The sequence below is a fragment of the Rhinopithecus bieti genome, unplaced genomic scaffold (assembly GCF_001698545.2).
Source record: "Rhinopithecus bieti isolate Rb0 unplaced genomic scaffold, ASM169854v2 scaffold_6776, whole genome shotgun sequence".
Classification (NCBI taxonomy): domain Eukaryota; kingdom Metazoa; phylum Chordata; class Mammalia; order Primates; family Cercopithecidae; genus Rhinopithecus; species Rhinopithecus bieti.
The window spans coordinates 745,149-815,986 of NW_016805299.1; the positions used below are offsets into that span (position 1 = coordinate 745,149).

The window sequence follows — 70,838 nt, forward strand, 5'->3', positions numbered from 1 at the left end:
ATCAGTAGGTCTTGGTGGGTGAGAAAGGCAGAAATAGGGAGACTCCAAGCCTTAGCCCCAGATTGGAGCTGTGTTTAAAGTCCCCGAGCAGCTCCTTCTCCACATCGTTGGGCAGCTCAATCTGGCTGGGGAGAGGGTATCTGGACCTCATTTGGCATGAGGCCTCTCAAGCCATCGGGTTCCTGCTCAAACCACCCTCCCAAAACCTGCCCATCTGTGCATGAAAACAGGGCTCATTCCAACTCCTCTGCTCCATTGCAGGCCTCAGCCCTCACAGCAAAGGCAATTTTCCTGAACATTCCCTGGCAGGAAGACGGGAGCTGTCACACAGAAACACTAAGCCATTGAATTCATAATATCTTTTATTAATATATTATGCTACAAAAATATTTTTGGCAAAATAACATTAATAGCATCTTTCTTTGTCTTCTGTTATACTCTTAGAGAACTCTTCATGACAATTCACAGAGGTGAGGGGCAGAGGTGATAAGAGAACAACATCATGCATACCTTTCAAATACATGAATCTGAAACCTGTGTTGCACAGTGAATCAAGCTGGGGACAAGCTCTGTGAGGCTCAGGAATGGGGCAGGGGCTCTGGCTTCCTCTGTTCTGGGCTAGAGCCTCCTTTGGCTGAATCAGCCCCTGCCCACCCCAGCCACTGGGGACCCAAGATGTCTGAGAGCCCTTTGTCCCTGGCAGCTCACCGGAAACATCTTAGACTTGGATCCCGTTCAAAGCCCACTTTCCCCACAGCAGGACTGGGATGAAGGGGGCCTTCGAGGCATGCTACTCTGTCACCTTTCCCGCCTCCACATGCTTTCAATCCCACAGCAGCCTGTGGGTCCTGGGAAGAAAGCCAAGCACCTCATCTCCGTGGAGGCCCAAGATTGTCCATGTCACCCCTGCCCTCCAGTCCCAGAACCGCCCAGGCAGGAAATAAGGTCTTCATTTGATAGATGAAGAAGTGAAGGCTCAGAGAGGGACAGGAACTTGCCCAAGGTCATCCAACAAAGTGAAGGGGTATCCAGAGTATTTCCGGAAAGGAAGAGCCCAGCTCCCACCTGGAGAAAGGATGAGGATAGCTGATGCTCCCTGGAAAGGGCCAGGTGGGGGGTCAATCAGTCCTGGTAAACCCTTTCTTTCCTCCCCTGGGGTCAGGGAAGGGGGCAGAGAGGGAAGGAGCTCTGGGATGGCCAGCTGCGGGCCTGGGTTCCAGTCCAGTCCTCCCCCACCTTTCAGAAGTTCCCCTACCCAAGGGCAGCAGGCAAGCCCAGCTGGGTTGTTGAAGGGGGCACTGTGAGGAGTGGTGGTGGTTGTGGGTGGAGTGGGGAGGCTGGACTTATTCCTGAGCCTTACTGGTTTAGACAGCCGGCAGGGTGATTTTTTTGGCTGCTCAGATGAATTTCTGGAAAAATAACAATGTTCACAGAACCTGAGCATTGCAGAGCCAGGAGGGACCCTCAGTGTCGTCTACACCAGGCCCTCGCCAAGACGTCAACTCTCCTGCCACATCTTCAGCCAGTGGGCACACTGCCCCTGCTCAAACACCTCTCCTGATGGGAAGCTTGCCACCCTCGGGGGCTCCGGGCCATCCCCGGACAGCTTTGGTTTGCTGGAAATTATTCCACTGGCGGAGCTAAGGTCTGCCTCTCTCCTTTCCTGCCTTCATTCCTTTCTTCCTCCCCTTCTTTTTTTTTTTTTTTTTTTTTTGTATTTTTTAGTAGAGACGGGGTTTCACAGTGTTAGCCAGGATGGTCTCGATCTCCTGACCTCGTGATCCGCCCGTCTCGGCCTCCCAAAGTGCTGGGATTACAGGCTTGAGCCACCGCGCCCGGCCTCTTCCTCCCCTTCTTTCTGCTTCCTTCCCTTCCTCTTTCTCTCTCTACACATCTGTTGAGCACCATCTTCGTGTCAGATGAGGATACAAAAACAAAATCACATGACCCCTGACATTAAGCTGCTCACAGTCCAAGAGAGGAGCAGATACACAACTAGATAGTCACAACACTGGGCGGTGGGTATTGTGATAGATGCTAAGACAGCACAGAGGAATCAGAGGGGGCTTCCTGGAGGAGGTGCTATCTGTGTTGATCCTCAATGGATGAGCAGTTACAGGGGAGAGAAGGGAGTTTCCAGGGGTAGGGAGCAGCATGTGTGAAACATCCTGTCTATTCTAGAGATGACTGCACATCACGCTGGCCAGGCACAGGGTAAGAGACATGAGAGACATGTCTGACAAGGTCAGCAGGGTTGGGTCATGAAGGGTCTAGAGGACCCTTCATGGGTCAGGCTGAGGACTTTGGTTCTTATCTCACAGTTACTGAAAAGCTATCACCCCAGTCCCAATTCTGTTGTCTGCCACACAGGATGCCATCAAAGCTGCAATTCCCCTGGGAGAACTTCTCTTGTCCTTCACAGCATTTTTAATAGACTTTCCTTTTGGTAGAAGGACTTTCCCTCCTCTTTGGGATCCACTGTGACAATGGCACTGGGCTGGAGATTAGGCAAGTGGGACAAGGGGCCTGAGCACCCAGGTCTAGCTGAGGCCAGGAAGTTGTAGGTAACACAGTATTTAGCATGAAGGAAATATGCTTAGGATCTTTCAATGCAAGGACAAATTTGCTGATAGCCAGCACAAGGTTCCATGCTTCCTAGATCCCAGATCTTTGACTCTCAGGCCTGGAGGTGCCCTCAGCACCCCTTTGCAGCTCCCTGGCAGCCTGATTCTTCTCCCTCCACTATGGATGACGGGGCTCTCCCTGTCTTCATCTGGCTGCTGGTGCATCAGACCCAGCACCGAAGGAAGACCTGGGGACATGGCCATTCCGACATGCCCCAGAGAGCCCTTCATCACACAGTCAGCTTTCACGAGAGATAGAGGACCCAGGGCCACACTAACATGCTGCCCCACCTTAAGCAAATCACTTCACCTGCTGGGTCTCAGGCCTTTCATTTTCCTGCCCGCCTCACGGTCAAACAGAAAAGTTTAAGAAGTGCACACAAAGTTCTTAGAGGAGCAGGAGCATTTTACGAGGCTAGGCACGTAGAACATTTCTTGAAGAAATGTCAGTAAGTGGTGGATAGATCGTGCCAAAGGTGTGGGTGGCTGCTTATGGAATGGTGGTGCTCTGGCCCAGGATGAGAGCATTCAAGTACCCCAGCCATGCAGATTCCTGCATATGTGCCTCAAGTCTTTTGGGTCATAAGTCAGCAAGTTGAGTTCATTTTAGATCCTGGCCAACTGGTGGTCCTCAGGGATCAGTGAACTTTGGCACCAGATGTCTGACCGTATTGGCTCTTGCTCTCCTGTAGGTACATGTCTACTCCATCAGTTAGTCCAGCCATCTTTCTTTAAACACTTGAATTAGGGTAAGGGAGAGTTTAGGATCCCCAAATCTGCCCAGAGGAGGGATCTGGGAAAGACTAGGGCTGAATCTTCCTGAAGTTAGGGGCCAGGACGACGTAACCTAGCATTGCGCTGCTTGTCCCATCTTGATAATGAGTTCCTCTGGGCCAAGGAGAGTGGTTAGATTCAGCTCCAATACAGAGCCTGGCATTGCGTGTGCTCAGTAATTACACGCTGCATTAATTTACCTTCTTGGCCCAGTGCCTGGCACAGATCTGGGCACACGGTCAGGTGCCTGGACTGTTTACCCAAATGCTTCATCTTTAATTAACCTCGAGCTCCATCTCAATACATCTCATGCCATACTCTGCCCCAAACAGAGAGGAATCTGGCCTGTGTGTTTCTAATTCCTTTACACTTATCTCATCCAAATAGTGCTCTGCACGATCCGTTTGATGTCCAACTTCTGAGCCTGCTTTATACGTCAACTAAGTCCCTTCCCGCTCAGAAATAGGAAGTCGCATTTTTGCCAAGGATAAACCAACTCCAGCCTGGACTGAGGTCAAGTTCAGTTTAGAGCATGGTGCCCGCGGGGCTGGCTGGGGCCTCTGAGACAGACCTCCAGTCTCCTGCCAGGTCTCAAGCTCAAACACGTCCATCAGGGCTGAGCTGTAAAGAACTCAGCTGCCTGCCAAGATGCCCGTGGGACTCCTGACCATCCCATGAGCTGCCCAGAACTGTGCCACCTCAGAAGGGAGACAGCTGCTAAGCTGAGCAAGATGGCACTAGGGCCAATCAGCTGCCATCAAGCCTGCCAGGGAAACCCACGAAGCTGTAAAGCTGGGGTGCACGGGGCTGGGAGTCAGCAGGCCCACTCGGCTGTGCAGTCTTGGAGACGTGTCTCCCCTCCGTGGGCCTTATTATTCCTCCCACTGTTACTATTATCCATCAAGTGAAGCGTCCTTTCTGCTGTCAGGTTCCAGGACTCTAATTACTGAGGCACCTGCTCTGCGGGGTTTCAGGCCTGGGAGTTAGCCCACCTGCGTCCTCTGTCTCCTCAGCCACCACCTTGAGGAGCAGAGGGGCTAGTCTCTCGGAGTCCCTGTCACTTGCCTCCCCACTTGGCTGCTGTGCCTCCCCAGGTGCCCCACAGCTGTACCCGTCTCTCAGCCTTTGATTTGGCAGGAAAGCTTCTCATGGGCTCCAAGATCTGGCAAGTCAGGACATGCAACACGTGGCACATGCTGTTGCCAGAGCCCTTTGGCCAGAGGGGCCAACATACGCAGCCAGCCAAAAGGTCTCTTGGTGGAGTGAAAGCTTGTGCTGGCCCTAGTTTGGGTGAGATCTGCCTCCCTTGGAGCTTCCCTGGCAGACAGAACATGGCAGAACAGGGAGCAGGAGGCAGGAATTGTTTTGCATCACACTGATCTAGGGCCACATCCTGGCTGGGGGATCTTCAGCAAGTCCCTTCACCTCTGTGGGGGGCTCAGTTTCCTCATCTGTGAAATAGGGATAGTAACATCTCACAGAACTAGCACGAGGATCAGTGAAGCAAGTGTGCAAAGTACTTGCCACACTGCAGGCTTTGGACAAATAGCAGCTCTCATTACTATTAACATCCTAACAGCCTAAGCCCCTGTCTCTAAAACTGCCCTCCTGTGCCCACTCCAGTCCCTCGCCCCAGCTCAGTCCATTTAGCCAGGACTTCAACAGCCTCTCCTTTAACCCAAGCTAGATTCATGACACCAGAAGAGAGAAGTCTGGATTTATGTCCTTGCTCTCCCACTTGCCTTGTGACTTTGGGCTACCCACCTGGTTCCCTGTGGATCTCAGTTTATTCATGTGTTCCGTGGTGTGGGGACTGCTTTCCTCAGCACCAGCATCCCACCCCCAACCCCACCCCAGTGCTTTGGTTGAAAACACTTACCAAGAGCTCTGGAAGGCCAGTTCACAGACACTCAGGGGTTTCAAAATAGCAGCATTCCCTTTCCTAAATTATCTTCCCAGGCCGCGGGTGCATCCAGCGGAGGGAGGATGGCCAACGTTCACACCTCTGGCTCCCAAATCTAGCTTCACAAAAACTAAGCCTGTCTGCCTGCCCCTCCCGCTGAGGGCCCCACAGTAGGAGGAGCCAAACCCAGACCCAGGAGGCTTTGGTGATCCAAGAGCAAGCCAGTCCAGAGCCACAGTCCACAGGAGGTCACTGATGTCCTGGGTTCTCCTCCCGGGCCGGCACTAGGGCTAGGGAGTTATGACATAGGCCACATAAAAATAGTTTTATCAGTAGAATAAATACATTTCTCCTTTTTAATATGGACACGTATTTTACAAAAGAGCCCCATAGCACTATGGGAAATTAAGATCCTTCTACAAAAAAGAAGATGTAACTTGGGTACAGTAAAGCTCTAGTGTCTAGCCGATCCCGTCTGGACTGCCCTCGAGGTGTTGGGCACCCCTGCAGGTGGTGGCAGGAGCGGTGGGGTGTGGCCAAAGACCCCTGTGTCATTTCTCTGGCTTCTCCACTTGGAGTGGCCAAGGTCAAGAGGGCCCAAGGCTGTGCAGCAGGAAGCAGGCAGCGATGGTGGTGGCAACGGCGGGGAGGAGGCCCAGGGTGGGTGCCGAGCTGCTGGCGGGCCCTGGTGGGTCCTGCTGTTGTAGCTGGTCTGAGGGCTGGAAGAGGGGCTTGGCCGTCCCAGAGCTGTGGGTGGGCTGCAGGGGCAGCGGGGGCGGCGAGGCGGTGGTGCTGGAAAGGAGGAAGCACATGGCAGAGTGACCGTCGGCAGTCTCATCCTGGGTAGAAGCCTTGGGGCTCAGATCTGACTTTTTCAGGTCTATTTTGCCTCATACAATGGAGAAGGGAACAAGGAGCTTGAGCAGGCAAACCGGGCAGCCCAGAGCCACACAACCAGCCTGGCTGAGCTCCAGAGTCCACACGGACCCCCATGCCAGGCTCTGGGGGATGGGCCAGGCCCTGGCAGCCACAGGTTGTCACCTCTCAGCCACTCAGATGTCACCACTCGAGAGAATGGGTCCCAGGCAGAAAGAGTAGTGTTTTGGGGAGATAGATCTGGGGTCCCATGGAGTGGTCAGCCATCGAGGTAACAGGTGCCTTGCCTGCTGGCTGTTCTCCCATTGCAGACCACCAAAACATGCAGAAAACAAGACAAGCAACCGCACTGTGTCCCCTGCCCTCATCATAACTACCGCTTGTTGAGCATCCGTCATGAACTCAGCACTTTACAAGCAATATTTTTGGTCCTCATAACGAGCCTTCAAAGCAGGTCTCGTTGCTTCCTTTCCATGAATGAGAAAACTGAAGCTCAGAGAGGCTGTGTGGTGGCTGGGGAGGCTACCTGGTGGTTAGGTCCCAGAGGAAAGTGGGAGTGGGAAGCCATGAGGCAGGAGCTCTGGGTCGGCCTTTACTTTGCACAGCTGCAGGATATGTTTAGTGAAAGATGCTTCACTAATTTCACTAAATCCTTCATGAATTTACAAAATCAGAATCCAGTTTCGGAGATAACAGGTGAAATTCTTGGCTTAAGAAAGCCCATGTGACAGACAGAGAGAGATGGAAGGAAAGTCAGGGCAGGAGCCAACTGGAGGCTGACCTGAGCCCAGCACGTGGTGGCCTTGGGAAGCTGGAGGGGGAGGGCAGGGGGCACTCAGGGCCAGGTTACTGGCTCAGGTCCAGGAAAGAGACACATAGGAAATGGACAGGCAGAGAGAGACAGAGGCTAACAAAGGGACTGAGGAGGGAGTGTACAACTACACAGGCCTATCAGACAGGTCAAGAGTCTGACAGGAGACCTGTGGATGAGAGGGACAGGCTCTGGAATAGAGAAACAGGCTGAGCCCAAAAGCAATGGTCATGCCTATCCTCGGGGAACCCTGGACAGGCAGGAGGCAGACAGAGATGCAGATGCAGACAGAGGAACCCACAAGCCCCCACCCAGAGGGGAGAACTGGGGGGCAGTGGGTAGATGAAGAGAAGGCCAGGAGGGCCTCCCGGAAGAGGGAAGGCTACAGTCAGCCTGGAAGGCAGAGCGAATTTAGTTCGAGCATGTGGGAAGGCACTCCTGGCCAGTGAGAAAAGAACGTACAGAGCCCTGCCCCCTGCACCAGGCTGTGTGTGAAGTGCTGCCACTCCTTAACCTTTAGACCTCATGACAACACTGGGAGGCAGGATGACTGTTGTCCCCATTGTACTTAGGAAGAAACTGAGGCACAAAGGGGTTAAGTGGCTTTCCTCCAGGACACAAAGCAGGGCCAGGATCTGCACTGGGCACACAGTAGGTGCTCACTAGCAGACGGGTGGACAAGAAGCTTGCCCTTCCCTTTGGGCTGGCCAACCTAGAGGGTAGGCTGTAGAAACAGGGCAGGGCGGGCTTCATGGGGTCTGCAGTGTGAGTGCCTTCCTGCCATGCTTCCCACTGCTTGCCCCCTCCTCGATAGGCTGCCCTGGGTCACCCCGGGCTGCATTTCCTTGGGCTGGGCCGTGAGGTCCTAACAACTGGCCATAATCACAGTGGTGAGAGCCTGTAATCATCACCACCAGAACTCAATCGAGGCCACCGTCCTGGCTGGATGCCTCTCACACAGCCCTGGCTCATCCTCAGCTAGGCCAGGTAGGCAGGGGAGGGAACCCGGGGCCACCAAGCACACCCTGACTCCACTTGGGCTCTTGGTTTGGGAACAGGTGTCCAAACCGCCTCTGGGCACTCTGTCCTGGCTTGATGTATGTCACTAAAGAGAGGGGTCCTCACTCACTGCCCAGTCCCTCTCTCCCTCTACTCTCTTCTGGTGATGCTCTGCCCTTCAGTACCCCCTGCTGCCTGCATAAGGTTCCTTTCAATCCGGTGTGATGTGCCATGATCTTCTGTCTTAAGAGAGACTCCAAGGAGCTATCAGGAGGGGAGGGAGCAAACTCTTGTTCCACCCAGAGGATGCAAGGATGGCGTTTCTGAGTAGAGTGTGTGTGTGTGTGGAATGGCGCGGGGAGGGCCAGGTGGCTTCCAATGCCCCTTACTCACCCATAGAATCGAGCATGTTGTGCCTCCCACCCCATGCCTGATCTGGCCTGACTGCTCTCCCCTTTCATGTTTCTCTCAATGCACACCACCCCTTCCATCACACCTACAGTCTTGCTGCCATTTTCCTACTCACCTTTAAGGCCAGACTCAATGCCCTTCCCCTGGAGGCCTTCTTTGATCTGCCTTCCATACCTCAATGCCACCTGGGGCAGTTAAGTCTTCCCCTAAACCTTGTACATTTCTCATCGACCTCTCTGTGTTGTAGGTCTCCATTTATTATACGTGGTTTGCATAGGCTTCTATATGTAATGTGCTTCGAATGGTGCCTGGCACACAAGAAGTGCTAGATGAGGTTGGCTATTTTTAGCATCATTATTAATATTTTTGTGTCTGGGTCTCTCCTCATAATAACATCTTCCACTTATAGAGCACTTACAGTGTGGTGGCAGACATTGCTTGGTGCTATACACGTGTTATGTTGTTATTATTCCCCTTTCTAAGGTGTGGAAACTGAGCTTGAAGGACTTTAGATTTCTTGCAAGAGACAGGATGTGCATGGGACAGTGTCTCCCCAGCCTGAGCCAAGCCAAGGAGCTGTCCCTGACTGAACAGATGAGCAAACCACTGAGGGAGAGCCTGTGAGCAAATCGTGGGTGCTTCTGGCTGAGATCTCTCAAACCCGCAGATGGAGGCTTGCCAGGTGGGGACACTGAGGCTTCATCTGGCCTCAGCCTCTGGAGGGGATTAGTGTTTGTGCCGGGCAGGGATCATTACCTCAGCCCCTTTCCTCCGTTTCTTTTCTAATGAAAACTAAAACAAAAATAAAAAAAAGAAACCCACACACAAAACGCAAGAAGTCCATAAAGACGTCCTCCTAGCTGCTGCCCCACCTTTTCAGCCTGAGGAACTGTTGGTTTGGTGGGCTGGCTTCAGGAGAGCAGGCTGGTGTGCCCTTGAGGTGCCCAGAGCTGAGGCCCCCACCATCAGAAGGCGAGACCAAGTAGGAGTTATGAATACTATGTCTCACAAGGCGCCCAAAGGCATTTTCTTTCACACTTTGAAAACCAAAGATGAAAACTCCTGCTTGGAGCCTGAGAGGGCTTTTTATTGCTTGGAAGGAGTCCCAGAGAAATGGGGTAGGACTGGTGGGGGGTGGAGGACAAGCCCCTCCAAATGCCCCTAGCCCACCTCCTGGGCCTGACTCTGCTCACAAAGCTCAGTCTCCCAGTCCAGATCCCCACCCCTTCCTAGGCTCACAATGGGGGAAACTGTCTCATGGCAAAGTGGCCTCGAAGCCAAACCAAACACTGCAAGTGTTCCCAGGCTCCGCAGAGGGCTGGCACCAAGAGGCCGCGTCGGCTCTGAGTCAACAGGGACCCCAGAGTGGGGAAGAGGCCCTCTGCTTGGGCAGAAGGCAGAAGCCTGGCTCTAGCCTGTAGTGCGTTCCTGGCTTGCTGTGTGACTTTGGGCAAGTGCGATCCTCTAGAGCTCGGTTTCCCCATCAACACAATGAACAGGAACAGACCCATGGACTTCAAAATGTCTCCTAGCAGCAGAAGCCAGAGCGAGATCTTAGGGAGAAGCCCAAGGCAGAAATCACAAGCCCAAGGCAGAAAGCAAGGCTGTGTGTGTCTGAGACACTGTCAGTTGTCTGGCCATGAGGCACCTCCAAGGGGCTCCCTGGAGCAGGGGCAGATCTTGGTACTAGAGGGTCTCTGAGAGCCATCCTAGGCTAGGTTCTGGGCATCCCGAGACTTCTTGCCAGTACAAGGGGCTGGTGGGCTCTGCCCTGACTGACCTCCTTAGAGAGCTTCAAGGAGACACAGAGAAGACCGGATTTGGGGCACACAGGGCCTGGGTCACAGGTGGCCCTCTGCCTGGGGATAGAGATCTCACTGGGATCACTTAGTGGTGACCCTGTTGTGATGCCAGTCTGGGCCTCAGCCTCTCTGGGCCAAGCAGGTCAGATGAGAGATCCAAAGCAACTGGTTTGCCTGCAGCTCTGGATATCTACGACTTCAGGATATCTAGGGTTCCTCCCGCCTCCACACCTTTGTCCACATGGTCTTCTGTGCTGGGAATGCCTTCATGCTTTGCTCAGACTCACTGGGCCATGACTGACTGATTCCATCTTGGGCACAGGACAGACAGGCTTGTTTTCTAACAGCTTCATAGCAGACCATAGCTGGAAGCGCCTATCTGTCCCTCAGATGGGAAACTGGGCCCAGAGAGGAAGTGGGACTTACCAAGATCACTCAGGAGAGCTGAGGCAGGGTCTCCGGACTGTGGCTCCGGGGCTCTTCAGTGGCATCACACTGGGAGCCATGTGTCCCTAACCATGACCCGAGACTTTTCCTGTTCCTGTCCCTCACTAGTGCTAAATGCAATATGTGCCCAACATGTTCCTATTAAACTGGGGGAAGTTCACAGCACCCACCCAGTGGCTCATTTAAGGGTTCAGGCCGAAGGCCCTTTCTGCTAGGGTCGGGGGCTGGGTCATCTCAGACCAGAGACTCTGAAAGTCACAGGTGTCAATACGAGCTGCAACTGTTACCGCGTGTTACTCGTGGTCTGATGCCAGCTTAAGGTTTACGAGCATCATCTCACATAATCTCTTAAGCCTCAAAGCAAGTAAAGGGGGGGACTGGATTTGAACCCCATTCTGCCTGAATTTGTCTGTTTTCACTCATTGGATGATCCTGCTTCCCATTCTCGTGGGGGCATCTTCTACCTCTAATCGGATGGGGTCCTGGCCTCACCTGGAGACTCCGCCCATCTCGAACCATCCCAGAAGGAGGCCTGGCTGTGCTATGGGGAACTGGAGCTGGAAATCTGGGGGCAGGAGGGAGACACTATGTCTCTTCCCCTCTTTGAGAGCTCTAGCCGTCTGCTCAAACCTCAGGGGAAGCCAAGACCCAGAAGGCAATGACCCTGGGGAACATGTGTCCTGCACCCCCTCCCACTGCATGGTTGAGTTCACCACCAAGGCTCTGCATCTGTCTTGTCACCCACCTCTGTGTCCTGCTTTGGGCCATGCCTGGCACTGGGAAGGTAGTCTCTTGTCTACACCTGGCCAGCATGACTTGCCCAAGGACTTCCAATCTAGATGGCCCAGACATTCTGTTCCCTATTTACGAAACTCTACCTTCCTCTCCAATGTCAGCTGTGGACTTGGAGATTAAGAGCTGGCATGACCGCCAAAGATCCATCAAGGCCCTAACTGCACAAAAGGAGAAACTGAAAGAGTGCTGCGGGTCCCACATTGCACAGAAATGACCTCTGCCCTGCTTTTAGAGCACCCTGGTCACAGCCCTGCCCTTCTCCCAAGTCTGGCTCTCAGAGGTGGGGGTTCCCCAAGAATATTGTGCCACTGCATAGCCATCTGCGGACACACTCGCTTCATCTACCCTTTCCATGGGTCCCCATAAATCATACTGCCATGGGCTACTGCTTCTCTAAACTTCCTCCAGTGTGTGTTTACATCTCAAGTAATGAGGGGCAAGGGGGAGGCCAGCCTGTTCCAGGTGGTATCCAGGACAGGCGCTCCAGGCACATCCCTGGCTCACTCCTTCCTTCTCATACTTGCTTCCAGCCCAACCCAGATCTGATCCTCATGGCCTCACGGCCTAGAGTATGAGTGAGGACTCACAGTCTGTGCTACTGTGTCAGGACAGGGGTACCCACCGGCACTGCGTGGAGGAAGGGAGGGCTTAGCTGGGCCGGGGAATGGGGGGATGGCACCCACATGGTGCTGGGTGATGACAGCGATCCTTAGCGTCAGACTCTCTGCCTGGCCTTAGGCAAGTTACCTAACCTGCTGAGTCTGCTTCCTCCGGTATAAAATAGGCCTACCTTCCACAATTCTTGACAGAAGAAGGGACCGAATGAGGCAGGTATCTGGCACAGCAGGGAAGCTTGACAGATATCCACTAGCACCCCACTCCAAGCAGAGAGAGGAGCAAGACAAAGGTGTGGAGGTGGGATGGGGCATCTCGAGTGGCACACAGCCTGGTGAGGACAAGGCCGGCAGGCCCCAAGGAAGCAGGGTGGTGGCTGAGGCGGCAAGAAGGTGAAGGCGCTGCATCTGGGCTGAGCAGCGGAGTGGGGGACACTGTAGGACCCCAGGCTGGGGAGCAGCCATGCGGGAGGGCACTCGGGGCCAGTATGACAGGTGCAAGATGAGCTGGGAGAGGTGATGGGGAGGAGGGGATGGCTCCAATGGGGTTTCGGAGGAGAAAAATGAGAAATGGGAGTAAAAGCTCCCCCAAAAATGGTTTTGTTAGAAGGACTACCAATGGGCCCCAGGTCACCCCCAGAGAGCTCTCATCTGCTTCTCTTAGAAAACTGGGAACTTGGGGACTGCAGGAGGGTGAGTCCCCTGGGAGCAACGGAGGCTGTGCCCTGCACCTGGGTCTCTCGGGGAACTCAGGGCCTGCTCCCCTAGAAGCGGCAAGAAATTTCAACAAACAGGCTGCCAGGTGGTGGTGGAAACTTTCTTCTCCAACCCAACCAGATGGAAGAAAGTTAGCCAATTGCAATTTACCTGTAGGGATAGAGAAGGGGCTCTCTTCTTGCCAAAGAAAAGCTGTTTTCTTCTCCTGAAATCAGGCTTTGTGTTTCGGAGCTATGTATTGTGAGAAGGAAGCCGTTTGGAGTCATTTGCTGAAATTTACCTTTCAGACATGGTTAGGGGCTGGAGGTCCATTGCTGGAGCTGACAGCCCAGCTTCCTGTCACCCCATGGGCTGGCCCCACCACTGGCCAGGTCTCCTGATCACCCTGGTGTGTTGATCAGGGCTCTGAGTGACCAGCCTAATTGGAACTCTTAATGGGCTGCCAGCTCCTTCACTTGCCTCAAGCCTCCTTGGCAGCCTGCAAGCCCTCCCTGCCACTGGTTAAAGTGACTCTCAGTAACTCTATGCTCTCACTCCCGATTAGAAGGGGGCAGCCCATCCTGGGCACGTGACCCGAATGTGTCATAGCCAATATAGCCACAGTAATGCCTCTGCCTCAGGCAGGCAGGGTGATATGGTTAGGCTGTGTCTCCACCCAAATCTCATCTTGAATTGTAACTCCCATAATTCCCATGTGTTGTGGGAGGGACCTGGTGGGAGATAATTGAATCATGGGGGGCGGTTTCCCCCATACTATTCTCGTGATGGTGAATAAGTCTCACAAGATTTGAAGGTTTTATAACCCCTTTTGCTTGGTTCTCATTCTCTCTCTTTGCCTGCTGCCATGGAAGATGTGGCTTTGCTCCTCCTTGCCTTCTGCCACAATCGTGAGGCTTCCTCAGCCATGTGGAACTGTGAGTCAATTAAACCTCTTTTCTTTATAAATTACCCAGTCTCAGGTATGTCTTTATTAGCAGCGTGAGAACAGACTAATACACAGGGCCAGGTTCTGCAGAAGTACATTTCTCAGTAACCCAAGGTTCTCTGAAACCAATGCCCAAAGGATCAATGGGCTTGACTCTTATTTGCTAGAAGTCTTTTAAAGAGAGTGTGTACACCACAGTTTATGATAATGGGATGGACCATGTCAACATTTTGTCAATGGCTCTGAGACCTGGCTGTAGGAGATTCATGAAGTGCAAAGTACAAGAGGCAGCCCTTGATTCCTTGTGGTGACCCTGGTCAAACCCTCTCCGACTCGGGCCTTGGTTCACAATCTATAATGCAGAGTTTAGTTAGGGTTTCCCAAAGCTGCTCAGAAGAATCTCTAGGTGTACGTAACATACAGATTCCCAGGCCCTTGTCCTGCACATTTGGATACATGAGGTCTGCGGTGGGACCTGATAATCTGTTTATTTAACAAGTAGCCAAGGTGATTCTCTCTAGGGTTTCGGGGGAAAATCCTGGATGGTGATCTCCATCTCCAGATGGAGAGTCTGAGGCTCCTTCTGATAGAGACTCTGAGATGGAGACTCTATGACTGCTGAGCATGGCATATTCAGGGCTGGGCCACTGCAGTGGTTAGGACTCTACCCCATCACTGATGGTCCCTCCTGGGGACATTCCCTGTGCTCTAGCAACACTCTTCACTAAATATGGAGATTCCTGCCAAAAAGTGGAATCTAGAGAAACTCCTCTGTACTGAGATTGCAGGCAGAGGTTGGAAGACAGCATCCTGGTCACAGCAGGACTTTGGTGACAGGCAAGCTGAGGTGGATGGTAGAGGTGGCAGGAGGGGCATGTAGGAAGATGACAGAAGGGTCTCCATGCATTAGGATGATTTCCTGTATCTGCCCATTTTCAACAAGGTTTATCACAAATCACCCATCCGCTCCTAAGACAGAGCCCACAGCTTCAAGGGCATTGATCACCATCTGTCCCATCTCTCTCTCAGAGCACAGTCCCCTTTGCAGCCTCCCTGCCAGGGTGTCGGCTACTCACACCTTCTAGGCACCGGGAGCTCATGCCTTTTGGTTTAGCCAGTTTGTTCCATTTTCTCCTAGTTTTACCTCTTCCATGGACAAATGGCGCCCTGTTTGTACAGGTGTGTCCCAGGACAGCTGAGTGCAAAGCAGATTTGTGCACTGCGCCTGAAGAAAGCTTCTATTTACTCACCTTAAAGAGGCAGAGAATTGTACTTGTTGTTGAATTGCTTTTGTTCTGAGAATAAAACTAAAAAATTGGATGTGAACGTGCTGTATAAAGCCACCTGCCACACTTCCTTAGAGCAGAGCTGGCCTGATGACAGTGTGCCCAGCTGTGGGGGGTTCAAGGTATACTACCCCGGGTGCAGATGCCCAGTTCCTGGGCAGACCTGCCCTCCCTGGCTCACCTGTCCTCGATGCGGACCCAGAGGTCATTGAACTGCCGTGGCCGCTGGTGCGTGCTCTGCCTCTTGTGCCACTTCCTCTGCCGGCCAAACTCTTCCAGCTGGCTGAGGCTGTCGGGGAGCAGGAGGTGTGGGGACAGGGCTGGATCCTCATCCTCCGGTGGTGTGGTGGGGGTGACAGAGGGTGCTTCGGGGACAGCAGCAGCTGGGGTCACTGGGGCCGGGCTCATCGAGGTCCCCTCAGGAGAGGGCGCTGGGCTCTGGGGGGCAGGGCTGGAAAGAGGTAACAGCACATGGGGCACATGTGTTGGAGAATGTCATCCATATGTGGCAGGGAGTACAATCCAATTCAGTGGGAGTTTGTCATGGCAGGAGAAAGTGCCAGGGTGCCCCTGCTGGGCCCGGTGACAGCAACCCAGGAAAGCCTTGTCTGGCACTGAGAGCCAGTGCTTTGAGTCATGCTTTCATTTGTTGAGTCGACGGATATTTGCTGAGTACCAACCCTGTCCCAGAGGCGGGTATCAGCATGATGGAAACAGACAATGCCTTACATTCCAAAGCAGAAGACAGACAGTAAAACAGGGGATGCCAGACACTGCCAACTGCTGAGGAGCAAAGGAAACAGAGACAGGTGTGAGAGTGGGGGTGAAGGGTGCTGCTCAGGGAAGGCGGTCTGGTCACCAGCAGGTGATATGTGAGCCCAGACTAGGAAGAGGTGAGGGAGCAAGCCCTGGGCAGGTCTCTGGGGCGTATCTGAGCTTGGTCAGGGTCTTATTTATTCAACAACTCTGGCTGAGACTTTAGGTGAGTTAACTAACCTCACTGTGCCTCAGTCTCCTACTCTGTGAAATGGGGGTGTTGCAGCCTGTACCTCACAGGGTGCTTCATCAGGATTATGATGGTGAACACTGGCAAAGCACCGAGAACAGTGTCTGTCAAATAGTAAGCAGCCAAAACATTTAAGTAATTAATATTAGCATTGTGTGTGTGGTTTATTCATCCAACCTTCCATTCATACATTCAATACACATTTCCTATGCACCTTTTCAGTGGAGCAAGGACAGTGTTAAGTAGTCAGAGTTTGAGCTGGAGGTAGACTGATGTAGGTCCACAGCCCGGCTCCACAACTTGCAGGCCGTGTGATGAAGGGCAAGTTACTTAATGGTCTCAAGCGGTAATGAGCTATAGCACAAGAGTAATAATACTGCCTACTTCATGGGGTTGTCATGAGGATGAATGAGACGAGGCCTTAGCACAGTGCCTGGCACATAAGCCTGTCTTGGATGTTGGCCAACAAGCAAATAGACCTGGCTGTCAGGTAGGCGCTAAAGTGTCATTTAGCCATGGCCACAACAGAATTTGTTTTAGGGACATGTGACCCTGGGAGAAGGTTGGGAACGGTTTCAGGAATTGTGGCTGAGTGGGCAGCTTGCAAGGTTAGGCAGTACCCAAGACAGCAGGCAGGCTGTCTTCCCAACCCACTCTCATACAGCACGATGGGTGAGGAGCTTCTCTCTTTGAAGGAAAGAAGGCCATCAGCTCAGCCTCTCCTCCCCTACCCCCATGGCAACCCCAGATTCTCAGGGTTCAGGCTGCCTGGAGATGCCGCAGCTGCTGGGGAGATAATTCAAAACAGTCAGACAAAAAACTAGCTCCAGGAAGCACCTGTGGCCGATGATGGCTTTTATTGTTGGAGCCTCCTCAGCATCCCCGCCCCCCTCCGCCCTGCCAGCTCCCTTGCTCCCCCGTGCAGGAGGCTAAGGCTGAGAGTCCTTGGAGCAGAGCCCATGAGGGAGCTGTGGGGGCCCCCTCCCCTAATGCCTGGGCTCTGAGATGAATAGGAGGCTCGCTAGCCTCACTGGCCTGCCTGCCTCCCCTGCCCTGGCCAGAACAGACACAATGAGCTTTAAGGGGAAGGTCCTTGGGGCTGCTGGGGTGCGGGCTGGGGTGAGGGGAGAGGAGGGGAACTTGAAGAAGGCTTTGTCCCTGAGGCTACCTTGGAATCCCCACCCCTCAAACACGTTTGCCCCTGGCCCCCAGTACAAACTAATGTGTGCTGGACTCAAACGGTTCAGGCAGGAACAGCAGCCTTGACAGTTTGACTCAGAAGATGAGAAGAGATGGGAGACTGGGATGAAGTCCCAATGTGAGGGTTTATTGAGGCCTCAGTTCACCCTCAGAGCTGCTACAGGGAGTAATAGGAGTTGAGGGAGGCCCTAGAGCCAGACTGCCACTTACACCGCTGTGTGTCCTTCTGCAAGTGACTTCACCTCTCTGGGCCTCATGTTCCTCAACGATAAGGTGGGGAAACTCATAGCTCTGACCTCACAGGATTGTTATGCAGATTAAATGAGTTAAAAGATCTTAGAGCCTGGTACGGAGTGAGCAGTTAATAAATATTGGCTATGAGGATCCAAGCTTCCTTCAAACTCCGGGTCTTTATGCTGGAGCACGGGCTGCATGGAAACCTGGAGTCTGAGGATGCTGTCACCGACCTCTGGGGCTCCCCGGGACCCAGAGCCTGGCTCTCGCTGACAGCTCTCATGCCCAGCCTGGTGCTGGTGCTGTGGAACCACAGATGGACTGAGCTGGTCCCTGCCCTTGGGCAGCTTCCAGATTGTGGGGATGGGGGTTGGAAGACCTGGCAGGAATAGCGGATGGCCACTAGTGGCTATTTGAGCAGGATGGATATGCCCTGGCAGGAAAATTAGGAGTGAGGGGTGTAGCCAGAGACAGCAACAGAGAAGGTGAGGACCAGGAGTGGGTGGGGCAGCAGGGCTGCCAGAGAGTGGGACTGTGACCCAGAAAAGAGACCAGGGCCCTGCCCATCCTCCCAGTACCATCTCGATTCAGAACCAGGGCAGCCACAGAGTCTTCCAAGCAACACCCAGGAGTTCTTCTGAGTCCCTCTGCCCCCTACCCAACCCACCATCTCTAAATCCTAAGCACCTCTCCAGTCCTAATGCTGCTCCCACTCCCACCCATGCTCTGGCCCTGCTGTCACCTCCAGCCAAGACGGCTCACCAGCTCCTTCCCAATCTCCTGCCTCCAGCCCAGACTTTCCATTCTTGCTTCCTGGTAGAGATCCGCCCCTACCTCACCAGAAGCTTCTTCACAGCTCTCCTGAAAGCCTGGGCAGGAAGGCAGGGTCAGTCAGGGCCAAGGCGCCCCCAGATGCCCCGGTGGCTTACCTGTGTATGGCCTGCCCGGCGGGTGTGTGGTCCACCTCCAGCCCTGCCTGCCGCAGGATGTCGATGACTGTGTTGTTCCCCAGAAAGTGACCTGGAACACAAGTGACAAAAGGGGCTCAGTCTGTGTCTGGGCCAGTGACCTACACCAAAGTCAATGCCCCAGACCCCCTGAGAGGCAGTATGGCATAGAAGGTAAGACATGGTCCTGGTGCCTGGGTTCAAATCCTGGCTCTGCCGCTCATTAACTGTATCTCCCCATGCCTCAGTTTCCTCATCTGCAAAGCGAGAATGGCTATAATAGCAACATCCAGGCTTGCTGTGAGGATTACAAGAACCAGCTACCCGCACGTAGTAAGGGCTCTCTGTGCTTCCTGGTGCACCTTTGTGCCTCATACCACGAAGCTGACCCCAGCCGCCAACTCTTCAGGCTGGGACAGCCTCCAGCAGTCACTCAAAGCCCAGCTCCAAGGAATCCTCAAGTCCCCAGCAGGTCTATGGCTCATCTTGGTAAGTTCTACCAGCAACTCAGGCCTCCCTCCTTTAGCATGGGAGTGGGGTTCTGTGCGTTCATGTGGGCCTCGTCACTCAGCTCCCAGAGAGCAGAGATGGCATCTCCACTGCCCTGCACAGGCTCAGCACCTACTGGCTGGAGTCACAGATTCATCGCCCAACATTTGTGGAGAACACACTATGGGCCAGGTCTTGGGACTCATTGAGGTGTAAGATCCCAGCGGGGGCAACCAAAAAACCCCCACTGATTGCAGGGCCTGGCAGATAGTGACAATGACCTAGAGGAGGCACAAACACAGAACTGAACCCTCCAGAGGTGTGTGTGGGGAGAGGGGCCAGCCTTCATCTCAGTCCCCTACTCACTATTCATTCATTCAGCAAACATTCATGACACCCTTGCTCTGTGGTCAGTTCTGCACTAAGCACGGTGAATACAGAAATGGGCAATTTAGTCGAAAGCCCCAGATGGGAGTGGAAATCGTCTTCCTGTGTTGGAATGCAGGCTTGATGTCTGAGTAGTCAAGGGAGCCTCTCCTGGGCTCTGGTTGGGAAGAACCCTCAGGAGGCCCAGTGGCTGTGGACACAGGAGCTGCTGGGAGTCAGCACTCTGGGACGTCCCTCTGCCTCGGGGGCCTCAGTCTCCTCCACCTGCTCAATGTGGACATTGGGTGCTTGTTCAGGGCCCTGGGCCCCTCCTGCCATGGGCCTGCCCTGTGGCCCCACTCATTCGGGAAGCACTCTCCCCTCCTGCTCCCTGTTCATCCTAGACCGTAGGGGAGATCCCTGCACTATTCCTCTAATTGCTGTGAATGGTGGTGACAGGTGGAAGCCAGAAGGTCAGCATGCTGACAGCCCCAGGGAGGTCTAGGAGAATTGAAAGTGAGAAAGTGGACAGGCTGTTGGGGAACAGAGATACTCTGGGAGAGGAAGCCAGCGTAGGACTGCATAGTGGCCGGAGCAGAGAACCAACCGTGACACTGTCTTGCTCCACCAACTTCGCACACCCCGGGCTGGTTTCACAACTCCTCAGGAAGTCTCCCAGCCCAGTGATCTCCCTCTTGCTGACCATGCCCTGCCAGAGCATCTGGAGGTACCTTGGGCCTGGCTGACCATGCCTGACTATGTGCCACATGGGTGGTTGACCCTGCCTCTCTGAAGTTTCACTTGAGGATCACTGGGAAAGGTCACTGGGCTTGGAATATCATATGACTCTAGTCCTGCATCCACCACACTTACTCTGAGACCTCGGGTGAGCCTATTACCCTCTAATGCTCTCAGTTTCTTGCTATGCATAATATCTATGGGCTCTTCTGGCTCTCAGAGCCTATCACGAAGGTTTTTGTTTCATTGCAGAGACCCTTATGAAAAGATACCTCCCTCGCTCTCTTATTTCCTTTCCTAGTGTTCATTAATTCATTTCATTCATTTAATGAACACTGCCTGGGTGCATATCTTGTGCTGGGTAGTGATGAAGAGGCAGCGTCCTTTTCCAGGCACTCACAGACTTGAGAATGGGAATCCTGTAATCTGGGCACTAAGTATGATGGAGAGGGAACCGTTCACACAGCAGGCTGTGAGGGCACACAGGAGGCCTCTAAGCCAGCCTAGGATCAAGCAGACTTCCTGGTGGGGGCACTGCTAGCTGCAGGGTGGGATAAGAGTTATCAAGGTGAAGATGGGAGTGGGTGGCACAGTTCCAGGCAGGGAACTGGGAGGCTGTTCCAGGTAGGGGGAACAGCATGTGCAATGACTAGGAGGTGAACGAGGCACATTTCAGAAGCTAACTGCGAAGAGGCATGGGTAGCACAGGCATGAACAGGCCCTTCCAGAGCTCTGGCCCTGATCTAGTGCTATTGAGGACAAAAGATCCAGGCCCTGCCAAGGCTCTCAGTCTGCCCTTCAGCCTGTGATCCTAAGCAAATGGCTTCCCTGCCACCAGTCTCAGTTTTCTTGTGTGTCAAATGGGCCTATAGTTCTTTGACCTACTCCTTGGGGCAACTGTAAAGCCCTAACGAGGCAGAAGAAGTGGGTGTCCCTTGGAAAAGCCCAGAGTGCAGTACTGAGTGATGCACTGGAGACAGCCTCTGGCAGGGCTGGGGTCATCCCCACTCTTGCCTTTCCCTACAGAACCATAAGGCTGGAGAGGGACGAGGAGAGGCAGCCTCCGGCACACAGGATGGAGGAACTCTCTGCCAGCAGCTTTTGGACTCTACTCCTGGCAGCAAAGGCAATTCCTTTTCTGCCTCCAGGGAGACCTGTTCGAAGACAAGGCCTCCCGGCCCAACAGTGGTCCTTGCGTCTGCCCAGAGGATTTCAAGGGCTGCCAGGGAAAACAGCCCTGCCTTGGGCTGTACTGGAGCAGCAGCAAATATTTACTGACTGCTGTGTGGCTGCTCCAAAAGGAGCATTTCTGGGGCTGAGTAGAGGAGACACTTAGAGGGCCCAGGCCCCAGCCCGGCCGACAGTGCAGGCCTCACAGGACGCCCGCTGGATCTTGAACACTGCGTGGCAATGGTTCACATGTCTGGCCAGCGCTCCTATCCATCCCCTCAACCTCAACCATTCCAGACCTTTATTGTTCTCTGTAAGACCCCAAACAGAAGACTTTAGATGCTTTGAGAAAATGAAACCAATTAGGAATAATCCTTCTAATTCCCATTCTCTCCTCTAAGCCACTCACCTTCCTTTCCCTCTGCCAGGGCAGGGAGAATGGTCACCTCCACCTAGGTGGCTACTCCTTGCACAACTCCAGGAGGCGCCATTCCCACGTGGCCTGTGCCCCAGAACTGTGTAATGCAGTTCCTGCACTCCCCAGCCCATGTTTCTACCACCCTGCCCTTTCCAGGCTTGGTTTCACAGCACCCCATAGCTGGGTTGGCAACACTTGCAACTGCCCCGGTGCTCATGATTCCATTCCATCCTGGTTCTCTGCGTACTTCTCTCACTGCCTCCCATCTGTCTTCTTGGAGGGCTCCTCTTTTGCCTGCCCGGTCACTGTGGGAGCCCTGGGAACCATGCCCTTGGCCCTATTCTCACCCACAGACAGATCATCCACCCTGATGGTTTCGGTAACCATACAATGCTGACCATTCTGGAACTGCCACCTTCGCCCAGATGCATTTGTTCAGTGACCTGCTGGACATCTCCACCTAAACATCCTCAGAACCTGTAGAATCCAACTCATCCTTCTCTGCAAGAATGTCTTGTGTCTCAACCAGGCTCTGCTATTCAACCTAAATAGGTCCTACCTTGATTCTTCTCTCTCCTCACCTTCATACGATCACTTCCCAGAGGCCCCCTGATGTGACTTCCTAAAGGTGCCTGACTCTGGCCTAGGTCACCATCACCTTCTGCCTGAATCACTGCAGAAATTGCTCCCCTTCTCTCTCTCTAGTTCATACCCCAGAGCTGACTTTGTCAGAACGTGCTTCCATCCAGCCACCTGAGGGGGATCTAAGAGCTTTTTGAGGACAGGGATCACGCCTGATTCATCTTTATCCCTAGAGGTAAACTCAAGTCTGGCATGTGGCAGTGGCTTTGTGAATGTGTGTTGAATGAATGAGTGAAAAAACCTGTTACTCCATATCCTTTCCATGATCTCATCCTATCCCCAGGAGACCTGAGCTCATGGATCTCCTCTTCTCGCAACTCAGCCCTGCCCCTTGGTGGTACTCCTCCAGATTCTACCAATCCCAGGAATTTGGCCCTTGGACCAGCCCCTGAGTCAGGGCCCAGTGCATGCTGTCCCCAGGAGCTGGCAGACAGGGACTATGCTTGCCTCCAAGGTCAGAAATCCTGAAATAGGTGCCACACCTATCCTGGAACCTGCAGGGAAAGTCATGGAAAGTCTCCAAAGGGGCCCCACAATGTTGGGGCTCAGCCTGCAAGGCTTGCCCAGGCTCCCCAGGTCTCCTGGCCACAGCTCAGCAGCCCCTTCCAGCACTGACAGCTGTTCTCTGGCCAGCTCTCTGCAGGAAGATACGTTCCATTTCATCTGCTGAGGCCTCGTGGATAAGAAGAGGAGGAAACAGAGGCAGGACTATGGGGTGGGGGGGTTGGGGCACACAGAGCCATGCAGACAAAGAGAGGGAGAGAGGAGACAGAGAGAGAGAGAGAGGTAGGGAGAAGAGCAGAGAGACACTCACAGAAAGGGGCATGGAGGAGGAAGAGAGCTTCAGGACCAGATGGGGAGCAGAAAGACAATGTGGAGAGAAGGAAAAAGGGGCCCAGAGACAGGCAGTAAGAGACACAGAGACAACAGTAGGGAGAGAGGGAAGAAGAGACACCAAGAAAAAGTGACAGAAAGAGACAAGGACAGGACAAAGAGACACAAAGACACAGAGACAGAGAGGTAAGGAGAGAAGGGAGAAAGAGGAGAGGGAACCCAGAAATGAAAACAAAAGCATGGAGGAGACCAATTCACTGAGGACATCAGGGAAGGCTTCCTAGAGGAGGGGCTCATGTATTCAGTCATGTATAGAGGGCTCCCCCAGGATGAGTGGGATTCAGATGCAGATGTAAGAGAAGACAGGCAAAGGAAGGAGAATCAAGGGCCTGAAGGTGGATTGGATCTTACCATTTGTGGGGCTGGGATGGTGCCTGTCTACCTTGAGAGAAGCCAGGGTCTCACATAAAGGACACTTATATACAAACAGGAAGAGGTGCCCGGTGCAGCCCCCATGATGTTTTAGTGCAAAGAAAAAGACTCCCTTTCTCCTAAGTGCAATCTAGCCTGTGCCAGGGCACAAGGTTCAGTGAGCAGAGCACAGGCCAGGGCCAGATCTACCCCGCCTCCCATCAGCCTGGCACAGCCTGACAGCCCCTGTTGATCCTCTGACGTGGGAATGCAGGGTAGAGCGAGTCCTGTCCTGGTGTTAGGACTGTTAGAACACCTCACTCATCAATCAACCATGTCACCTTGGGGAGTTTCCGTTCTCCCTTTGTGCCTCAGTTTCCCCACATGGTGTTGGGCCCCATGGTCTCATGGGTCCTCCCACCTCTACAATTCCTTCTTTGGATGACTTGAACACACAATCATACTTAGTGGGCCTCCCGAGTACAGAATGCTTCTCAAACGTCATTTCATTTCATCCTCGCAGTAGCCCTTTGAGGTGTTGCCAGTTTCCAGATGAGGAAACTGAGGCTCAGTGAGGGGACGCGACTCACCCAAGGTCACACACCTGGTAAAAGGCAAAGCTTGAACTTCAATCCAAAGATGTCCCAGTTTACTGCACGTCCTACTACACCCACTCTGAAGTATTGGCAGCTGCAGAGGATCCTGAGTTCACATTTGGGGGCAGGAAATTGTCAGAAACATGTGTCCCTTCCAACATTCACCAGATTGGAGAGGAGAGTGTGCAAGTGCTCAGCAAGAACAACACGCAATTAACAGGGCAGTTTCAGGACCGTGTTGAGGGGCTGGGCAGAGGGAGGAGGGGAGAACCAGATGTTCCCACAAAGGCTCCAAAGTAGCACGGGCTCCCCCCGGCCAGCACACATGTTTTCTCTCCAGTGAGTATGCTGGGTTTCCAGTTTTCTCCTCCTGGAAGAGGCATCCCAAGCCTATATTTATGTTCCGTCTGAAATTAATGCAAGGGAAACTTTCAAATGCTAATCTAGCTGCCAGGACAGGCCGGCCGGATATCAAGCTATAGCGGTGTTTGTTTTCCTGAGGAAGTGTGACAGGAGGGCTGGATGGGAGGGCCAGTGGAGGATGGACAACCGGTCTTCCAAAGAGTATCTGATGGGACACTGACAGAGCTGAGCTTCCTTTCTCCTGCTTTGCAAGCCGCCCAGGGAAGGGCTGGGGCCCTTTCGGTTCAGTGGGGCCTGAGATGACACCATCTCTGTACCCAAGCTTGTGCCAGGAGCTGACACACACAGTCCCCTCCCCTGAGGAGGTCACGGTATGAAGGGGGAGATGGGCAGGCAAACACTCACAGGACAGCATGAGCCATGCAGTGCCAGGGGCCACGATATTGAAGTGGAAGGAGGGGACCCAGACTAAGGAGATGAGTGAGGAGTGAGAGGAAGAGAGGAGGAAGGGTGTTCCTGGTAGAGAGCACAGTAGGAGCACACGCACAGAGGGGAGAGGTGGTGTGGCACATGCTGGCCAACAGCAGTTCTGGGTTGCTGTAATATTAAGTGAAAGAGGAGGTGGCAATAGCAAGGGTTGGAGCAGGGGGGCGTCCCTCCTCCATGACATTCTGATTGCTGCAGGACATGGTGAAGGGGACAGATTCAAGCTGGGACCAAAAAACACTCTCCGGGCCAACCGTCCAGTTGTAAGGGAGTGAGTGCTCCACCCTTGGAGGTGTGTAAGCCGAGGGTCGAAGAGCACTTGTCAGGCCTGTGAGGGGTATTCAGACATCCTATGGGGAACTGGCTGTATCTGGGTGGAACCAGAGATTCTGCCCACTTTAGCAGCCTTTACCAGCTGCTCCTCTTTGGAAGCTGTTAGAATGCAGGATGTCAGAAAGGAAAGTGCCCCAGGGCTTCAGCTGGATAGCTCAGCTCCACCACGAACACCGCAAAGATGGATACAAATTCCAAGAAGAGCAACCCTGCTGAGGCTAACAGAACTTGCCCTGTGTCACACTGGCAGAAAGGGGCAGAGCTGGGCTCAAGCCCAGGCATGGCACCGGGTGTGTCCATGTCAAGGCCCAGACCCAGGCAATGGCCGTGCAGGGTGATTCCAGGTCAGCATAGGACAGAGCCTGTGATGGGTTCTGTGAACTGCAGGAGGCAGTGCTCAGCCAGGGATCTCCATGGCCACGGCAGTCACTCTTTACAACATCCAGAGGCTTCTTTTTTAGAATCACAACACCCCAGGATTCCTGGGAGCTCCCTGTTGGCAGGGACAGGGACCCACGCCTCCTGAGCCTCAACGCTACTTGGAGCTGAATTTGGCTCTTGGGGTTTTCCCACAGCATCCCAGTTGCATCCGAGCACTTCTGCCCCTCGACCCCAGTGGCTCTACTTTCTCCTGTGTGGGAGTCCTGCTCTTAGAGGACTTCGAGCTCTGAGGGACCAGGGACCCTGAAATAACAGTGGCAACACAAGAGCTCACATTTACGGACTGACTGTGCAAGGCCAGGCCCTGAGCTGTAGTGCAAGGCCAGGCCCTGAGTGCTAGTGATCTGGATCTCAGGCTCATTTGCAGAGTGGGAGGCTACAGGCTGAGAGAAGTGAAGCCACAGATCTGCCCAAGGTGACTTCTGATCAGAAGAACGCAGGGTTTCTAACTCACACAGTCCGGGTCAAAGCCCATGCTCTTAATCTACACTTTCTTCTCCTCTTGCCTTTCCTACACTGTCCAGGAAGAGTGTTGAGCTCCTTGCCAGATTCGTACATTCTCCCTCACTGATGGAGCAGCCCTGGGATCCGGCCTGGGGTGTGGGCACTCTATTCTTCTAGACTCTCCCTTGTTCCGGAGGGTGAGGGCTGGCTCCAGCTAGGGACAAGCCGGGAGGGGATGTTCCTCTGGCTGGCTGGATGTTTTGGCCTGAAGCAGCAATGGTGACTCTGGCCAAGGATCGCAGCCCTTCACAGGCATGCCAGCTGCCAGATGCATGCGTGGTGGGGCGGCAGGGCCCTTTGAAGCACCGTTGGAAATTCTGAAACACTTCAGATGCCGTGGCCTCAAGCTCCAGCTTGGGGAGTGTGGCAGACCAGGGCGCTTGCCAGTGAGAGAGGATAGCAGCTGTTATTTTTGTTTGTTCATTTGCTTTGTTTTTTTAGAGATGGGGGTCTCACTCTGTCACCCAGGCTGGAGTGCAGTGGTGCAATCTTGGCCTACTGCGGCCTTGACATCTGGGCTCAAGCAACCCTCTCACCTTAGCCTCTTGAGTATCTGGGACTATAGGCATGCATCACCACGACTATGACTGGATAATTTTTTATTTTTGTAGAAATGGGGTCTTGGGATGTTGCCCAGGATGATCTCGAACTCCTGGCTTCAAGCGATCCTCCTACCTCAGCCTCCCAAAGTGCTGGGACTACAAATGTGAGCCACCGTGATTGCCTCTCGTTTCTAAGGTGAAAAGGGCCCTATGTGAACCATGGCTGCTCTTCTGTGCCCAGCTATGAGCTCTGAAGGGCTGCCATTTCTGAGGCCACCAAGTGAAGAACCACAATGGAGAAGGAGGTGGGTGTGGGTCCTGCCCTGAGGACTATGGAGATGACGAGTAAACTGGAAGACAGCTGGATCTGTATCAGGGAAATTTCAACTATTTTTCACCTCCTCCAGGAAGCCTTCTCTAATTTACCCTGCCTCCTTTCAGTGCCAGGCACTCAAACTTCTGTTAGGCAGGTGTGGAAATGCTGAATGTTGGGGGCTAAAGGGGATCTTGGACCTAGCTCTGTCTAAAGCCACTCACTGTGCAGACACGGGAGGAAAGACTCTGAGAAGGCCACATAGAAGATCTCAGAATCTCCTTTCTACTCTCATGTTTTTGGTGTAATTCTCACCTTGCTCTATTTTCTTTCTTTTCTGGCTTTTCCCTACCTAATCATCTTGCCGCCACCCCTCCCTACAAATGCTCCTGCTTAGCACTAAACTCCCCCTCCTCTAACTGTGATTGCATGGTTTACTCAACAGTACCTGGGACTCTCTTTCCTTAGGTCTTTTCATTTGTCAATCTAGCCTCAACTTCCAAAGGCAGATGTGATGTTGCTGGACCCCTTAGTCTCCTACCATGGGGGCAGAAGATGTGAGTTTTAGGCTGGGTTTTGCTGTGGGGTAATGTAGAAGCAGGCTGCATTTCTGCTCATGGACCTCAGGGTTAGTGCGTTCATTCATTCATTCATTTATTCAACAAGTGGGTAATATGCGCCTTCTTAGTGCTCAGGGAGTGGACATCTTAGACTGGGAGCATGAGAGAGGCTGTGACAGCAAAATCCTGGAGGCCTATGGGAGCCCAGAGAGGAAGTCAGGGAAGCCCTAGCAGAAGAATTCCCAGCAGAACAGAGGGCCCAAGCGGCAGCTGGATGGATTTTTTAGGGACCAGGATGACTTCCTGGTCATCGGGAAGAATGACCTAGACAATGTGACCACCATTTCACTCCAGTTCTAAGACTCTCTGACTTCCCATCTGTACTTGGATTTACTGATCAGCCAAATGGAATAATAAATACCACTTCTGTCTCCCTCCAAGAGGAATTGAGGATGTGGAAGGGCCACATAAGTTGATGGATATGGGAGTTTTTCAAGCAGGATGGTGTCTACTCTCTAGGGAGCAATTTCTATTGTTATGAATTTTAAAAGGTGTTAATGGTATTCTGTATATTGGTCTTATATCTCTCTCTTCTCTCAAGCCTGAGTCTTTACCTCTGATCTGCTTCTATGTCCCAGCTTCACAGGTGTGTTTTGGATTATGGATCTGCGGCACTCTAGCTGGGGTAGAAACAGGCTGGCATGAGCCTGGGGGCTGCATGCGCCAAATGTGTGGGTGCCCGGGTAACGGAGCCAGTCTCTCTGTCTCTGGTGCTCACACTGTTTGCCTTTTAACTCTTCAAGTTCTGCCTTCTGCCTGGACTTCTGCTCCCTGTGGAGCGGGTGACAACAGTCCTGCATAGAGTGATTTTCATTCCTGGAAGGCTCTTAGCTGCATACTCCTCCCAAGGAATCCAAGAGTGGTTGGAGCAAATAATGCTAGCATGTTAGAAGGCTCTGATTATAGCATGCTGGAATGTTAGTGCTGTGCAACTTTAAAGTAACAGCATGTTAGGGTCAAGGATTTTGGAATGTCAGAAGTTAGAATTATACTCAGATTATAGCATGTGCTAGGGACGGAGAGTGTGTGATAACCACTGGTTCTCAGAGTTTGAAATGAATGGGCCCTAGAGCTTACCTGGTCCAACCCTGAGTCCGGCTCGTGTCTCCAACCCAGCTCCTCTAATTCCTACATTACTCATTCTAGTCCAGGAAAAAAGAATGCTAGATTTCTGGATGGCTGAACAAGTAAATATCCTGAGAAACCTGTTTCCCTGGAACCAAGGGTAAAATTGTAATTTTCTTCTAGTGCATAAGACTGGACCTCCACCCCCGCAACTGGGCCTGGAGATACCTTGACTCAATGGAATGAACTTCATTCTGTGTGATTTGGTCCAGTATGTCCTCAGAAAACATCTCCTAAGTGTCAGCAATTCTGAGGCATATGCGCCCTGTCCTGGAGTAGTTTACATGCAATGGGATGATCGCTGAGCAGTGGGTGCTAGGATAAAATCAGCACACAGGCCTGGTGACAGCATCCACATTTACACCCCAGCTGCTTGGTGCTGCTGCAGAAAATCTTACACCTGTGACTTGGCAGGTTCACGGGCCCTCATTGCCAGTCAGCATCCTCTGTGTTCCTAGCATTGACAGAGCAGATTTGTGGCTGGCATGTGCCCTAATCTCAGTCCCCAGTAGACATCACAAATCATTCTGGGCCTTTTCTCTGCTGAGTTCTGATGTGACTTTATCATCTTATACCATCACGTTCGAGGCAGCTGCTACCAATCAATCATAATGGCCCACAGGAGGAAACATCTTTAACTTCTTGTCCTGGTCAATTCTTCTGGCCAGTTTCTCTTATGTCAAAGAGTCTCACCTCTTCAAACCAAGAATCCTCCCTTCTCTCTCCTTTTCCTCTGTGGATGACTTCACCTTCTACTTCAGACAGTGGTGCTCTGATTAGAAGCCATCAGCTGAGAATTTTCTCCCTTTTCACCTGCCAAATTACTTGCCTGCCAGCCTCCTCCCTCCTTCCCTTCAGTTACAAGTGAAGAGGTGTCTTCCTCCACCCAAGGCGTCCTCCTCAACCCTGCACCCAAGCTCTGGTCCCCACCTTGCTGCCTTCTTGGAACTTCATGCTTATCGTTGTTCCCCCTCTCTCCTGTATCATCAGCCTCAGCCATCCTAGAATATTCTCTTAATCACATTTCAAGCATGCTCAATTCTTTCTCACTTCAAAAACAAAAAAAAAAAAAAAAAAAAAAAAAAAAAAAAAAAAAAAAAAAAAAAAAAAAAAAAAAAAAGGTGGGTGAGTGGGGAGAACAATGCAATTACCAGCTTTTCATTTTGCCAAGTAAAGACTTTGAGACTCTTATCTGCCTCCCACTATCATCTTTTTAATTTTCTTAAGTAAGGAATATTTTAACCTCAAACACCAGTTGAAAGGAGATAATGTCAGAATATAAACCTATAAATGGAATACATTTAGCTAATAAAGAATTCACCACCTTGTACTTATTTTTCTGTTAATTATAGGCCAGAGGATCTACAAGCAAGTGGACTAGAAAATCTTGGGGGGCTCTTGAGGCTCAGCCTGTCCAGCTACAGGAGCCCAGCAGACAGAAAATGAGCTTTCTCTCCCCTCTGGCTGACACGCCTCTCCATGGCCACAGCCTGGCTCCTTCCAGAACGTCTGGGCTTGCACACTGGCCACAGCCACCTCCTGTATAGGGAGGGCTTATTTGGGCCCCTCAGCATCACCCAGGCCTGCTTAAGGTTGTCACACGTTTGCACTCCACCTGCCCCGAACTGCAGAGTAACCTCCAGAAGAGGTCACACAGTGCCAGGTTGCAGAAACATCACAGATGCTAAGAGTATTTCCTAAGACGCACCAGCTAAACAGGCACTTGTTTCCACAAAATCATCAACACTTTTGTACGTATACAGCAAGGGCACCACGTGCAAGGGAGATGGCCACACCTGGGACTCAAGAGGCCAGGGTTCACATGGCAGGTCTGCCTCCATGGCCTTGAGGAAACTGTTCATCTTCCGTGAGCCTTTGTTTTCATCTGCAAAATGAGTATCATAAAACCCATCTCGTGGTGTTATGTAATCAGAGAGCCTGGAATGGTGGCTGGCACATAGTAGCGGCTTTTATGATAAGAACCCTTCCACCATGGAAGAGCGTTTTAATACTGTGTTCTAGAATGAGTGTATGTAGCACAATCCCATGAGGCAGGTGTATTGTCCCAGTTTTACAGACGAGGGACTGAGGCCCTTGGAGGTGAAATGGCTTTCCTAGCATCTCTTAGCTCACAGTGGCAGAGCCACACTTTACACCTAGGCCTCCTGACCCCAAAGTTCCTACCCTTTGCACTGAAGCCCCCTCAGAGCAGAAGAGAGGAGAAGCCAGATTGCTGTCAGCACTGGAAATCCCTGTCTGTCCTCGCAGGCTTTCAGGGCAGGATTCTGGAGCTGGGCTGGGCCAAGGTTGGGCCAGGGTTGGGTCCTAAAAAACACTGGAGGGGCCAGGCAGGCGAAGGCTCAATCTCTCACCTTCTCATGCTTGGCCCCATCCAGACTCTAGAACCACAGAGCTTTCAGGAACTTCAGCTGGACACTAAGGCTGGGACTGTTGTGGAATGACAGAAGAGCCCCCAGCAGGGGCCTGGCTCAGACACCTGGCAAGGCTGGGTTGGGGGGTCACTGGTGTGTCTTATAATTATGTTTCTATTTCCTGAGACATTTCTTAGAGACACCCATGGACTCTAGGCTTGAGAGACATTTGCATGAGCAGACACATGCCTGGGAGATAGATAGGTGCATTCCTGGTAGTATAGACCCTTCCTACATCCCATAGCCTTGGGGGTCTTATGAGTTCTTTGGGACTTGGCAGGTGATGGGCTGCAAGAGCCCAGCTGAGTCCCAGGGTTCCCACTATAAGGGCAGCCCTGGGACAGAACTGCAGGTGTCCCCAGATGAGTGGGTGAGGAGTGGAGTGCGTACGTCTTCAGGTCACACTCCACCAAGAGAGTGCTTAGTCCCAGCTCTGCATATAAGCCGGCCTGTCACTGGATGTAGGACTCAGAAATTACATGATCATAAGAACGTAACGACGCCGGAGTGGACTTCCCTCACCACAGCTTTCGTGCGGACGTGTTCCATGCCAATACGCTGACTCTGTAACAGACCCACAGGGCTGGCTCATTGTCCCGCACACAAAAACAGAGCCCTTGGATCATAGATCCTGGACCTGGGGTACAGTTCTGGCCTTGTCCTGGACTTTCTGGAGGTTTTGCTCATGTCTCTGTTCTCTGTGGACCTCAGTTTTCCCACAGCTAGGGTGAGGTGGGCAGCTCAAGCTCAGAGGCTCTGTCCAGCTTGGAAATTCTCGGGTGGAAAGTAGATTTGCTGTGCAGAGTGGGCCATCTGCTCCTGGCATGGCTGAGCCAGGAGAAGTGGCAACTGCCAGCAGGATCTGCATGTGGCTTCAGATCTGTTGGTTTTGGAGAGTGGATTCATGAGAGTGGAGGCGAGTCTCCCTTTGCCCTGACTTTACTGCTGGCCTGTCCTTACAAATTCACCAGCCCAGAGGAGACCAGGATGGGAGACCCTGGTCAACGTTCATTTCTTCACTCATTCATTCTTTCATTCACTCAGCAAGCTCAAAACCTATTACACGCTACCAAGACACAGTGATGATTAAGTGGTGCCCCACATCTGAGGCAAGCATGGGAGACAAAGCCAGCACCACTCACTGACCACAGTGTGGGGAGCAGTACAGAGGCAGGGAGGAGGGGAGGAGGCTGGGACTGGGATAGTGCCAGTGAGCACGGACAGAGTGGATGTGTGCGAGGTCTTTCTGGTGGCCTGTCAACAGGATTGACTGGGGACTGACTACATTTTGGAGATGGGAGAAGCTGGCATTGGGCATGACGCCTGTGTGCTGGCCTGGTGCTGGGGTGGACCTCTGTGTCCCCACAGACCTAGGGTTTCAGGAAAAAGAGGTTAGTGTCCACGGCTGCCCTCACTGCTGTGATTTTCACTGTTAGACTTTCCTGCGTTCTTGCTCACAGACAGAGCTGGTGGTAGCTACCCCCAGCCCCGGGAGACTCTGCTCCTGGGTCCTGGGCAGGCAGGACTACTTAGGTGGGGTGTGTGGAATGAGGGCCCCTCACTGACTGCACTCTCTGGGGGCTCCCCCTAGGCCTGGGGAGGAGCCTGGGAGCTGGACGACTCAGGGTGGTTCCCCATTTGGAGTCTACTGGGGGCTGTCCCAGAGCAGGATGCACTGCCCTGATGTCTATAGGAGGGAGGGCGGACGAGGCAGTTGGATGGTGGGGGAGCGGGAGGGGGCTCTTCCCTGCACAGTCCTCAAAGCTGTCCTGACTCACGCCAAGCTCCCAACAGGTGCCCTGCGGCTGGAGAGTGGCTTACCCTCTCCATGCTGCCAGTCAAGGTCTTGCTCCTGCCTCTAGACCCCCTACAGGAATCCCTCCCTTCTCTAAAACCCATGGCTGAATAGCTCTGGAATCCTAGATGGCCCAAGTGAGTCCTGGCTCCTCCTGTTCAGATGAGTAAACCGAGGCTACAAGAGGGAAAGAGACTTGCTGGAGGCCACAACAGGCCATGGCAGAGATCCCGCGTGAACCCAGAACTCTTTCTGCCTAGCTGCTGTGCCTTAAAGGGGCTTTTCCAGGAGGACTCTTATCTACTTCTGAGCCCCTCCCCTGTGTCTCTACTACATGAGGGCTGCAAAGGAGGGACGAGGCCTAGCAGATGTGCCCTGGCTCTTGCCCTTAGGGGTGAATGTTCAAACAGTGGACATATCCTATTACAAAACCAGGGCATCCACAAGGGCCCTTGTAGGTTAGACTGCTCGCCATGGAGGGTGGCATGAGGGTGGCAGGAGGGGAAGGGAACACAGCGGCACCAGGTGTGGTAAGCATGTCCAGGAGCCATCTCATTAATTCTCAAAATGCAGGAAGTGAGTTCTGGCAACCCAAATTGTGGGTAACATGGGCAAGAAATAAATGTCTGTTGCTGTAAGTTACTGAGCAAAAGCTGGTTAGTAACAGGAGGCAAACACAGTATCCTGGTCCCAATGTAAACAAGTGTTACTGGCAGGGGCAGCCATATAGAAGGGAACGAAGAGTGTGGGAGGAGAGGAAAAATGAAAGGAAAAGGAACACGGAGAGAAATGCTAAGTGAGCCCTGCACCTGAACACCTGGACTCCCGTTTGCACAAGGAGGCCTGGTCCCCCAGAAGAAAGCATCGAGTTCATGGTTCCACATGTGACGATCACACTTACACCCAGTATCATCATCATGATGATCATTGCAGCTGCCTTTTTGAGTTCCTACTATGTGGCAGGTTGTTTTTAAAATATCATCACTAATCTTTACAACTATTCTACAAAGTAGATATTTTCAGTTCATCAAATATTGCTATCACTGCCCATTTATATACGAAAGAACTGAGTCTTTGAGAAGGTACCAGCCCAGGTGATGCGGTTGGGCTGGGATCTGGAGCCAGGACCGTGGGATGCCAGAGCCAGCCTCTCCCTCTGGGGCCACATGGGCTTCACAGCCTTGCGCCTGGCTCTGTGGGTGGGCCTGAGGCTGGGCTGGGCAGTGGGAGCTGGCTTTAGTTCTGGGCTCTCACATGGCTGCCTGGGGCATGAAGGCACCACAGAAATTATCTTGGCCATGGCAGGGGTCATCACTCCCCTTTCCCATGGGGACCATTATGGAAGAACCCTTGACCCGACTCAGGAGAACTGCTTTGGGTCCCGGTGCTGCTGCTAAGCACTGTGTGGCTTTTCCTGCCCCTTCCTGGGCCTCGACTTCTCCCTCGATGAAGTAAAGGTTAGGGGAGAGCCAAGCAAATCTCCTAGGATTCTGCAAACAATCCCTTCCCCACACTGGCCCAAACCTGCTCCGAAGGCAAAGAAGCAGATCTTGTCCTTGTTCTCCCGTAGAAGCGCCATGACCCTCTTCCCCATGCGCTCATTCCTCTTGTAGATGAGCTCCTGGCGGAAGTAGCTGTCAATCTCCTGGGCCGTCACCTGCTCGTGTGGCGGGAGGGTGGTGTTGATAAAGTTGGGCAGCTGCAAAGGCAAGACAGAGGCTGCCTTCAGTTTTTTGTTTGTTTGTTTGTTTGTTTGTTTGTTTTTGGTTTTTTTTTGGATAAAGGGTCTTACTGTCACCCAGGTTGGAGTGCAGTGGCTCACTGCAGCCTCAACTCTCTGGCTCAAGCCATCCTCCTACCTCAGACTCCCAAATACGTATGCACCACCATGACCAGCTAATTTTTAAATATTTTGTAGAGATGGAATCCCACTATGTTGCCCTGGCCGATCTCAAACTCCTCCTGGCTCAAGCAATCCTCCCGCTTTGACCTCGCAAAGTGCTGGGATGATAGGCATGAGCCACTGTGCATGACCTGCTGTCAGTTCTTTATGGAGCAAGGTGGACCTAGGATACATATGCACAGCCCCAGTGGGGCCAGGCAACTTCCTTTTATGCAGGCCCTACAGTGGGCTACGTGTTTTGTACATGTTTCTCATCAATTCCAAAATCCTCTCAGATAAGCATTGTTACTCCAGTTTTACAGATGAAGCAAGCAAGTGTGGAAACGATCCAGGGATGTGCAGAGTTGCACAACTAGTGAATTGGCAGCGCCAGGATACGGCCCAGCTGCTGGGCTTCCACATGTGTTGGTCTGCCTTGTGTCTCTGCCCTGTTTAACCTCAGCAGATGCTGAGGTCTGGGGAGGCTGGCACTGTGCTCATCTTGTTAACTGCTCTCACTTCACCACCGAGCCCAGTGCTGGCAAGTACAAGGAATTTAGTTCAGCAAGAGGATGTGCAGGGTCAGTTGAGCTGCCTAGTACAGCAGGAAGGCCACTGAGTACAAGATTAGGCTCACCCCCTGTTCTGACGCTGTGTGGCACTGGGTAAGTTACTTAACTTTTCCGAGTCCCAGCTTTGTCACTTGTAAGATGAAACTGGTGATACTGTGTGGATTCAGTAAGAGGATGGGGGCTGTCATGGGCTGCATTCAGCACATGCCACCTTACAGAGATGAGAGAAGGGATCATCACTTTTGATTTTCCCAATGCCTGAGCCACCATCTGCTGCCACCACTAACTCCCCATCCCTGCCCCACCACTTTCCAGGACATAATGCAAACGCCTCCATCCATTTTTGAATACCTCAACCCCAGGACCACGGCTTCCCCCATGTTGGTTTGCTCAACAACCTAGCTTGGAGCTGCCTAGGTGTTTCGCCATCACGCCACACTATACACACAGCCACATGGCCTGGGAACAGCATTAACAGGGTCTTGAACTAGGCAGAGAGCTGCCTGGGTTCAGGAATAGAGCTTTTGTCATTCCTGGCCCCCAACACCCAGCACAAAGAAGGTACCCAGATTCCTTGAACCTTGAACTTAAAGTTGTGCTGTCCCTTTCTGACCACAGGTGCCCCACTGTGTTCCTCTATTCCCAACATTTTGTCTTTCCAAGCTGGATAACAGGCCCAGGTGCTCCTGCACTGTCTCCTCCAATATGTGCATGGGGCTGTTGAGGAAATTGAGGTAGGGAGTCAGAACATACTCTCTCTTTCCTCACAACCTGTCAATGTCATTCCAACCTCCAAGCTCCTGCTCACAGGATGGTTTCCACCTGATGTCCCCTCTTCCACTTCTCTATCTTCACCTACCCAGGCCCAAAGCACAAGATACCAGACCTTGCAAACTGAAGGGTGAGGTGGATGGAGAGCCTGGCATGAGGAGGTGAATTTCCTACAGGTTTAAGTCCTCAAATGGTCCTGCAGCCTAGCCACATGGCTTCTAGAGCCACTGCAGTGTTGTCAACACTCCTTCTGAGGAAAATGGAGTAAATGGAAGCTGAGCCCTAAAGGACTCTAAGGAGGCTAGGATATTTGCCTCTGCTATCTGCTGGCTAAGGCCTAGTGTCTTCCCCAGAGTGAGAGGAGAGGTAAAGGTACATGCACCTTGGGGCTTCTCTGCTTTCTGGCAGAGAAAGGCCTGACTCACTGCTCTGTCATGAACAAGACAATAACATGGCTGATGTCCCCTAACCTTGTGCAGTGCGCAACCTGGATAGCTGTAGACAGCAGTCTTGCTAGTGCCCAATCAGAGTTGGCAATGGAATTCTTACTCCCCCACATAACCCCTTTGAAAGTGATGATTGAAAACCCTAACACAACAGGGCATGCTTGAACTTGATGCAGCTATGAGGAACACTGAAGGCTTCTGAATGGGGAGAAGTGCAGAGAGCCTATGGGGAGGAGTTATTTCTGGAAATATGACTCTCACAGGTTCTCCCCGTTCTTTAGGTATGGAAAATAATGTGAAAACTATGTTGTACCACCAAATAAGTATTTGTCCAATCAGTGAATGAATGAGTGAGCTGAAGGGCCTTAGAAGTATGGGGTTATGAACGTAGGGCCTGAAGTCAGACAGTGAGGACAACTTAGGTTGGAATCCCTCTTTTGCAGCTTACTAGCTGAGTGGTCTCTCTAGAACCAAAAAGTGACTTGGCCTGTCTGAGACTAAGTTTCCATATTGGTAACAGGGGGTAACACGCATTATTGTAGGGATTAAATGATTGAGTTTTGGAAAGTGCTTACTGAGCACTGTGCCTGGCACAAAGGAAGTCCTGAATCAATGTCAGCTATTATGCAACTGGCCTGGGGATGGAGCTGGCTTCATCACCTTTCCCAGTGAAGGGTGGCCTTGGGCAGAGGGTAAAGATGAAGATGACAAATAAATGGCTCTGAACCATCGGAGAGTACCACGAAGGCAGCAGTCCACTTCCCCTCTCCTTCCAAGGGTCCCTGGAACCTGAACACATGTCCAGCCCCTCCTCCTATGCTTCCTGACCACAAATGTGCATGTGCACCAAGATGATTCCCCATTTGTTAATTGGGGAGTCAAAAAAATTAACAAGGACAAGAACCCAAAAGTGAAAGTTTAAAGCCATGAAGGAATTGGGCTAGCTCCCCAGGCTCCCAGGGCTGGCCAGCCACTGGCCGGCATTCTCTGCATGTTTCATGCTGATGGGCCTTGGCTCCACGCCAAGGATGAGGCTTGAGTTTGGGCCAGGGCTGGAATGGAAGCAAATTAATGATGTCATTATACTTGTTGAGGGCCTTAAATCTTCTATGACAAGTTTAAGTGCATGATGCACAATAACATTTTAAAGAGGACATGTGAGGTCTCCAGGGATGGGGTGATGAGGCAATCGGTTGGACAGGGCTGGGGTGGGGCTGTGAGGAATGAGTTCAGTGTAGTCTTCCCTGACACATGAACCACATCAGGTCTAATGGTCAAATGCTCAGGTCTGCGGACACCACCTACTGAAACTCTGCACCCCTTCCCTGTAGCCCATCCATCCAACAGACACCTGGTAGGAACTTCCATGAGCTGGGCCCTGTGTTGGGCTAGGGGTCCTGAGAGCTTCCTCAGACTGGGTCTGCTGCTCTCGATGAGGCTCACAGTTTGATGGGGGAGTCACATATGCACACAAGAACATCGATGGATATGTGCTTTGAGAGGACAACGAGGAATGAGTGAGCCCAGAGGAGGCACCTAATAGGGTAACCACGTGTCTTGGTTTGACCAGAACAGTCCAGGTCGATGATTATTTTGATCTTGAATTGTATCCGACTCTCAAAATTATCTGGGTTTGGACAATAAATGCATGCAGCAACACTACACCTGAGGCAGTCCTGAGGCTCAGGCCAGGCTTCCAAGGGGAAGGCCTTTGGATCAACCTGCTGTTGCTAGGCATTAACAGTGCCAGTGGCCTGGGGGCTGCAGAGGCCAGGGATGCAGCCATTGCTGCAGGTGGGGACAGTGCAGCCAGGATGCAGGCCAAGGGTGAGGTGCCCCTGCCCCCTGTCCCAGTGTTATCCACCCAGGCCTGTACCTGTCCTGCCCTGGCTTCCAACAAATGTGCTTCTCATCCTCGCATGTTAGCCAGAGGGCATCTTCTGACCACAGCTCCTGGCTGCACTCTCCACCCCCTTCAGCAATCCCCTCGTTTAGCCCCCATCAGGGACCTATCTGCCAAGCCCTGGTTTCTCATATACAGCCTTCCCCGTGAAGCCTTCGCAAAGGGATTGTGGCCCTCCAGCCTCCATAATCCTCGTGCCCCTTGCAGATTCAGCCCCAGCTACAGACACAGCCTCATCCTCCCAACCAGATCCCCGTGGGGACTGGATTCAGCCTTGCTGCCCTGGCACCAGGTTTTTCTGCACCTTGGGGTGGGGTTGCCTAGTCTCTCCTCAAGCGACTAGATTCTATCTGTGCATCCCTGGGGGCAGCCTGGGCTGCTCTTCGAATCCAGGTGGCCCAATCCAGCCACGCTCTGTCCCACTTCAAGTACGGGAACTGTTGGGAGACCTCTGAGGCAGTTGCACTTGCCAAAGACAAATCAGTGGTCTGGACCCAAGCTCAAAGAAAATCTGAGCTTGCCTTCTCCCGAGGTCACCTCATGCCTCCGTTTCTCAGCTTAGGGTCAGCCACAGTCTGGCCAGCACCCTGTCCTGCACACTCCCGCCCTCCTGGCCACATCATGGCCAGACCATCCCAAGTCATGATCAGGGCCTCCTTTGCCATAGAGCTCCCTGGCTGCTCAGGACTCACACAGGGTCTCCCTCAGCAGATGAAGCAGGGTGGGCCTGGCCATGAAGGGGATCAGTCGTAGTGAGATTCCTAAGAGCCTCGTGGTGTCAGGGTTCTTCTCTCCACCCTCACTTCTCTGCCACTGAGTCAGAGCTCTTGGACCCTTAGTGTCCTGTTGCAAAGTCTCCAGTTCCTTCCTCTTTCATTCTCTATGCTGCAGCAAGGGACGCCACATGCCTACATTTGCTCGGATGACAGTCACTCACTGACATGTGCTCTGTGCCAGGCCTAAGCTGGGCAACGGGGACCGAGATAGGCAGCACACCATCACCCTCAGGAGTTCCTGGTCTTGTGGGGGCAAGTACTGATGGAACACCACAGCCTGGCCTGGCTCTGTCTGCAGGCTACACTCTCAGCACCCCTCTCCTATTCTCCTCTCGCCTCTGGCTCACTGGTGCATGGTTTCCTCTGCTGGAACATTATTCTCCACCTTGTCTGTGGCCAGCTCAGGTTCTTACATGCCCTCTCATCTTGCAAATATCTTTCCTTCTCTCCTCAGTCCCAGGCCCTACCCACAAGCCCATCTAAATCAGCCGTTCCTTCCACAGGCTCCAAATGCTTCCTCTACTCCATACTTGCAGCAAGGATTACACTTTGGTGCAATTCATTCTTGAATCTTCCCATCTTCCCTATGTGACTGTAAGCCCCTTTTCATAGCACTATGTCTAGTATTTATAAACTATTTCATTCATTCATTCATTCATTCATTCATTCATTCATTCATTTATTTGGCAAAGGTTTACTGAGTCCAGCTCTGGGCCAGGGGCTGCTCCAGCCAGTTGAGATAAATCCATGAATAAAACAGACCAAACTCCCTGCCCTCATGGAGCTTATGTTCTAGTAAGGAGAGCAACCAATAAATAGTCACTAATCAATGAATCAAGTAGATAGTGTGTTAGAGGATGGCAAAGGCCATGGGGGAAAAAAGTGGAGCATAATAAAGAGGGTGAGAGTGTGGCAGTGCAGGCCAGGTTGCAATTCTGAGTGGGGTGGTTGGGGCCAGCCTCACTGAGATGATGAGATTTTAGTTAAGTGCTGCAGGCAGAGAGGGAGGGAGCCATGGTCATACCTGGGAGAGGCATTCGGCAGAGGGAGCAGCCAGTGCAAAGGCAGAAGCTGGTGAGGTGGGTTCACAGACCAGCAAGAAGGCCCATGCAGCCTAAGTGGTGTGCAGGAGGGGAGAGCAGAAAGTGACAGGGTAGGGAGAGAGCATGGGGACCATGCAGGCCATTGTAGAGACTCTGGCTTTCACCTTGATAAAAATGGGAAGTCCATGCAATGTCCTGAGCAGGGAAGTGGCGTGTTCTGCCTAATTCAACAGCTTCTTGAATGAGCAGGTATTCAAGCACCATGACAGAGGAGGCACAAGGGCCTAGAGGTGCCTGGGAGAATGCCTGACCCTATCTAGGGGCTCAGGAAGGTTTCTCAGGAGGTGACGTATGACTATGACCAAGTGGGAGGAACCCTGGAGGAGAAAGGAGCCTGAACAAAGGCCTAGAAGCTTGAAAAGACAAGCTTCTAGAAAGATTTGCAAGTTCCACAGTCAGCAGAGCAAGGTCTTTAGGATGGGGGACCTGGGCTGTGACAAGGCCAGCAGAGGGCACGTTGTAAGGTCCTTGAATGCTGGAGGAAGCATCTTGGAATTCACCCTGAGAGCAATGAATGGGGAGGCATGGTGGAGTCTGAGCAGGGGTGAGCCATGCTCAGCCCCTTGGGCTCTACTTGCTGCCTGACCAGCTGATGACAATCTTTCCTCTAAGACTCAAATCAAAGCAGAATGCTCTGGGCTGGACTCAAGTCCAAACTCTGAATAACTGTGGGCTTTTCCTTCCCTGGAACTTAATTTTCCCAGATGTAGAACTGAACTTCTCAGAGGCCTCCCTGGTCTTACAAGCTAAGTTTCCAGGGTCCAGGCCCCAGAGTCACATAGATCTGGCTCAAGTTGCTGCTCTTGGTAACTTAAAACTCCCAAAACTCATAAGCTGTGTGGCCTTGGACAAATCTCTTCTCATCTCTGAGCCTCAATTTCCCTATTTATAAAAGGGAGATAACAATAGCTCCTTCCTGCCATGGCTGGAGAGAAGATTACCTATGCCTGGCATGTAGTAGGGATCTAATAAATGCCAGGTGTCCAGGTCTTTGGAGAGAAGCCTCACCTGGGATGTGTCGTGGTTGAAGATGACTGCGCTGAGGTCTCCGCAGTTGTAGTGCTTGATGAGGTCCTCCGTGGTGTAGGAGGCCTGCAGGCTCCCAGCCCGCACACTCTCCTGCTGCAGCAGAGTTTGGTTCAGGGCAAACAGCACCTGGGCCGAGGAAAGAGAGAGGAATGAGGGCTGTGCTCAGGGACCCTGGCTGAGCTCTAGGACTGGCCTCCTCCCTCTGGACTTCAGAGCAACAGGCCTGAAACAGAGAAGGTGTGTGGGGCCGGCACCAGCTGGCTCAGGCTGCGTGTTTCCAGTTTCTGTTCCTGCCTCATGTCTCTGAGCACGTTCAGCCTGCTCTCACCTCCAGCCCTTCACCCATACGGGTCCCCACTCCTGCTCTGGGTCTCAATATCTTATTAAAGATGCAGCAAAATGAGAACCCAACTTGTGTCTGGGTTTTGGAATGACGGGTGAGTTTTTCTTTTGACTCCTTTGTGTTCCTGTGCTTAAAAGTGCTCTAGAATGAGCATGAACTAATTTTGTAATCAAGAGCATCCTGCAAACAAAGCAAAAGGACAAAAACAAAATGCCTGGTTGGATGTCAAGGCCCAACCTAAAGGCCACCTGCCCTGGAAGCCTCCCTCACCTAGGGAAAGGCCTGAGGAGCTGGGTCCCTGAACATCTGATCTATCCTTGTATTCAGCATGCAGGTCCTCAATCTCCTCTGTCCTCTGGGCCACCATGCCTGTGCCCAGCCACCTGTGGGTGTCAGGAACACTTGGAGTGCTAGACAAAATGTCAGATGCCCAGACCTTGCCTTCTGGGGTCAGAGGCTCTGTATTTTTAACAGGATGCCTGCACACTTCCTAAGCAGTCTGAGGATCATGGGTCTAATGGAACATGACCTGCTCATTTTAGATGGAGACACTGAGTCCCAGGGAAGGGAAGGGAAAGGAAGGGAAGGGGAGGGGAGGGAAGGGAAGGGAAGGGAAGGGAAGGGAAGGGAGGGACTTGCTCAATTCACACAGCTAGGCCTGGAGCTAGTTTTAGGTGACAAAGTATCCCAGACTCCTTTGGCCAACAGAAGGGAGGAGGCTGGGCATTATTTGGGCTATTTAACACAGATAAAGAGAAAAACTTGGTCCCTGTGCAGAAAGTCAGGAGGCCGTCTCAGGGAACTGGTCCCTGCTGTTAGCCCAGCCTAGCCCTGTCTTTAGGCCCTGATCATTCTGTCTGCACAATGCCTTGGACGTCAAGTTCCCAGCCTCGCCACTCACCTCAATTCAGGCCCAAGCATCTCTCGTTGAGTCCCCTGCAACAGTCTCACCCATCTCCTGGCACACCCCCTCCCTTCTCTTCTATATCACAGTTGTCTGCCATGGTCATCTTTTAAACGCACAAATCTGATGATCTCTCTCTCTCTCTCTCTGTCTCTCTCTCTCTCTCTCTCTCTTTTGCTCAAAACGTTCACAGGTCCCTCCTGCCTGCAGGCTAAAGGGCTAGCTCTTCAGTAGAGCCTCCAAGGCAGTAACCTGGACCTGCTGTGGTCAATAGCCTCATTTCTTTTTTTTTTTTTTTTTTTTTTTGAGACGGAGTCTCGCTCTGTCACCCAGACTGGAGTGCAGTGGCTGGATCTCAGCTCACTGCAAGCTCCGCCTCCCGGGTTTAGGCCATTCTCCTGCCTCAGCCTCCCGAGTAGCTGGGACTACAGGCGCCCGCCACCTCGCCCGGCTAGTTTTTTTGTATTTTTTAGTAGAGACGGGGTTTCACCGTGTTAGCCAGGATGGTCTCGAACTCCTGACCTCGTGGTCCGCCCGTCTCGGCCTCCCAAAGTGCTGGGATTACAGGCTTGAGCCACCGCGCCCGGCCAATAGCCTCATTTCTTACGTGGCCTTCATGCCTCCAAATACTAAAATACTCAGCATTCCCTCAAGCAAAACAAAACAAAACAAAACAAAAACCTCTGCCTTTGTGCCTCTGTATATGCTGTTCCATAGGGAAATCCGGCTCCCTCCAGTCTCCACTTGCAAACTCAGACTTAGCTGTCCAGACTCTGCTCAGCTGTCTCCTCCAGGAAGCTTCTCTGACCACCTGGGGGCTGGGTTAGGCCCCTCCCTGGGGCTCCCACAGTCTCCATGGGTGGTAAACTGATAGATTAATGACCCTAAACCTTAGCCCCTCCCTGTATTCATGCCCTTTCCATGGAAATTTGTAGCTCCTTCCCATTCTGACCCTGGACATCCTTCAGCCAATGGGATGCTAGTAACTATTGCAAATGCAGGCCTGAAAAGCAGTTATGTGGTGATGGTGGTGGTGGTGGTGGTGATGGTGGTGGTGGTGGTGGTGGTGCTGCTGCTGCTGCTGCCTGCACCTGTGCCGCTGCCCTGAGAACAATCCAGGCTAGCCTGCTGGATGATGAGAGACATGTGGGGCGGAGCCATCCAGTGAAGGCCATCCTCCACCAAGATCAGCCAACAGCCTGCCAATCCCCAGACATGCGAACCAGCTCGGCCAAGATCAGCACAGACTATTCACAATTGCCCCCAGATGCATGAGTGGAAAACTCTTATTGTTATTGTTACACAGCATAGTGGTGGTGATAGATAACTGATACACCATGCTTCCTTCCACTATGGAGTGAACATTATATTGTATTTGCTGCTTAGCTACCAGCCTCCCATATTAGGCTATGAGCTTCTTCAAGATGGGAATTGTGTCCAGTTCATTTTTGAATCTGCAGCACTCAGCACTGTGCCTGGTGAAGACAGAGTGTCACTTCATTGTTCTTAATTTCTTTGACACCTGCTATGGTCACTTTATAGTTCAAGGCTGCTCATTGAGTCCTTAAATCTAGCCCCTACAGCTTCTGCACTCTGCATTTTGAGGCATGCCACCACTTTGTGACAGAAGGTCCCAGCAAGTGGCAGCAGTCACTTGGTTCAAGAACATATATTCTGACCAGAAAAGCTCATAAAATAGGTGTGCACAGCCAGGCCAAAGTATAACAGAGGCAACAGGGCCAAGCGTATGCTTGTGAGATCACCTCCCTCTCCTCTCATTTTTGTTCGTGGCTGGGCAGGAGTGCTAGATTGCACTGGATGCAGCCCAGGCTACTCCCCGTAATGAGCTAGCTGGAGATGAGGTCAGCTCCCACCACCCCCTTCCCAAAACTCTACCTCTGGGCCTTCTCCAGGCCTCTAGGCTCTGGCCACCACCACTGAAATCTGATATGTAGCCATCTGGTGCAGGGTGTCGATGGCAGCATGGTGGCTGGGGATGGATCACAGGAGGCAGTGGCCCTGTTGCTGTGGGCATTGCTAAGGCAACAAGCACTTCCTCTCACACGGCACATGCCTCAGATGAAAGTGTCCATGTCGAGTTGATCCGCTCTCCTTCTCTGGGGGCCTGGGATATAGGCTTCCCATGACTGCACTTGGCCACTGCACACACCTGCCCCCTTGCTTCTAGGTGTTGGCTTGGCCAAGGCACCACCTGACCTGTGGTGAGGTCATCGGCCCAGGCACCCAGAAGACCTGACTGGAGGAGAAATGTCTCCCCAGGACCTTGCTTGACTCACAGAGTTGCTTCTGCAATCCTGCAGCCATCACAGAGCTAGAAGGTGTTCCAGTGAATTTAGTATGTTATTATCTGTGGGGTGCTAAAAACAGTTCTGGCATGTAGTAAGTACTGGATAAGTGTTTGTTAAATAAAACTGAGAGGAAAATAGACCCAAAGCTTCCCAGATTGGAGCTGGAAGAGCCCTGGAGGTCATTTGGTACAGAGGTTTTTCAGGTCTTTTAAAGCCATGTTCTTGCTGTTGTTTTCCAAAGGAACCTTACTTAGAATTCAGAATATGGAGAAGGTAAAAATGGAAACTTCCCTGGTTGACATAAGGGAGGCAGGCGGGCGCCTGAAGTCTCACTAACTCAATGTTCCCATGCAGTAGGGACTCCCAAGGCCTTTCTGTGGAACCCACAGGTACCCTGGAGCCTAGTTGGAGAACCACTCATCTCATCCTGTGGCCTCACCATGTTAAAGAGGAGAGGAGGCTGGGGTCCAGAGCAGGCAGAATGGGGCTTGCCTAAGGCCACACAATGAGAGGGCGCAGAGTGGACTCAACCCCAACTCTTAACTCCTGGTCCAGAACTCTGCAGGGCCCTGGACCACATGGCTGGATTTCCAGATGTCCACAGGCACAGCCCACATTGATCCACACACACTGCCACACCCATTTTTTTTTTTCTAGAGCCTTGTGAAATAGCCAGGGAATATGTACTGTTAGTCTGTTACTAATAAGTCTGTTATTAATAGTCTATTACAAAGATATAAAACAGAGGCCAGACCGTTTATGAGGTCTTCCCATGTGTCCCAGTAGGAGTGTGGTGGGGCCAGGACTGAAATCCAAGCCTATCATCCTGATTCTCCCTACCTGGGTGGGGTTTGGTGTCTTCCAAAGACCCCTGTCCTTCTTTTGCTCTAGGCACTTACCCCACTGAATTGTCCCTGTTCACTGCCTCTCTGTTTCCTGCTGGATCCCAATGTCTCCATTAGCAGACATTCAGGAAGCACTGCAAGAAGAGGAATGCTGATCCAGAATCACGTGTACTTTCCCTTACACCTCCTGCCCTGTACCATCCTTCCGCAATTTATAAAGAAGTCTTCATCCATTCATTACTAGGATTACTATGTTTATTGAGCACTTACTATGTGTCAGGAACTTTCTGAACTCATGTTCATTTATTTAATCTTTACAGCAACTCTGAGGTAAGTCTATTATTAGCTCCATTTAATTAAAAAAAAAAAAAACTGGAGCAAAGAGACATCAAGTACCTTGCCAAAGGTGACAAAGCTAGAGAGGGATGGACCAGGCATTTGGGCCAACCAAGCCTGGAGTGTATCCTCCTAGTTAATCACTACCCTGTAGGCCCTCCCTCTGCTCTCCCTGGAAGAGAGCCAGGAAGGATGTTGTCCCTAGTCACAGATGGGAAACCAAAGAAGCAGAAGGGAGTGATGGGCACAAGGCCACACAGCTGGTAAAGGACAGGGCTGGGGTTTGAAATTACGTCTGGCACCAGACCAGGTTCTCACAACCACGACTTCAGCGCGGTATGTGCTCCTTCACGAGCATCCTTGGTGCTTCCAACAGACAGAGGGACGCTACATCCATTCATTCACAAACATTTAATTTCAGCTCTTCTCTGCAGGGATTTGAGATTAGTAGATTAATTGGACTTGGCTTCTGTTGGTGCAGAGCTCATTTTAGAGGCAGATGTGCCAACTGGCCGGCACAGTAAGGGTGGTAAGTACACAGGCTTCATAATGAAGCGCCTGGCCCTGACTCCTGCCTCCCTTTCACTCACCCTGAATTCCCAAGCCTGGTGTTGCTCAGACTCGGGATGTCTTCTGCTCCTGGCCACCTTAGAATAACAAACCTTCTTTGCATGTAGCCTCGGTTGCCCACTCTAGGATAATGTTTATGATAAGGCTTTGACATGGAATAACAAACATTGGGTGAAGGCTAGAGCTGCCTTTCTCCCCCTAGATGGTTGTGTGGAGGCCCAGCCACCAGGAGCTCCAGAGCATCCCCCGTGGACTCCCCTCACCAACTCTGGCCGGACCTGAAATGGCTTGTGGCATCTGCCGAATGTAGGCCCAGAATTTAAACATGTCTTCAAATGGGGAGCTAGGAAGGAGTGAGGCAGGCGCCAGGAGGGTGGGAACAGGTTTATTGTTCCAGAGTAGTCCCGTAAACAGTCCTAGATGGGCTGGAATGGTAGACACGAAGGCCTATGTTCACTCGATGGCCCAGCAATTGCACTGAGAAGGCAGTAAGAATCCCTTTGTCAAGTAGGGGGTTTGGAGCCAGGGCCCCTTGGGACAAGTCTGGCTCTCAGTTTGCAAGTCTGCTCACCTACCTCAAAGCCCAAGGGAATCACAGCAAAGGCCCCAATCTACTCAGCCATTCTTCCTGAGCACCAGGCATTGTTCTAGGTGCTGGGGAGTTAGATAGGGACAAAACAGACTAAAAAAATCCCTGCCCTTACAAAGCTCACCTTCTAGAGGGGTAAAGAGAGAATACATAAATTGTTAGTAAAAATACTAATATGCAGCATGTTGGACACACAACGACAGCTCCATTAAACTGGGAGTGAAGACTGCCACCCAGCCACATGAATTCCTCACGCCTCTGAGTCAACAAGCAAAGAAGGAGGTTACTCTGCTGCCTGGAATTATTGATCCTGACTACCAAGGGGGAAATTAGATTGCCACCCCAGTGGAGGTGAGGAAGAGTGTTTCTGGAATGCAGGAGACCTTTTAGGGCATCTCTTAGTATTACCATGTCCTGAGATGGATAACTACAACAACCCAATCCAGACAGGACTACTAATGGCCCAGACCATTCAATAATGAAGGCTTGGGTCATGCCACCAGGTTAAGAACCATGACCAGTTGAGGTTGATGTTGAAGGCAAAGGGAATACAGAATGGGTAGGAGAAGAAGGTGGTCATCAATACCAGCTATGATCACGCGATCAGTGACAGAGATGAGAACTGTAATTGTCATGAGAGTTCCTTCCTATTTTGTTATTAATATTTGTGTATATGTGTCTGTGTGTTTCTACCTCAAGTATCTTTGTTTTCTTCCCTCTCATCCCTTTGTCATGTAACATAAGATATATTGACTTTTATCACAGTATTTAGGTATCGTTAGTTTTACATCATAGTATTTAAGGTATAGGGTATCAAGAAGAGTAAATGTCACCCAAAGACTTTGTATCCTCTTCTGGGGAAAGAAATAGAGCATTTTTGGTTGTATGGAACTATGGCCATGTTATTGTCCTTATTTGGAGATTCAGTATGGTTGAAGATGTGTGCGGGAGCCCAACTGACAAGGGATGAACTTGTGATGGTTAATTTTATGTGTCAACTTGGTTAGGCCACGCTATCCAGATATTTGGTCAAACTTTTTTTTAGAAGCTTCTGTGAAGGTACTTTTTAGATGAGACTCATATTTAAATCAGTAGACTTTGAGATGCAGATTACCTTCCATAATGTAGGTGGGCCTCATCTGCTCGGTTGAAGGCCTTACTAGAAAAAATTTGACCTTGTCAGAGAACGAGGAATTCTACCAGCAGACTGCTTTTGGACTTGAACTGCAGCATCAACTCTTCCCTAGATTTCCAGCCTGCTGGCCTGCCCTGCAAATTTTAGACTTACCCACCAATACCACCAACACTATGTGTGTGTGTGTGTGTGTGTGTGTGTGTGTGTGTGTATAAAAGGTATATATAGGTACCTTAAAATATATATAATATATAAAATATATATATATAAAAAATATATATAGGTATATATATTTACAGAGATACATACACACATACATATATTCTATTGGTTCTACTTTCCTGGAGAACTATTAAGGAATATGTTATAGAAAAAAATAAAGCAGTAAATTGGATGGGGAGTGATGAAGGAAGGGGAACCAGCAGGTGCAAAGGCCCTGTACATATGTGAGGAGAAGCAGAGGCCAGCGTGGCTGAAGCTGAGCCAACAAGGAAGACAGTGATGGGAGACAAGGTTAGGGTTAATGAGCATGCCCCCAATTACATGGAGCATTGTAAAGATGCTAGGAAACCATCTCACACCATAATTCTTTCGGATAAGGACTGTTATTTCCATATGACAAACAAGGAAACTGAGGCCTTGAGGAGGGTAAAGTCACTTGCATAAGGTCCCACATTGAAGAACAAATGAGCTAGGATTCAAACTTAGGTCCAGCTGGCAGGTCTGGGTTCTTTCTGCTGTCCCTGGGCCTGGCCCACCAAGCCACCTCCACCCAACCAGCTGGTAGGAAGTACAGACGTGAACAGACAAGTAGGGGCCAGTCTTTGAGGCCCAGGTTCTGAGCTGTCGCTGGAAAGGAGGAGGGGTGTTAGAACTTTAGCTGTGGTGCACTGTCAGAGCTGCAGTATGAGAATAAGAAAGAGGTCGCCTTTGGCAAGGTAACCCCACCTGGTTCATGGCCTCCCCAGTCTGTTTTCACTGCCCAGGCTGATGAAACCTTGCTCCCTGCTCAGGATCCCCTCCTCTGCATGTCCCCTGTCTGGAAACCTCTCTCCTTCCACCAGTTCACACTCCCTTTTGCACCCGGCTGTAGAGGGTCCTTCCTTCAAGAGAACTTCTCTGAGCCATGAACTGCACAGGTCCCCTGCTAAGTGCCCCCAAAGCACCTGACACTTCCCAGGCCAAGCACTCCCCATTTTATTACTAACATTCATCCTTCCTGCTTGAGGATGAATGCTCTGAGGGCAGGCAAATCCTCTGTCTTTGTCTTGACTGTTTTCCCAGAGCGCAGTGCCCAATGCACACACAGTAGATGCTTGAGGAATACTTGTAGGATGAATAAGTGAATGGAAAGCCACGTGAATCGCCCGTCACAGGACCCCCACCCCGAGCAGCTCCCTGACAGAACCCAGTACCTCCCATGGTGTAGAGCTGGGAGGAGCTGGGCCTGCAGGACCCTGGGCCCAAATCATCTATCAGCACTGGGTAGGGGTGGAGGGCAGCTCGCTTCACAGGAAGGCTTCTCTGGCCTGGGGGACATTTCTTCAAAGGTTAGAGCCTGCCAGGCTCTGGCTGAGATTTATTTATTTATTCTCCTTGCTCCATCGGCAGCACCAAAGCCATGCTGACTACCTCCCAGCTTCCTGTTCAGTATTCTGAGTCTCCTAGGCCTCCAGCACTGAATCCTGTCTCCGGACACTGGGCTACTGAGCAGCAGGCATCCAAATAAACACAGGGTTTCCTGGAGCTGGGGACTGGCTCTGGGCTGGGAGCAGGGCCCAAGGCTCTAGTCACCACTGGACTCTTCATTACGAACCTCTGGGTGAGTTATTTTCCTTCCCTGGGTCTTGGTTTACTCACCTTTGAAAATAACTAATTTACACATTCATTGAATAAATATTTATTGAGCACTTATGTTGCAGATGCTGTTCCAGGCCCTGGAGGTACAGGAGTGAACACTGCAAATAAAGATCCCCACCCTAAAGGAGCTTTCATTCCAGCAGGAGAAAGCTGACCATAAAGAAACAAGAAGTAAACCATCCAGTATGTTGGAGAGTGATAGTTGCTATGGAGAAAATAAGGCAAAGAGGAATATAGGGTGTGTGTGTGTGTGTGTGTGTGTGTGTGTGTGTGTGTGTTGGGGGATGACATTTTATTATTATTATTTTAAATTTGTTTAGAGCTGGGACCCTGCTCTGTCGTCCAGGCTGGAGTGCAGGGGTGCAATCTCTGCTTGCGGCACCCTCAGCCTCCTGGACTCAAATGATCCTCCTGCCTTAGCCTCCCAATAAATTAGGACAAGTTCATGCCATCACCCCCTACACCCCCACCCATTTTAGATAAGATGTCCAGGTAAGGCTGCAATGAGAGGCGACATTTGAGAAAAGGTCTGAAGGAGATGAGGGAGGGAGCCCTGTGGGTACTTGAGAGAAGGGGGAACAGTAAGGGCAAAGGCCCTGAGGTAGAGCAGGCCTGATAGGTTTGCAGCCAGTGTGGCTGGAAATGCATGAGCAAGGGGTAGTGAGGCAATGGACCTGTGTTAGGCAGGGACCCAACAGCAACCAGGTGGCACAGTGCCAGTGAGATGAGTTCCAAAGAAGGAAATTCAGCTGAAAGACTGACTGAAGACGTGTGACTGTCAATATATTCACGAAGGTGTGGGCAGGCCATAGTGAGGCAGCAGGGAGTAGCTGCATCAGGAAGCTTACCTGTCCCTAAACCTTTAGGGGAAGAGAGGGAACAGGGACCTGGACCCGGTAGAGTCACAGGCTTGAAAGGGAGCACAACTACGGCTGAGCATGGCCTGGACCATGGCAACGCCAGGGAAGGAGAAGGGTGGGTGGAGGTAAGAAATATTCAACTCCCTTTCCCTTCTGCCTGCCCATCTCCTGCCAGGGAGGACAAGGCGGGAGCCCAGGTGATGCTGCGTCAGCTAATGCACAGGGCAGGGCAGGGCGAGTGGAAAGTGGATCTGGAGAGGAAAGTGGAGAATTTCCAGCACAAGGGAGAGAGATCATAGTGAGGTGGGTGGTGGGCAGGGCCTGTAGAGCCCTGTGGTCTTTGAAGGCCTGTGGCTTCCTGCTGAGATGGGAAGTCACAGGGAGTCTGGGCAAAAGAATGCAGGGGGAACTGTGTTGATAATGGAATCTAGGGAGTCAGGGGTGAAGCAGGGAGGTCCAACTGAAGATGAAGGCAGCTCTGCCCTCTTCCCTTCCCCTCACCATCCCCCCATCGCCCACCCAGTGCCCAGCCACAACCCAAGAAGCATGGACTTGGCCTCTAGTACAGCTGTCGCCTGCCCCGTGGACCTGGTGGTGCTGCCCACACCTCCAACTGCCCTGCAGTGGGCTGGCTGAGCTCTCAGTGCTTTCCTGGGTGGGCATCGGGAAGCCTGACTCACCCTAGCTTTCTTTCCTTCTTTTCTCTGAATGCTTAGTTTCTCCACCCAAAGACCACCCTTAAAGATTCTAGTGTTCCTCCTCTGTCCTTCAAGTCATGCCAGGAAATGCTCATAAATCCGGAGCCACCCACATGATGAGATTAGCATTCTGCTGGGTAGGTAGGGAGGCTGATGGCTGGGACTGGTTGGGGCTGGTCCAGAGGCTTGGGGTGTCCGGGAAAGGAGTTTATGTGGGGTCCACCCTGTTGGAGGGCAAAGGGATCCCTTGGATTTTAGTTTTCAGTACAGCTAAGTCCAAGGGAGCTCAGAGATGCAGATTCTGGTGCTGTGGGCTTTGACCCAGACCAGCTGTGGGACCCACTCTCTGGGCCACAGGGTTCCTCTGAAACAGAAGGGTGTGGGAGTACCTTCTAGCTCTGGAAGACTTATTCCAGGAGTCCAACATTTCAGAACATTACACCTACCATCCCATGATTTCAACAGTCTATGTTTCCAAATACTTTACATGTGGAGGCTCATTTATTTTTCTTCAGAGCTCTGTGAGGACAGCATTATTGAAAACCCAAGGCTCAGAGCAGTAAGTGACATCCCTTGTTCCCCAGTGATGGGGCTCCATACCCAGGGCCTCAGCTCTGCCCAGGCTTAATGTATCAAGCTCTCTCTGCTTCTGCTATGAATCTTCTATTTCTATTCTTCAGTAACTACCTCTGATTTCGTAAACTGAACACACTCTGTCTACAGAGGAAAATAATAAAACATATTGGAAAGTCCCGGAGAATCACCTACACCAACTTATCCTCAATTATAAAGCTCTGAGCAACTTCAAGGTGATGGAGGAGATGACGGAAGGAACAGGTAATTATCATGTGGTAAGTGAATGATAAAACACAGAGGTTGGGGGCCTCAGAGGGGGTTTCTGACCCAGCCTGGGAGTCGGTGAGGGAATCACAGGCTTCAGCTGGGTTGTGAAGATGAGTAGTGTTGAGAAGGAAAGTGTTCACTGCAGGCTGTGCATGGTAGCTCACATCCGTAATCCCAGCACTTTGGGGGGCTGAGGCAGGAGGATCCCATAAGGCCAGAAGTTTGAGACAGGCTTGGGAAACACAGGGAGACCCCATCTCTATAAACAACAACAACAACGAATAGCCAGATATGGTGTCACGTGCCTGTAGTCCCAGCTACTCAGCAGGCTAAGGTGAGAGGATTGCTTGAGGCCAGGAGTTCAAGGCTGCAGTGAGCTATGATCTTACTACTGTAGTGCAGCCTGGGCAACAGAGTGAGATTCTGTCTCAAAAGAAAAAACAAAGAAAGAAAGAAGAAGAAAGTGTTAACTGCAGAAGGATATGGAGGAGCATGGTGTGTTTAAAGACGAGCCAGCAGTCAGGGCTGGAAGATATCCAATAACGGAGGGTCTTCAATGTCATGCCATGGACCAGGCATTCAACCTAAGCAGCATACATGACCCTCTCTACCTGATCTTCAGACAGTGGACAAGTCACCTGTGGTGGCTGGAATAGATGAGAAATCATAGATGAGCGGACTGAGGCCCATGGAGGGATAATGGTCTACACGGAAGGCGATCAGTCAGCGGTAGCCTTGGTTACCATTATCACTGCTATTGTTATGAAGCGGCTGCTTCCATTGGTTCGAAGGATGCCATTTTTATTTTTCCTGCTGTCTCAGACCTGCCCTGCTGACACAGCTGCCTAAACTTCAAAAGGCAAGTCTCCATTTTCATTTGCAAAATCAGTATGAAATTCCTAGAGGGCCCCTCTAATTCCTCTGGTCTGACCGCACAGCAATTACCAATTTGCAGAGGAGGGAGGGGGTCTCACAGGCCCTCCAGCAGTATGGGGACCTCTGCTCTGCCTTGGTCCTGGGCAGCAGCCAAGGAGGACTGGATTGGAGGGGGCACCTCCAGGTGGCCAGGGGTGGAAGGAGAGGAGTTGAATGTGGGAGTGCTCAATACTGATGAGAGAAATTGTAACACGCCTCTCCATTCGTCCGCTAAGCCACAGGTTACCAAGCTTTCAGAGACAAACAGCAGCTGAAAGGGCAGAGGTCTGACCCAGTTTCAAATCTAGGACCTGCCACATGCAGGCTGTGTGACGTTCTTATTCTGGCTCTTTGGGGCAGGCCCTTCTCTTCCCTTTGCTGCGTCTCAGCTTACCCATCTGCCAAGTGGGGTGTATATTTGTTCTGCCTGCTTGAGACTAGCATTCTAAAAACCTCGTAGAGCAATATTGCCCTTCCTTAGGACACATGCCCACACCTACACACACACTTTAAGAAATCTCTGTTCCCTAAGCACTGGGCTGGGTCCCAGCTGCAGGAGATGTTCTGAAGAGAGGCTAGAATTCTGCATACGTGGATGAGATTTCCGTTCGCTCTTCAGTCTTCAGTATGGACTAGTGCTAGACTTTGTGCTGGGTGCTGAGGCCATGGGACCAAATCAGTACCCTATCCATCCTTAACGAGCCCAAAGGCAGGGTGGAGCAAGGGAGGAGGTTCCGGGAAGACTTGCGACAAGATCAAGTAACATTCATTAAAGCTTGGGCTAAGGGATGGACAAGGTGCTATGAGATTCCAGCAAATGTGGGGGACCACAAACAGGATTCACAAAGGAGGTGGCTCTGCAGCAATCCCCTGTGGGGGCATACATTTGCCACACAGAAGGGAAAGAAAAGGAATTCCAGGCAGTGTCAATAGCCCATGCAGAGGAATGGGGGCTGGGGTGAAGCTGGCATGTTCAGGGCTGTGTCAGTGACAGCAGGGGCTGGAGTGCAGCCTGTGGCTGGTGGAGGTGGACATGGGATAGACCCAGAACAGGGAGTCGAGGTGGATCTGGAGCTCAGACTTTACGGACAATGGGATGCCACTGAATTTATTAAGCAGGGAGTGATCATCAGGCTTTCTCTTTAGAAGCTGCCCCTGGCTGCTGCATTGAGAAAGGCTTTGAGGAACGCTGACTGTAGCAGGAGACATTCTTGGCTCTGAACAAGGAGAGGTGAGAAGGCCCCACTTGGGCCCCAGGGGCTTTGGGGAGGCATGGAGGAAGGGAGGGGCAGGTTAGAATTCCAAATCTTTCCTGGCTTGCATGTTTTAGAACTCTCCAACTCAGGGCTCTGATGCTTTCCTGTTGCCCATCACTGCCCCCTCTCTCCTTCCCTGACTTTTGAGTCTGCCCCTTCCTTCCTCCCTTCCCTTTTAGGAATCCTTGAGCCCCACTCGAGGGAGAGGTTGGACAAAGGCAGATGAGACCCAGAATGGCAGGAAGAAAAGAAGACTGCGTGGGACCGGCCTGGGACTCTAGTGCTGACAGTCCAGGGAACAGACACTCCTCCCAGGGTGCATCAAAGGAGACAGCTGCGCAGAACTTGGCCTCGCAGACAAAACTAAAATGCAGTGCCAACTTCTCCTGCTTTTTGCCTGTCTGAAGTCACAGGAGACACTTCCTGGCAACAGGATGGGGACGCTGGAGACTCTGGCACTGCAAGAGACTGTCAGGCGAGGGACGGTCCTTAGATCCTGCATGGGGCTTCTCATTGTGCAGAGAGAACGCTGAGCCCCAGAGAGGGCAGCAAAGTGCCCAAGGTCACACAGCAAGCCAGGGGATGCAGACTAAGGCAGGAACGATGGATCAGTCTGCTTCATTTGGGCAGCTCCGGTCTCCTATGCCCTCTTATCCCCTCCTTCCCCCTACCACAGAAAGGGAAAATGTTTTTAGACCCAAGGCAAAAGAATGTGAAACTGAAATCTGAGCCTTGGGTCTTGGGAAAAGAACACAGAGAAGTCAGACACATTCTGGATGAGCACAGATCTGCTTACACTGCAGATGGGAAATACTCAGGGCTATCCAAGGCCTCCTTGTTGTGCAGGTCTGACCTGGGAGGGCGGGCTGTGTGTGAAGCGATGGGAGCAGAGAGGGGCCCTCGAAGGAGCAGGGTAAAAGGGCCAGTCTGCTTCCAGGATTCACCTTGGGCAGAGGGAGGACTGCTCCAGCCTTTTAGCTCCCCGCCCAGAATCTTCTCAAGGAGCCTTAGGCTCATGCAGGCATTCCAGCATGGATCTGCCACCAGGGACCCACCAGGTCAGAAGCAGGGGTCCCTGCTGGCCACCACTTATCCACAGCCCAAGCATCCGTCCTGCCTTACCTGGAAGCTCACCTCCTCTAAGAAGGCCTTCCCTTCTGCTCCAGCCTATATTTGTCTTCCTCTTGTGTGAACTCCTGCAACTGGGAAGCACAGCTGCAGGCCAGAGTTTCTTTCTACCTGGGGTGTCTGGGGCTCCAAGTGACTGAGGGTTGTGTAAGAACGTGTGTGCACACATGTGTGGGCAAAAGAGAGATAGAGATGGTGACAGAGATAGATAGATAGATAGATAGATAGATAGATAGATAGATAGATAGATAGAGTCAGGAGTGTGGGCTGTGCTTTGTGTTATCCCAGTCATCAAGAGACTCAACCACAGACTCAACCACAGACTTATATTCACACATGTAACAAGCGTGGGTGTTTGTTCTTGGCCAGGTGCTGTGCAGAGTCCTGGGGAGACTGAGATTAATGGGACTTGGTTCCCTCCTTCCTGACACCAAGGAGCCCCATCAATCATTCTCCATGATCTGGTCTTAGACTGACTTGCCAGGCCCTTTGTGATCTGGTCTGGCTGTTCTTGCATCTTCAATCTCACCCCCTTCCATGCTCTCTCTTTTACTTTTACTTCCCCTTGCTGCTGGAGGGTATGCACACACTGATCTCAGGCCCTGGGGCCCGGGGTCTGGGCTATATCTCGAATCCTGAGCAGCCCTGACCTGAGGTAGGGCCCACTGGTTCTGGCCTAACGGGGAAAGGGGATGCTGTGTGTGGGTGAGACCATGGCACTCCCAGACTTAAATCCCCCATGGCTCCCCTCTGCCCTGGGAATAACCATGAACTTCTTCAACATGAACTCTCAGAAGTACTTGGCAGGGACCTGTCTGCCTCCCTGGACTCCTCCTGCTCCCTGACCTCCTTGCTTTGTGTTTTTACAGTCTTCAAGTGCTGTCCATATAGTTTTTTTGAATGTGCAATTTGTTTCCTGCTTCAGGACCTTTGCACGTGCTGGTCCTTCTTCCCGGTATGCCCTTCCCATCATCTCTCCCCTTTGCCTCCTTAACCTCTAATATTTCGGACAGTTGCTCAAGCACCGCCTCCTGCACACTCCTTCCCTGATCCCCCAGATCCGCTCAGGGGCCCCTGTTTGAAGCTCTCCTACACCCTGGATTCTTTCTTCAGAGTACTCATAATGGTTTGTCTTTATATGCTTATGAGGTTAATCATTTGTTCCATGACAGGGAGTATGTGAAGTTTGTCACAAGTATTTCCATTCAAATCCTGCCAACTCTGTGAGGTGGTTCCCAATTTTATCCCTATTTTACAGGTGAGGCAAAGGAGGCACAGAGTGGTTAAGTGACTTTCCTGAGGTCACACAGCAAGTAAGTGGTGGATGAATGAAAATAGTCTAGCAATTTTAGCCATGTGCCAAACAGTCATCTACCGACTTCTCTGCAGATGTGATGAGAGTGGGGGCTATGTCAGTTTTACTCATTCTCATATCCCAGTACCTAGTCCAGGACCTGCCATTTGTAGCCACTCACTGAAGGGAAAAAGGGAATGGAGGAAGGAAGTGGGAAGGAAGGAAGAAGGGGAGGAGTGGCTGGTGTGCCAGCTGTTAGAGAGACATCCTTGAGCAGCCATTCCTATAGGAGCGGCCTCCAGATGCCATGTTTTCCATCCCCCCCAATATCCCTGCTCCAGCTCCTGGATCCAGGAGAGCCAGTGTTCAAAACCAGTCAGTGTGCTTTCCCAAAAGAGGATGGAAGGAACACACTGGGAACCCAGATGTGAGCCAGAGCACTCACATCTGGGTTCCCAGTGTGAAGCCAGGGCAAAAGCAACAGAACCTCGGGATTAGGGGACCCTGAAACGGTGTGTCCAGAGGCCCTCAGCTGTGGGACCTCCCTTTTCAAAATACCTCCCCTTCCCTCTACCTCCAGCTCCCACCTCATCTCCTTGGTGGACAAGCCTCAGCTACAGGGAAGGACTTGTCAGTGTAGTGACAGGGAACTGATCACCTGCCTGGTTGCTCCATGCCCTCTCAGGGCATGGATGTCGGCTGTGAAGAGGACCTTCCTTCTCTGGTCCTGAAATCTGCACCGAGGAGGCTTCCTCTCTGCTGGGGGAGCCCAACTCCACCCAGCCTGCTCCCGGGACTGGCATCTGCTCCTCTAGGGATGAGGGCCCAGTCCCTTCAGCTGCTCATTGCAGGACGTAGAAGGAGGCCTCACTGCCCTCTTTTGTGGCCAGGCTCCGGCCATGCCCAGCCGCACCCAGACCGGAGCTGTCCTGAGCCAGCTGTTATCAGGGCCGTGGGCCCAGGAGCAGGCCTGGGAGGTCAGCAAGCCTGGGAGGCTTCCACCCCAGCTCCTCCACCCCCCCTTTGAAGAGGATCAGGTTCCCCCACAAACATAATTGAACAAAAATATGAGAGAGAAAAGGTCTTTGTTCTCCCATTTACAGCGTCAGAAAATATGTAACAAATTAGCCGTTTATGAGGTAAGAGAGCAGGGCTGTGTGCTGCAGCGGCGAGGAGGGCTGTGCATAAGGCGGCCTTTCAGCCGACTTCAGGGGTCGGCCAGGCCGGCGGGCGCTGTGGGGGACCAGCTCGCACTGCGGGGGACCGGCTCTGCCCCAGGCCTACCAGCACGGCCTGGCACCCATGGGATGGAGGGCTGGGAGGCCCTGGTTGACCTCTGGCTTGGACTCTGGGTGAGGCTTGGCAAATGGGGTCGTGGTGCCCACCAGCCCAGGTGCACACAGCTCTTGGAAGTCAGGTAGCCAGGAGGGGGAGTGGGGACGGCAGGGATTCGTTCCCAAACATGCCACTCACCTGGTCCCCTGAGTAACCCCGAGTCCTTCTCCTTCTCGGGACCTGTTTTGCAATCTCTGACAAACGATCATTCACAATGATCTCTAATAGTTTGTCCAATGCTCTTGGGGCACCAGTGTCCAACTGCACAGACTTCAATGGCTTCCCTGCTGGTTTCTCTGAACCTTAGGAGCCGGGAGGTGGTTCTTGGTATTACACATGATTTTCCTCTCAAACACCTTTGATTTTTCTTCCAAGGTTTGTCCAGTGGAAGCATCAGCCAGTCATTAATTTCAGGGGAGGGTGCACGTGGAACCGGAAAGGGTGGCTGGCCAGGCAGGAGGCAGCCCCTCACTAGGGAGAGCCTTGCCATGGCCTTTAACTTGCTTCACTGGGTGTCCAGAATCACGCGGTGGGTGGAATGAGAGCAGTTTGAATGACACCCTGTGGGCACACAGTTTTGGTATGGAAGTGCTGGGATTTCACGTCCTCTGGGTTGTCTCGCTGTGGCTCTGATGCCTTTGACATGAACAGCTCACAGGTCCATCACTCGCATTCTGTGGCTTCTGGCATCTCCCGATTTGGAGTTTCTGATTCTGTGGTTAGACCATATGTTTCCAGGGCCTGGGCTTTTCGTTCTTTCTAATTTTTTAAAAACGTATGATTATTGTCTAGAGACATTATTTTAAAAAAGTATAAACCATCCCAGTGCTGACAAGCCTGTTGTGGGAGGACTCAGTATGATAAGGCATCTCAGGGCACTGGCGTTTAGCCTCCAGTACAGTCTGGCAGGGCTAGGGCACAGGGCCAGCGGCCACCCTGCAGGCTCACAGCAACGGGACTCCGCTCTGCAGTGAGCCCCAGGGATGGGACTCTCCAGCACTTTTCCCTCCAGTCGCTCCAGGGCGGGAGAATCATGGCCCATGCCAGTGGAGTGTAAGGAATCCCCTGGAAAAGCAGGGTGCTTGAATATCCTGAGTGTTTGGTCTGCAGTCACAAACACATCGCTTTCCTGGATCTGATTTTATTTATTTTGATTGGATCTTTAACAGCTCTTTACAAGGCTGAAACTGAAGCCGCCTGAGGTCCCCGGGAGACTTGCTAAAACTTCAACTGCACCCAGTTTAGCAGAGCAACTTGAAAGTTAATCAGCGGTGAGGGACAATTTGCCTCATTATTTCCAGCCCTGGAATTTGGCGGCAGATGGAATTTGGGGCCTGGTGTGGACACGGCAATGAACACAGCAAGGACTGTTGCCCCTTGGTATGGCCTTGTGGGGTCTGGGCCTGGACGGGCTGATATTCCCTCTGAAGATGGGTGGTGCCAGGAAGGATTTCTGGCTTGAGAGAACAAGGGCAATAAGGCTGCCCCATCCCAGGTCCAGGCCAGTGTGGAGTAATCCTTAGATACACAATTCTGAGCATTATTTGGGCAGAGCCCTGCACTGGATTCTGGGGAAGCAGAGGTGGAATCCGATACAGTTGCATCCAATATAGGATGCAGACCAGAGACACTGGGGTAAATTCTCACAGGAGGGGAACACCTGTGGCTGGCACCTTCTGCATGAATCTGCAAAAGACAAATCTGCCCCGCTTGCCCTCACTTTCTCAATAAGGTCCACTCAGGCCCTTGTCTTTAACGGTAACCCCCTCCCAGGCACTCCCACCTTCATACTCTGCCACACTCTCCACAGTACGTAGCACTGACCACCTTCTAACACACTATGTTAGTTCCTCGCTTATCATGTTTATCGTTTATCACATCACCTTCCACAGGAAGGTAAGACCCTTCTCCCATGAGGGCAGGAATGCTTGTTTTGTTCATTACTGTATCTCCAGCCTCAGCACATAAAATGCGCTCAATAAATGTCATGTGAACAAATGAACGAACTGTGTGGCCTTTTATTACCACTACCAGTCCCAGGCCCTCCTATGCAAATGCAGTCCCCCTGAGCCTCCATCCTTTCAGCAGCTGGGTGCTGGTGCCTGGGGAGAAGGCAAGGCGGTGCTTACACAACAAGTGCAATTGCTTACTTTACAGAAAAGCTCAGAGAGGAGCAGGGGCCTGTCCAAGGTCACAGAGCATGAGAACACATGTTTAGACAGACAGTGGGATATGCCTGCGCCTGGCCTACCCCAAGCTTAATGAGGTACCAGGAAAGTGCCCCTAAAAGGAAGAAGTGAAAGCTGTCAGTGAGGTCAGCAGCGGTGGGCCTCAATAGGTGCGAATAGCAATGTTAAGGCAACAGATACCATTTATTCAATACTGAGAACTTCACACACACCACACATACACACACACAATCTTACTTACTCTTCCCATAAGCTAGGAAGGAATTATGATTTCAGTTTTTAAAACTATAAGACTATGGCTCGGAGAGGTCAAACAAGTTGCTAAGGTCACTAGGGTAGTAGCAGGAAGTTCTGACCTCAAAGAGTTCTTTCCTTCCTCCTGGACCTTTGGACACCCACTGTCCTTGCATCCTCTGGGCATCTGTGTATCGTGATGGTGCCCCTGTCTGGGTTCCCCTCCCCTTGATGCTGTCTTACAGACCGCTCCCTTGCCCCATGAGCACAGGCTCTCACCCTCTGAGCTGAAAGGGCCTCCTGTTTCTCCCGGTAGTGTTCCAGAAATGCCAGGCATCATTTTCACACGATGGTGCTACAGAGGCAGCAAGCCAGTCAGTGGCTACCCACCAGCGGCTGTTCTGTATAAGGCTCTGTGCTATGAAGTCTTGAGAGGTGGACAGAGAAATATATTAGCAGTCAGAGGCCCTGGGTTCAAGTCCCCCTGTACATGGTTAGGGCCAATCAATTCACCTCTCTGAGTGTTCCATGTTCTCATCTGAAAAAATGGATATAAGAAATCCAAGGACTATTTGAGGAACGAGGAGGGGGTGCCCACAGGAGTCTGACTCAGCTACAGGACTTGGTTGTAGGAGCAGAAATGAACAGCTCCAGATATCAGGACTGGAAGGAACCCGATTGGTTCTCCAGGGCGGGAGTTGCCTTGGCAATGCCCCTGACAGACAGATGCTCAGGGCTGTGCCATGCCTCTGTGGCAGGAGCTCAGTACTCCCAAAGCAGCCTGCACATGCTTGGACCACTCCCATGTATAGAATGCTTTTCACACTGAGCTTGACCCTGTCTGCCTGCCTCAGCCCAGCTCAGTGGCCCCTTAGGACTTGTCTGCACCCTGTGATCCTGGAAAGGCCTGTAGAGATTTAGGGCAGCAACTACCAGCCAGTGTCAGCCAGTCCTTCTCCATCATGGACTCCAGTATACCCCTCCATCCCGGTCACCCTCTTGTATACCCTTCAGGCTGTCATCATCCCTCTTCAAAAGCAGCAGATGCAGATATTTGAGGAAAAAAAATATTCTACAGGGGTTGGAACAATGAGGTGCTGCTGATTAACTCTCAGCCAACCAGAAAACGTAATGAACCTCACTGCCTACCCATGCGGCCCTGGGTAATGTGTTCTCTCTCTCGTAGACATTCACACATAGACATGCACAAACACGTGCAAGCACACACTCTCAGTCATATTCATACTCTAAAACACACCACTGACATCTTACACAAAGGTATGTTTCATGCACAGACACAAATGGATGTACACAGACCCCTAGGCGCGCGCGCACACACACACACACACACACACACAAACACACACATTCCTCCAGTGGAGATTCAGCTCACCCCCGAGACCTGACCAATCTACTACACATTGCTCTGGGTTCTCTTCCTCCTTCCCACACATCTGTGGGCTTGCTCTTGGGAAAGGACTCTTTACCTTTCTACTCTGGGCATCTATAAGTCCCAGAAATTAGGCCCCTGCCTGGTTTTTAGGTTCTGGAGTGAAGTGCAGATACCACCTCAACTATCTTGGCTCTCAAACAGGCTTTTCAGTACAGCACTGGCTGAGCTCTGAGCTTCCCTGTCACAGGGGTGATGAGGGGAGGAGGGCAGGTGGAGAATCAGGCTGTGGAATCAAATTCTGGCTTTGCCACTTGCTCACTGTGTGACTTTGGGCCAGTCCCTTGACCTCACTGATGGCATTTTCTCATCTGTAAAATGGGGATGTCTTTCTTGCAGGGCTGCTGTGAAAGTCGGAGATAACACACATACTATGCTCTTCATTTGTTAATAACTCTTTTAATCCTATAAGGTAGCTACTCTTATTATCCCCATTTCAAAGACCAGGAAACAGAAGTTAAATCACAATACATGGTTGTGATGATAATTTGTAGCATTGCCCTCTCCCAAGATGCCTTTACATTTTAGTTCTGGCAGCTGAGCATCAAGACATTAGTAATAACACACTTGTGAGTATTAGCAACTCCTGATCCAGGTGGCCTTGTAGAAGGCTGTGGCTCCATCCAGCATGTCATACAGAGAGAGTGCCGTCTGGTCACACCCTCAGCTCCTGGATTATCTGAGTACCTCCAAGCTGCCATCTTCCCTGAAGGCCTCTCATCCCAGGGGTGGACTCCTTCTGAGAGAAGAGTGGTGATGGCGACATGATGCTGGTGAGGCATACAGGGCACTGAAGTGAGAGATGGGGCTGGCCCAGCAGATCCATCTGTGTGATAGGATCTTGCCGTGCTCATGCATCCCCTGGGATGCCACAGCTTCTTGCCTGGGGATCTGCTGCAGGCTGGGAAGGCAGAGGTACTGAAAGCGTAGCTGCACGGGGGAAGCAGAGGCAGAAAATCTGCCAAGCTGCTGCAGCGTCAGCACATTCTTGGAACAAATGCACTGAAAAGCTGGTCCTCCGATTCCACTTCCAAGTGAGAATCAGGACCTTGCTGCCCCAGCAGGGTCGCGCCTGGGTCACTGACTGGGGCTGGAGGCTTCTGGGGGAAGAGGAGAGGCCTCGGAGCTCTGCCAGCTGCAATTCTACAGAGGCAAGCCCCTCTGGCCCCATCTGGCTTCCCTGACCCAGGCTGCTGGCCTCTGACTGCATTCCCCTAGTGATGGGGAGCTCATTAGGGGCTTTGCGGAAGGTTGTTCCTCTGTAGGCATGCCTGGTTTTAGAGAATGGATGCGTGTTTGATGGGGCTGTCGGAGCAGGAGGAGGTGCAGACAGATGGGGAGGAGAGAGGCACATCCTTGCTACAGACTAAGACTGGGGTAGTAAGAGAGAGGCCTTCAACCCAGCTGAACAGGAAGGCAGATACTTTGTGACAGAGCAGCAGCATCAAGGCAGCAGAGGCCTGTAAAGATCTTCCTTCTAGTCTAACCCTCTAGGTTTTCACAACATAGAACCAAGGCCCAGTATCCAAGCCAGTTCCTACTTCAGAACTCTTTCTGTGGGGTAGCCATGTAAGGGGTGAGATTTGAGGGCTCCAGGAATCACTAGCAACCTCCACAGGGCTCTTCTGGGGCCTGCCTGCCATGGCTCCTTGCTCCCTCTCTGTTGGGAAGGCGGTAGGTGCCTGGTAATGTGGACAGCTTCTTGGGTCCCCTGCCTGGGGAATGGGTGTATTTCAAGTCTGGAGGCCTGATTGCTGTCACTGGCCTTCAGAGGAAAGTTGGCAATTCTCTCATCCTTCCTGATCCTGGATTTCCTCACGGTGAAGTGGGGGCTGCTCGTATCTTCTGCACAGGGTTGCTGTGACGGTCAATGACACATAAGGACATCACCCAGCACAGAGCCAGGCTCGCTCGCGTCCTCTTTCCTCTCTCTCGTTTTTTTTTGGAGAAGGCAGTGTCTGGGCAGGCCCAGCTCCTTAGGCAACACAGATCGGTAAATCCAGTTCCCACCAATTCCACAGAGTCAGGTCTGCGGGCATCCTTCAGCAACGTGAGTTACCAGCGTCCCCTCAACGGCCTGCAAATTCAACCCTGGCCCTGGCGCCCACCTACTGACCACTCACTTTGTGCTGTACATGCCCTTCGTCCCGTGCTGTAACTGCTCAGACTGGTCTAACAATCCTGTGGGTGGATGGGGTTAACATGCCCACTTCATAGATGAGGAAACTGAGGCCCAGACACACAGTTCACCTGGTAGGCAGAGGAAGTGGCACTCAAACCCATGTCTGCCTGACTTCAAAGCCCATCCCCTATTCATTCTGATCTCAAACTTGCTGGAAGCAGAGGACAGAGGCAGAGAAGGCCTTCGTGGGAGAGAGACCCCACAACCAAGAGGCTGAGGGCAGGTGCAGGATGAATTACTGAGGGTGACATTCGAGGCTCCTTGTCCTTTAATAGTTCCTTTCCTTCTTCTGTGTTCCATTGTTCCCAGGCCCAGAGCTGCCTGTGGAGCTGCTAATCATGGGCAGTTACCACAGTGGCACATCATAAATAGTCTGTAAAGGGCCCAGGGAGCTCAGCCCACACCCTCAGAGCCAGGCAGCACCCCCCAACATACGCACATCCACACAGCTGCCCACAGGAGGAGGCCAGCTCAGCCAGCACAGCCCTGGCTTTGCACTGTCTTCTTCATGGCCAGAAGTCCCTGGGACGAAGATGAACCGCCAGCCCAGTTTTACCCACGGGGGATCGCAGGTTCAGAGAGAGGGGTGACTTTGCCAAGGTCACAGAGTGGGCTGTGGGTGGAGCAGGACTGGATGTCTTTGTTTCACAGAACAACATGAGCAGGAATAAAGGCAGGCCCCACTGTGCTTTCCAGAGCTCTTCCAAATCTGGGGTCTCACTAATTCTCACAATAGCCATTTTGCAAATGCAGAGAGTAAGGCTCAGAGAAAGATAGTCAAAGTTCATCACGAGCCCCACTGATGGAACGACCTTCCCACAGCAAAACTCCAACTGCACTGCCTTGCTCCAAGCCCAGTGTGGCTCCCACTGCCTCTTTATCCTCCACAGCCTGTCACCTCCTTCTTATATTCACCATGCCCTCATTCACACCATGGTTCTGAAAAGCCAAATAACAACTCATGAGTCCCCCAAGACCCCATTCTCTTTTACTCCTCCACACTTTTGTTAAGCTATGCCCTCTGCCTAGAAGGGCCTCCTGCCAAATCTCCACCTGGCTGACACCCACCTGCACTGAGCACCCATCATTCTTTACCTGTGGGATTGGATGCTGAGCTCTGCCAGGGCAGCGTCCTGGGCACAGTTCCCAAAACCCAGCCTGGTGCAGAGTAGGTGCCCAGAAAGGCCTTCACTTTGAGAACCACTGTCTATACTCTCAGAAGGCACCCACTCTCCCAACCCTTACTTCAGGAGGTTCAGGAAATCCTCAGGGTGGGCACTGAGCCGGGAGAAAGTGGCTGAGTTCCCAGCATGTAGTTCTACTCTTAAGGAAGGGAAAGCGACTCCGTGAGGCTGTAACAGTGTATAGGGCCTTGGACTGGGAGTCAGGAGCCTGGGTTCATGTTCCACCTCTACCACTAATTTGTTGTGTGGCACTGGGCAAGTTGCCAACCCTTGCTGGGTTTTGGTTTCCTCACCTGTTCGATGGGGAGAGGTTACAGGCTCCAACAGAATGGAGACCAGGTCTGTTTGTTCACCGATGCAGGCCCCTCACACCTGGCAAATGATAGATGCTCAGGAAACATTTATTTACCCAATGGCAGTGGTTCTCAGTTGGGCAAGTAAGGTTGGAAGGTCACATGTAGTTTGAAAGTCTAGCAGCCCAACTGGCTTGAAGGTGACTGTGGTGAGCTCCATCCATCACACATACATCAAGGCAGAAGGGCTGGGCTGGAGCTGAGCCACAGACTTAACTGTGGTCAAAGGAGAAATACCTGTCTTTCTAGATGAAAGGACATTTCTAATTTTACCATTGTGTTTGGTTGTGGTTCAGTTCATGACATATAACTTATTTAGTATCAAATATATTTAAGTGGGGTACAAATCTGGGGTCTCACTAATTCTCACAACATCATTATATCATTACATATGTGATATATAATATATTTTACATATGTAATTTATTTTAAAAAATATATTTATTTCAAATAAATAAAAGAGAGTTTGAGGGGCTCAAGTTGCATTAAAAGGAGTCATGATGTTAAATATACAAACAGTTGAGAAACACTGTCTTAGGTGAAGGGATGTTTCTAGGAGCCATTTTTTTGGTTGCTGTTGCTTGTTTTTTTTTTTTTTTTTGGGCAGGATTTCACTCTGTCACCTAGGCTGGAGTGCACTGGCGTGATCATAACTCACTGCAGCCTCAAACTCATGAGTTCAAACAATCCTCCTGCTTCAGCCTCCCGAACAGTTAGGACTGCAGGTGTGTGCCATCATGCCTGGCTAATTTTTAATTTTTAGTAGAGATGCGGTCTTGTTATGTTGCCCAGGCTGGCCTCAAACTCCTAGTCTCAAGTGACCCTCCCGCCTTGGCCTCCCAAAGGGTCGGGATTACAGGTGTGAGCCACTGCGCCCGGCCTAGGGAGGCGTTCTTGGAGATGATGATGTTTAGGAAGCCATCAGGAAGTACTGGGGCAGGACTCTTGAGTTCTAGTTCTGTAGTGACCCTCACATGCTGTGGGGCCTAGGGCAAAGATGGGAAACCTTTGGGGCCTCATAGTCTGGCTCTGCCAAGGGGTCCACACTCCATGGAGGACTGAGTATGAATGGGTGTGTGACTGTAGGGTGGGGAGGGCGAGGATGCAGCAGGGGCCTTGCTGGGGCTGCTGGGGATGCCACCCAGACTCTTTACTCCCTGTAATGCCATCTATCCCAGCAGGCTCCCCAGATTCAGCCTCCGGCTCATAGGGTGTGTAATGGAGGAGACAGCTGGGGAATTCCCCAGCTCATCAGCTCAGGGCTCCGGAAACATGAATGCATCAGGGAAATCTGCAGGCAGTGCCGAAGACACGCTTGATTTCTCAAATCGCGGGGCACATTTTCAGCATCTGCATGTGCTCTGCAGTGGGACCACCTAGGTTGGAATGCTTCTGTCTGTGTGGCCCATGGCAAGACCCTTATCTCTCTGCTCTGCATGCAGGGCCTTTAAATTGCTGGGACATGAAACATTTGGGGTGGAGCTGGCCAAGGGAGCTCCTAAAAGATCCAGAGCCTGAAGAAGCATTTCCCTCCCTTCAGAGTCACGGCACCTGACTTGTCTTGTTTGTGGTGAGGTCAAGGCCCACAGCCCTGAGAAAACAAACGGCAAATTGAGAAGGGGCCTTTTAGGGAAAAAGGGGCCTTTTAGGGAAAAATAATCAGAAGAGCCACTTGTCACTGCTCTGAGAATGGGAGCTGAGGCCCCAGCAAGCGACAACCACCAACACTTTGGCCCACAATGAGGTACCCCTCTTTTTAAACAAGAGGGATTTAAACAGGGTTTGAGTCAAGCTGAGCCACCACCACCTGGGGACTGCTACTCCAAGGCTCAGTCAAGTGAGCTGGGAGGTGGGGGCATAAGGGGGTGGGAGTCCAGCAAGGTCAGAAGGCTTGGCCACCCTTCAGCCCAGGCACCTCAGGCTGGGAAGGCTGGGACCCTCAGTTTCCTCCTGTTAACTGGGGCAGTGAGCCCTTCCTTGCAGGCCTGCCTGAGGTATTAACAACACACATACAAACGGGTGCATAAAGGCTCAGTCCAGGGCGACACATAGTAGGTGCGACCTAAATAGCCGATGTTTCCTCCTTCTCTCTAGGGCTCCTGGGTTCTAGCTCTCACCCCCTGTGGCCCCACCCCCATGGGCATCACTGTCCCCCTTGCTGGCTGATCCTTGGAATTCTGAAGTCTTTCAAACTTCCCTCCCTCCTCACAAACAGGCTCCTGAACTGAAAATCCCCCACCAAGTCCCCGGCATCCCCCTATGCAGGCAAGGGGTACAGTACAGGCTGGAGGGGTGACTGGCAACCACATCACTTGCCCCTCCTGTCTTCCCATCCCCTTTAACTGGGCTGGAAGATTACTGTGAGTGGACGGTGCATGAGGGCTGCTCGATCAGCAGCTGCTGCAGACTTTAAGGAACACATGACCTACAGTTTGTAGAACAAATAATAAAGGAAAAATATTCAGCAAATGATTCCCTTTTGTGGCCAGAGCATGCCGAGACCAGAGGTATAAGTCCCCTTGGTCAGGAACTCTAAGAGGCCCCTTGTCAGGATTTGAGGTCCCAGAGGGGCTTCTCCATCCTCAGCCTCTCTCAGAAGCTGCCCCTGGTCTTTCCTATTGTAGATGGACTGAATTTAACTCAATGGCAACACTGGATGAGCCTCAACATTAAGCACCCACATCCTAGATAGTGGAGCCCTTAAAAGATCAGGGAGTTTTAGACTCTCACCTGACAGGTGCCACCTAGAGCGGTCTCACAGCACACAGGTGGCAGAGGCAGGGCTACGACCCGGTCCCCTTCCCCACAAGCCTCTCAAGCTCCACAGCCTGCCTCTGTCCTGTGCACACCTACTGTGCATCTGCATTGGCCAATGCTACGGATGCAGGAATCATGGCTGGAGGACAATGCTCTCATTTGAGGCCTACCCTGAGCCTGTGATGTGGGGAGGACAGGGAGGGTCATTACTGCTGAGGATACTGAGGATGACTGGCCCCAGGGACCCCAGAGAGGTCCTGTGCCTGCCTTGTCCCTTATATTGGGACATCAGTCCTGGTCTGGTCTTGGCTTTTCAAATGCTTACAAGAGGCTAATTTTAAATATCCCAGGGGACAAGAAGGAAGGAATGTGCTGGCTTCTCAAACCTCGAGCTGCCCATAGAGTTCTTCTTTCAAGGAGTAGTCTCCAGCCAGTTCCTGGAGAGGCTTCACTCACCCTCACTCCCCTGGGAGAGGGGCTTAGCTAGGGCAGGCTGTGAGGGCAGGCTGTGAGGGCAGGCTGTGAGCGCAGCCCAGGTGTTTAGAAGCTGCAGCGTGAGGAACCTGAGGTTGCAGCTCAGCTCCTACGCAGCCTAGAAGTGACTGCTGGCATATCACTCCTGTGCACCAGACTCCTCGCTGTCGATGGGGTGCATAATCCACAACCATCTGCAGGAGCAGATGCCCTGGGCTGGGGTCAGCCTGGACTCCATCCTCTCCATCACCACTCCCTGCCAGATCCCCAAGCTTACCTCCCAAATCTTCAACCCAGAACTCCTCTCTGTCACCGTTCCCATGCTCAGGCCACTTTCCTGGTCCTCCCTTCCTTATCCTGTCCCCTTCACTTCACTCTTCATCAGTTCTAAGATTTAAATTGGAACACAAGCACCTATGGCACATTCAATGACTTCCCATGAATAAATTCATGCATGACACTTAGGACACTCTAAAAAATATTACCAACCACAAAAAGTCCTTTACTGCACCCCATTGTTCTCAGGAGAAAGTCAGTTTTGCCACTGAGCACTGGGGCCACAGGCCCCCATGGCCACTTCTTCTTGGTCTCTTGTCACCACTCACCCCATGGTTTTGCCTGGCTATACTGGGCTTCTTTGTGTCAGGCCTTTTCTGGTCTCTGGGCCTTAAACTTTCTTCTCTCTTCCCTGCCACCCCCAAGCCTCTTCCATGACCCCTTCTGCCTAAATTCCATCCATCTTTAGAATTCCCAGCTAAGTATTACTCGAGACCCTTTCCTGCCTGGTCAGAAGTCCTCCTGTGCTCTTGACTTTCCAGCTGCCCTTCTTGGGGTCTTACTGCCTTGCCCCAGGATGTCCCCCTCCCAGATGGGACCTCCCTGAAGGCAGCAGCATTGCACCCTCATTCACCCTTTGCCCCGTTCGCAGCCCCAAGGATGGGCCTGGCCCAGAGGATGGCCCTCAACACATCTTGGATGAACACATGAAAGACAAGTTGCCCGTAATAATATTAAATTCTAGACCCTTGGGGAGACAATAAGGACAGAGAGATCACAGGGGCTGCATATGCACCAGGCATTTGCTACCAAGAAATGAAGTAACTTCATAAATTCACTTGCATGAGAAAACCCACCAAGCTGGGAATCAGAAGGAACTGGGTTCTAGTCCCAGCTCTGCCTCAAAGCCAAGTCACCTTCATTCTCCAGGGCCTTGGTTTCCCCTCCTAACAAAAGAGACGTGACCCTGCTTTGCACATCTTTGAGGATTAAACAACATAAGAGGGGTGAAAGGAGGCTTTGAAAAGTACGAAGCTCTAGTCAGACA

General features: G+C 51.9%; 1 protein-coding gene across 1 annotated transcript; it reads right to left on the bottom strand.

Annotated features, from left to right (window-relative positions):
* Positions 1-5,888: 5,888 nt before the first annotated feature.
* Positions 5,889-41,817, bottom strand: TRABD2B (TraB domain containing 2B). The gene is made up of 6 exons (XM_017872056.1): positions 41,800-41,817; positions 41,451-41,627; positions 34,514-34,688; positions 18,354-18,444; positions 15,166-15,435; positions 5,889-6,093 (listed from the first exon to the last, which is right to left on the bottom strand). The coding sequence occupies exons 1-6, from the start codon at positions 41,815-41,817 to the stop codon at positions 5,889-5,891; spliced, it is 936 nt and encodes a 311-aa protein (XP_017727545.1).
* Positions 41,818-70,838: the final 29,021 nt, after the last annotated feature.

What these genes read in the sequence shown, in the direction of transcription:
- TRABD2B (XM_017872056.1), bottom strand. An exon ending in TCAACCACGACACATCCCAG is followed by an intron (nt 34,689 to 41,450) that starts GTGAGGCTTCTC and finishes TTGCCTTTGCAG; the next exon opens with CTGCCCAACTTTATCAACAC. An exon ending in CTTCTTTGCCTTCGGAGCAG is followed by an intron (nt 18,445 to 34,513) that starts GTTTGGGCCAGT and finishes CTTGTGTTCCAG; the next exon opens with GTCACTTTCTGGGGAACAAC.